The sequence below is a fragment of the Populus nigra genome, chromosome 4, assembly GCF_951802175.1.
Source record: "Populus nigra chromosome 4, ddPopNigr1.1, whole genome shotgun sequence".
Lineage (NCBI taxonomy): Eukaryota > Viridiplantae > Streptophyta > Magnoliopsida > Malpighiales > Salicaceae > Populus > Populus nigra.
In genome coordinates, this window is record NC_084855.1 from 22,125,981 (window position 1) to 22,198,069 (window position 72,089).

A 72,089-nucleotide genomic window follows, 5' to 3' on the forward strand; every position below is an offset into this window, starting at 1 on the left:
TGTACGTGGTCACAATATCCGTTTCTTGTAGATTTTATCATTTTTTTGTATGTAAATCTATCCTTTTTAGTTTTAATATTTAATTGTGAATTTTATTGTTTTAGTATATGTATTTTGTTAACGTTTGTACTTGTTTAATTGTTATTTGTCAAAGAAACTTGTAGTATGAATGTATAATTTTATGGTTGTTATAGTTTGTTTTAGATTTTGTCAAATTATATTTGTTTGTAAATTGTTGAAATTGTGTTTGAAATACACCGAATTAAATATGTCGTTGTAATGAAATAACTAATTAATAGCTTGTTTAACGAGTCTTGTTTAATTGTTATCAATTCTATTTCGAAGTTGTGATTTTTGTAAATTTATATATGTATAAATTTGTATGTATGAACGTTGATAATTGATAATGAATATTTAGCATAAGTGTTGTTTTAGTTTGTTGGATAATGTCGGGGAAAACCAATATTTTTGTTATGTTTTATAGAGGTTCAATAGAAGTCATAGATAATCGTTCATGGATGTATCGGGACTCACCCCAAGGATTGCGAAGGATGGATTATTGTAACGGTGTCCAGGGTTTTATTAATTTCGCAACATCTATTCCGAGAAATTTTACTGATGGCGGTATTAGGTGTCCATGCAGGAAGTGTAATAATTTAAAGTTTCTACATCAAGATGTTGTAACGATGCATCTTCTAACCAAAGGGTTCATGGAAGATTACCTGTGTTGGTATGCTCACGGAGAACTATTTGTTCCTGATGAGAGCATGGAAGAACAGGTGGTTGGGTCAACTTCTAGTGCTAGCAACATGCATGAAGTTGGAAATGAGAATAGTAATCCTTACAGGAATATGGTTATGGATGCAATGAGAATGAGTGAAGGTAATGTCAGGGAATGTCCAATCGTAGAAGAAGAACCTAATGCAGATGCAGCAAGGTTTTTTTATCTGTTGAGAGATTCTGATGAACCATTATGGGATGGCTGCACAAACCACAGTAAATTATCAGCCGTAGCACAGGTGTTCACCATCAAGTCAGATCACGGGTTGAGTGAGGTTGGTTATGACAAGATTATTGAATGGGCGAGAAGCATTTTACCTGAAGGGAACAGGCTGAAAGAGAACTTCTATGATGCCAAGTCCATGATGAAACCCCTTGGTTTAGGATACCAGAAAATTGATATATGCCTTAACTTATGAATGTTATACTACCTTGAAAATGCTGAGATGACCGAGTGCATGACATGCGGGCATTCCCGTTACAAACCCAGAACTGGTAGAGGGAAGACTCTCGTGGCATATAAAAAACTTAGATACTTCCCAATCACACCTAGACTACAGAGGTTATTCATGTCACCAAGGACTGCTGAGCACATGACATAGCACCAATCACACCATGCGGTTGATGGAGTGATGGTTCATCCTTCTAACGGTGAAGCCTGGAAACACTTTAACAGTATGCATCCTCACTTTTCAACTGAATCAAGGAACGTGCATCTTGGGTTGTGTACAGACAAATTCAACCCATTAGGGTCATTTGCTGCTCCTTATTCTTGTTAGCCGGTCATACTGACGGTTTATAACTTGCCACCGGGGATGTGTATGAGGCCGGAGTTCATGTTTTTATCTATGGTCATACCAGGTCCGAGCAGTCCGGGTCAGAATATAGATGTTTATCTGCATCCGTTGATTGATGAGTTGACGCAATTGTGGTCCTCTAGAGCTTTGACTTATGACATCTCAAGGAAACAAAATTTTGTTATGAGAGCGGCTTTGATGTGGACTATCAATGATTTCCCAGCTTATGAAATGGTTTCTGGTTGGAGCACGCATGGAAAGCTAGCATGTCCATACTGTATGGAGAACAACAAGGCATTCACGCTAACAAACGGGGGTAAAGCTTCTTTTTTTTACTGTCACCGTCATTTCTTGCCATATAACCACAGGTACAGAAAGAACAGAAAGGATTTCTTTGTTGGCAGAGTTGAAAATGATGTTGCACCCCCGTGTCTTTCCGGTGAAGAATTGTTTGATGTTGTGTCAGAGTACGGTGACATTGTGTTTGGTGTCCAATCAGGTAAGCAAAAGTTTCCTGGTTTTGGTTTGACCTATAATTGGGTGAAGCGAAGTATATTTTGGGAGCTTCCTTATTGGAAGACCAATCTTCTCTGCCATAACCTTGACGTCATGCACATTGAAAAGAACGTGTTTGAGAACATTTTCAACACCGTCATGGATGTGAAGGGGAAGACAAAGGACAACATCAAGGCTAGATTGGATGTAGTGCTGTTCTGTAACCGTAAAAATATGGAGTTGGTTTGTGATGGGTCACGGGTCGCAAAACCAAGAGCAAGCTTCGTGCTAGAGAAAAACGCATAACTACTAGTCTACAAATGGCTTAAGAGTCTGCATTTCCCCGATGGACATGCCTCGAACATATCATGGCTGGTTAATAGAGAGGAATGCAGATTATATGGAATGAAGAGTCATGACTGCCATGTGTTTATGCAAACACTCATCCCATTAGCTTTTCGTGATTTGTTGCCAAAGGGGATATGGGATGCACTAACGAAGATCAGTCATTTCTTTAGAGATATATGCTCCAGCAAGTTGAATGTTGATCACATTGAAAGGCTTGAAAAGAATATCGTCGAGACAGTATGCAAACTTGAGATGATATTCCCTCCATCAGTTTTTGACTCAATGGAGCATCTACCCGTACATTTACTGTTTGAGGTAAAAGTTGGAGGACCGGTCCAGTACAGATGGATGTATCCATTCGAGAGGTTAGATATTACATGAGCTATGTAATTTATAATTAAATATTTTTATTTTTATTTTAATGTTTTTAATTGATAATGTTTTATTAATATATATATATATATATATATATATATATATATATATATGCAGGTACTTTTCAATCTAAAAAAAAAGGTTAAGAACAAGGCGCATGTTGAGGCGTCAATATGTGAGGTGTATATTGTTGAGGAGATCTCAACATTTATCTCATACTATTTCGAACCTCATTTGAGAATGAGGATAAACTGTGTTACACGGCATGATGATGGTGGTGAAGTGCATTCAAGTGGGAACTTGTCAATATTCTCCAATCCTGGACGACCCACACCTAAAAATGCCGCGAGGGGAAGATATTTGTCTGAAATAGAGTTCAGACAAGCACACAATTATGTCATATTTAACTGTGATGAGCTGAGACCTTTTATTAAGTAAGTAGATGTTCGACTTAAACTTTGTCAAGAGTGTACTATTTCTGTTTTATGATACCATACACTCATATAATTTGGAACAACCTTGCAGGCAACATCGACGATACTTACTGTCCAATAACTCACAGCTGACCGAATCTCAGATCTTTCAATTACAAGATGAACAAGTTGCCATATGGTTTAGAACACATGTAAGTCCTATCACAAACTCATTATCTCTTGCAATGTAATTAATTGTAGTCAATGTTACATAATATTCATTTATTGATTATTGTTGTATTTAATTTACAAGTTAGGTTTATCAAATGGGAGGTAGTGTTGCTATTTCACTGTCTTTACTATATCTGGGCCCTGAAAGAAAAGTCAAGTGCTATAATGGGTATTTTGTCAATGGATATGTCTTTCATACTGAAGAATACGGGCATGGAAAAAAGACATACAACAGCGGTGTTTGTATTAAGAGATCGACTTCTAGTGAGTTTAAAGTTGACTACTACGGTAGATTCGAAGAGGTCATCGAACTGCAATATCATAGCGAGTAAAATAGAGTGTTTTTATTCAAATGCTATTGGTATGACACAACTGACAGAGGAATCAGAGTAGATCCTCACTATGGTCTCGTTGAAATCAACTCAAAAGCTAGACACCGCAACGTAAACGACATCTTTGTTTTTGCAAAGCAATGCCAACAAGTTTATTACACATACACCCCTTCCTTTAGAAAGGACCGATTAAGAGTTGATTGGTTATCCGTTTTAAAAAAAAACCCAAGGGTCGTGTCGAGGTTGTTCAGGATGAGAACGAAGACACAAGTGTGATAGATGAAGTCTTTCAAGCTAGTGAGTTGGTTGAACCATACCGAGTTGCTCCGTCAATTGACTTAGAATAAAATTCAAATTTTTGTGTTTTCAACGATTGTCTTGTTGATGTTGACGCAGAGGAGTTGAATGTTGTTCTGAGCTCTACTAGTGGAAAAAAGAATGTTGTTGAAGAAGATGATAACGAAATTGAAGAGTGTGATGAAGCTGATGATAACAATTCAATACAGGATGAAGATGAAAATTCCGACTAACTTGTCGCGGGTGCGCGGCGTCACGGCGAAATATTCCACTTTAAAAAACTAGGAAATGTGTATGGTATCTATTTGGCAAATGTGGGGAGACAAGAAAATATTGTCTTTTGTTGGTGGAAAATGGAATGGGAGTCGCCACCTAGTATTTTGGTCACTAGGAACCCTAACTGGTCTCAGAGATTGAGTACGGGGACTGGTTGCGTAAAGGGAAGGTATTAGCACCCCAAATACGCCCTACCTAAGGTAAGCTGCATTGTTTATTTGTCTGATAAAATTCAAGGTCTCGTTGTGTTTGCTAGTTGTTGGTCCGTCTATGGTTCAAGAAAAGTCCTCCTCAATAAGGAGATCCTTATCTTATCGGGTAAAACCTAACCGTTCTAACGTCTATGTAAAAAAAAAACATATTTAATCAGGAATACATTTTACGTATAAATTCGTAATCCCATATACTAAAAAAGAAGACAAAAAGATTTTTTTGGAATTTTTGAAATATTGGCCTAATTCTCATGGCTTGAATAAACTGGTTATTAAAGCCAAAATGCATGCTAATACATATATTGTTTTTGAAATTTCCTTTGTTGTGTGAAAATATGATGCTATAATATTTATATATATATATTGGAGAGACTAGGCCGTATTTTAAAACAAAACATTTTTAATTATGTATATTTTTTTTGATGTTTTGACGCAAATCGGGTATTTTAATAGTGGGTTGGTATCCTTACGGTATAAAAATACAACCAAATATTAATCCATTTTGATAAAAAATATGCAGAAAAATCAACAATATTTTTAAAGATATTTAAAAATTTTTGAAAGCAAAAGACATTTTTGTATTTTGAAAATCTTTGATGTTTTGATGAAAACCGGGTATTTTAATACCGGATTTGTATCTTTACAATATAAAAATACAAACCAATATTGCTAAAAAAAAAAGTAATAAAATTTCAACAAAATCCCATATTTTTGAAATAATTTTTTTGCATAATTTTCTTAAATTTTTTTATATATATATCTATATATAAATAATACAAAACAATATAATATATAGTATATAATATTAAATGGGCTGGGCTGGTCCGGCCCAACCAACTGGGCTGGGCCGGACTCAGCCCCAAAGGTGTTGGGCCGATTTCAGCCCAAAATGGATTGGGCCGATATCGGCCCAAAAAAAAACTATTAATCTCTTCTGGGCCAGACCTGGCCTAGAAGACTGGGGTGGGCCAGGCCTAGCCTGGCCCAGCAACAACGCTGGCGGGGGGAATTATTTTCCCCCCCACCCTCCTGCATGCAGAACGCTATTCGTTCTGCATGCAGGGAACAAAACACAATGATATAACGAAGGGGGGAAGAAGAATTACCTGGCGCGGAGGAGGCCGTGCGTCGCGGGTCTGTCGGCTTCGCTGGCGGTGCTATGGTGGAGGCCGGTGGCGGTGTCGCGGCTCACTGGCGGTGGCTCCAAGCAGCGGCGCTGCTGTCTCAAGCGGCGGAGAGAGGGATTCTTCCTCTTTCCTTCTCCTCTGTTTCCTTCCCTCTTCTTCTGCTGCTCCTCTTTTTCTTTTGCTTTTCCTTTCTCTTTTCGGTTCTTCCTCTTTCTCGTGTTCCCTTTTCTCTTTTTTTTTTCTCTTTCGGATCTTTCCCTCTTTCGGTTTCGGCTCTTTTCTTCCCCTTTCTTCCCCCCCTTTTTTCAGTGTTCTTGGGTCTATTTATAGAGCCAAGGGGCGGGGCTTTTTATGGTTGCACATGGGGAGCAGGGGCTGCGGCGGTTGGTCGGCCATTCGGGTGCAGCTGTAGAGGTACGGCTTCCCCGTTTTTCTGGTAGGCGCGCGGCGGGTGGTCGGCCAGTAACTTCGGCCGATGGTCCACAGGTGTGGGGCTTCGGGTTCGTGGGCGCGAGGAGGGAGAGGCTTAAAGAAGAAAACCATTGCTTCGGTCCTTCTTTTTTTCTTGTTTTCTTCCTGTTACAGGTTTGGGGGGAAGAAGAAAGGGGAACAGTGTCGTTCAAAACGGCACCGTTCGGTCCTCTTCTTCTTCTTTTTTTTTTTTAATATATATGAAACGGCGTCGTTTTGGATAAAACGCGCCGTTTCATTTAAATGTGGCGCCAGAACGCGCCAAAGTCCAAATCAGCCCTCAATCATCTTTTGTTTATTTCAATTGCGTCCCTGCCAAATTCAATCCCCGTCCCTATATTTGGCAGCGTTTTTCACTTTAGTCCTTGGCCTCTAATTTATGCAATTGAGCCCTTAATTGATCAATAAACTTTCAATTTCTTCAATTAGGCCCCTGAATCAATTAATTCCAGCCCCTATACTTACGCGCCTTCTTCAATTTGGTCCTTGGTTTCGGATTTCTTCAATTAAGTCCCTAATTGGCCCTTAAACTTCAATATTTATGCAATTAAGCCCCTGATTTGACTTAATAAAATCCTAAAAAATATATTTTGGCCCCAGAACTTAAATTTCTTCTAATTAAAGCCCAAATTGACTTAAAAATCAATTTTTCTTGCAATCAAATCCCCTATAAATTCATTTAAAAACCAATTAAGTCCAAAAACATCCAAATTTGGGCTTTTCTCCTCAAATTTCAAATTTTCCTTCTCAACAGGGCTCTCCTCCTTCAAGAATATATTGTCAAAAATCCCATCTTTGTATTTTTAACCTCATTGACCAATTTTCTGACCATTTTCTGAGCGCTTCTGCCTCCTGTTATTTTTTCTAACCTCCCTTGGCTATATATATATTTTTTATATATATATTTTGTGGGGACCCAAAAATGGGTTACAACAGATGCCCCCTCTTTATAATGCTTACGAAGCAGGGGTTTTGCGCAGTAAGTTTTATAAAGATAAACCCAAAACGGAACTCCCAAAACTGATCTGGTCGAAGCTTGATTGATTTGAAACTTGTCTTTTACAACAATCCTCCTCAGCCCCAAAAACTATGATCAAAATTTATCATCTTGAGGTCCCTTCTGGCGATCTCTCTAAACTAAAATCTATAATTGTTGCTTACTCAACTTGGAATTTCATCCGGCGATTCCCTTTCAACAAAAATGAATTATGAGGTCCCTTCTAGCGACCTCCTTTGACCAATATCGAAATACGAGACCCCTTCTGGCGATCTCTTTTAACAAAAGATCTTAGAATCCCATCTGGCGATTCCTTGTAACCAAAGTTGAAAAATGAGGTCCCTTCTGGCAACCTCCTTGGATGAATATCAAAATACGAGATCCCTTCTGGTGATCTCCTTTAATCAACTTGGAATCCCATCTGGCAATTCCTTTATTTATCTTCTCTTTTTTGTTTTTTTTTATTTTTTATTTTAAACCAACATGAAAATCCGAGGTCCCATCTGGCGACCTCCAAATAGAGAAACACGAGATCCCTTCTGGCGATCTCCTTCAACTTGGAATCCCATCTGGCGATTCCTTTTATTCAAATGAAAAATGAGGTCCCATCTGGCGACCTTCAAATAGCGAAACACGAGATCCCTTCTGGCGATCTCTTTTAATCAACTTGGAATCCCATCTGGCGATTCCTTTTATTCAACATGTAATACGGGGTCCCATCTAGCGACCTCCGAATAGCGAAACACGAGATCCCTTCTAGCGATCTCCTTTAATCAACTTGGAATCCCATCTGGCGATTCCTTTTATTCAACATGTAATACGGGGTCCCATCTGGCGACCTCCGATAGCGAAACACGAGATCCCTTCTGGCGATCTCTTTTAATCAACTTGGAATCCCATCTGGCGATTCCTTTTATAACCAACATGAAAACATGAGGTCCCATCTGGCGACCTCCAAACAGCGAAACACGAGATCCCTTCTGGCGATCTCCTTTAACTTGGAATCCCATCTGGCGATTCCTTTTATTCAAACGAAATACGAGGTCCCATCTGGCGACCTCCAAATAGCAAAACACGAGATCCCTTCTGGCGATCTCCTTCAATCTTGGAATCCCATCTGGCGATTCCTTTTATAACCAACATGAAAAAACGAGGTCCCATCTGGCGACCTCCAAATAGCGAAACACGAGATCCCTTCTGGCAATCTCCTTCAACTTGGAATCCCATCTGGCGATTCCTTTTATTCAAACGAAATACGAGGTCCCATCTGACGACCTCCAAATAGCAAAACACGAGATCCCTTCTGGTGATCTCCTTCAATCTTGGAATCCCATCTGGCGATTCCTTTTATTCAAATGAAATATGAGGTCCCATCTGGCGACCTCCAAATAGCAAAACACGAGATCCCTTCTAGCGATCTCCTTCAATCTTGGAATCCCATCTGGCGATTCCTTTTATTCAACATGTAATACGGGGTCCCATCTGGCGACCTCCGAATAGCGAAACACGAGATCCCTTCTGGCGATATCCTTTAATCAACTTGGAATCCCATCTGGCGATTCCTTTTATTCAATATGTAATACGGGGTCCCATCTGGCGACCTCCGAATAGCGAAACATGAGATCCCTTCTAGCGATCTCCTTTAACTTAGAATCCCATCTGGCGATTCCTTTTATTCAAACGAAATACGAGGTCCCATCTGGCGACCTCCAAATAGCAAAACACGAGATCCCTTCTGGCGATCTCCTTCAATCTTGGAATCCCATCTGGCGATTCCTTTTATAACCAACATGAAAAAACGAGGTCCCATCTGGCGACCTCCAAATAGCGAAACACGAGATCCCTTCTGGCGATCTCCTTCAACTTGAAATCCCATCTGGCGATTCCTTTTATTCAAATGAAATACGAGGTCCCTTCTGGCGACCTCCAATATCGAAATACGAGATCCCTTCTGGCGATCTCAAACAACTTGGAATCCCATCTGGCGATTCCTTATTACCAAAGCTGATATCGATGTCGTTCTTCCTGATGGCAGGGTTCAAAACTTTTCATGTTCTCTCTTTTCCTTGTTCTTCTTGTTGTTTCAGAATCCACTAGGGTTCAAAACCGTGATTCTTTGCTATCATCCACTATGATTCTTTCTTCGTCTCCAATCTTGCTGGAATGCATTAAGAACTCCTCCTGTAATGATCCAGAAAGCATATATGCAATGATTTATGATTAGATGCCATGCATGCATTCGTACCTGGTTTTGAAACATAGGCCCCATCCTCCTCTTCTAGTTCATGAAGCTCTCTCTTGCTTGAGCTTGCTTTTGAAGTCGTATGCTGGATTCATCTCTCATGTTGTCTCTGACTCTCTTCAAGTGGTCCTTTTCCCAAAATGTATGACTTGTCATTGCCTCTTTGTCATGCTTTTGTCAAATGCTTTAGCTTGGTTTTCAAATCTATAGGCTTCCGTAAAACTTTTCATGAAAACATCTCTTATTGCCCCCAGTGTAGGGTGTGATTTTAGTCTAGGCTTTTGTATAGAGAAGAAATTCGTTCAGCCGATGCTAAACTTTTTAGGTGCGATAACAACAAGACATGCACTTTTGGGATTAATGCAAAAAATGATTGTTGTGAGATCAATGCAAAAGAGGAAGAAGTCAATGGCCAAACTTTGCTTTATTGATTTAGGAGCCTACATCAAGCATAATATCTTTTTACAGAGTCAGAATTCACGGGCCGAGCTAGGTCTTCTCCATCCATTCTAGCCAACTTCAGCGCTCCTCCTGAGAATGCCTTCTTTACTATGTAAGGACCCTCGTAATTCGGTGCCCATTTGCTTTGATCGTCTCCAGGTAGTGACAAAAGTTGTTTTCGCCTTATCCTCCAGAGCCATTTTTATCTGGTTGTATTCTAAAAGACCATCCATAAAGGAAAATATGGAACTCCGGGCAGCGTTGTCCACTAAAACATCTATGTGTGGTAGGGGAAAATCATCCTTGGGGCTAACTTTACGCACACTCTAATCTTCCCTTCCTTCTTAGGCACCACAACAATGTTAGATACCCATTGTGGATATCTAACTACTTCTAGAAAGCCAGCATCTCATTGCTTCTCGAGTTCTACCTTAACCTTGATCCAAATATCCGGGTGGGCCCTCCTCAGCTTCTGCTTGACTGGCTTACAGCCTTCTTTCAATGGTATCTTGTGTACTACAATATTTGTATCCAACCCAGGCATATCTTCCTAGGACCAAGCAAAGACATCTGAATATTCTTGTAATAGGGTGATCATTTTTATCCTTTGTTCAGAAGTAATTAGGGTACCTATTTTCAACTCCTTCTTGAACTGATCACTACCTATATTGATGGTTTCGAGTTCCTCTGCGGCAGGTTTCCAAGTTTGTTCCTGTTGTTCTACTAGCCTGGTGAATTCACTGATATTGCTTTCATCCCACTCTTCTTCTTTCATAGTTATCACATGTTCATTCAAGTTTGGCCATTTATTCTTGATGTTGAATGTATGTAATGTTGTAGGAGATCCGCTTTCAGGATTCCTGAAGGCGGGAAGTGTTTGGTGTAAATGCATAAAAAAAAGAAGGCAATTTGTGAAAAGTGCATGATCTCACAATTTATTTAAAGAAAAGGTGGGCTCCATGACAAACATAAAATCTAGTTGACATCATGAGCCTTGATTGTCAACTAGAGGAAATAAAAGCAAACATAAGCAATGACAAAAGCATGTTAAGGCAAACAAAGTTGGTTTATATTTTGAAAACTACTGGAGCTTCTTGGGTCACCCAGTTCTGAAACTTCTCGTCTCGAGCTAACTTGCGCACAAAGGTCTTGGCGGAGCCTTCTTCTATAGTGTAGACCGTCAGTTGTAGGAGTGCTTCATCTCCTTTTCTTGCTACTGTCTTCATGTCATCTTCTTTCATCTTATTTTCCCCCAAGGTATTTATGCTCATGTTTGACAGCTCTTGATAAAGGCTTTCAGCTTCTTTATCATGTTGCATTATGTATGCAGCTTTTGGGAATGACACGTTAAGGGGAGGGATTTCTAGCTTTTCTTCTTCAGGCTCTCTTCCTTTAATTCTAGCCATCCTTCTTGCCCTTCTCCGACCAGCAGTCCACCGATAATCCTCTTGGCTAGGTTGATACCCTAACCCAAATCTTTGAGCAACACTTTTCATCCTTGCTAGATTAACCCCTTCTGGTATCCTGATAATAAGGTTATGCTGAAATGGGATCTCGCGGTCTAAGAAGCATAGACTCGCCATCCTTGCTGCTTCTGAGATCCTTGGCCTTCTTAGCACTGTGTTCTCCGGCACCCAGTCAGTGTTCACAATCTCAAAGGCATGGATATTGTTACCCTTGCAATCATCCGCTTCGATAAAAGGCACAGCCACATTCTTTATCATGGATATTGTCTCCTCAGCCTTGACAGTTACCAGCATCCCATTCATGATATACTTCAGGCATTGGTGCAATGACGAAGCTACTGCCCCAGCTGCATGAATCCAAGGTCTTCCTAACAACATACTATAGGAAGGGTGGATATCCATAACCTGAAGTGTTACTAGGAACATTTGTGGTCCCACATATAGCTCAACTTCTAAAGTCCCAATTATTGGCCTAGGTGAGCCATCATATGCTCTGGCCATCATAGTACTTGGCTTTATATGGGATTCATCGATCGGCATTTCTTCCAGCATGTGCTTTGGCAACACGTTAAAGGCCGAGCCATTATCAATGAGTACTTTTCCTATGAGGCAGTCCTTGCACCTAACCGTAATGTATAAGGGCTTGTTATGTCCGGTACCTTCAGCATCAAGCTCATCAGCCGTGAAGTACAGGTAATTAGTTGGATGGATCCTTCCCACTAGATGCTCCATGGTTTTATGTTCAATGTCTTGGGGTACATATGCCTCATTCAGTACCTTCTGTAAGGCGTTTCGATGCGGCTCAGAGCTGAGTATCAAGGACATCAGGGAGATCCTAGCTGGAGTCTTCTTTAGTTGATCTACTATGCAATATTCGCTATGCTTGATCAGCTTCAGGAACTCATTCGACTCCTCTTCCGTTACTGGCTTATTAACTTCTAGTGCTTTGTCCAGATCTACCACTTCTTTGCCCTTTGCCTTCCTCAACTCCTCGGGCGTAAAGCAACGACCACTCCTGGTCAAACCACTTATCTCAGTTTGGAACAAAGGAAGAGGAGCTCGAACGTTGGAGGTATAACCATAATTATAAGGCATGGCATTGTGATTCCCTTTTGTGTAGGATGGTTTAACCAAGATTAGCCTTGGGGGCCCATTAGCCGTTTGTTGGATCCTGTATACTCCTGTCATCTCATCTTGACCTTCCATCATGCTCACCTCACCCTTGCTCTCCATGGGTTCAATTCTCAACTCCCCCATTTTTAGCATTTTTGCAATCTTTTCGCAAAACTCGATGCAATCCTCAATATGATGTCCATCTCTTCCATGGAATTCACAGTAATCATATCCCTCCGAATGGCTTTCCACATTTGCCTCTAGAAAGCCTGATCGTACTAACATGTACAACTTCTTCATGGACACCTTCAACACCTTGCATTGATTTCCCACTTCGATCATACCTATTCCACTACTACTTGGGGCATGCTTAGGCAATGGGTTTGAATTAACATTGGGCTTGTCTTCAAAGGATACCCATCCCATCTTAATAAGCTCCAATAACCTCTTCTTGAAAGGGGTGATAGGCACAAAATGTTGTTCATTGGCCGAGTTTGCCCCCTGGTTTTGAGATGCTTGAGGGATGTGAGCTGCTGGTGCTCCTTCAGGTTGTTGTGCTGATGTTCCCTCCCCGTTCTTAGCTCTGAGAAGCTGTTTAAGTAAATCGGTCAGCCGAGAAACTTCATTTTTCACGGACTCCAACTCGGTTTGATAATGTGACTCTAAGTGAGCTTTTTCTTCGTTCTCCATCCTTGATCTAGACCGGGTGTTGTGGATTTTGGATGTGGGACCTATGTTTCACGATCTGGCATGCATATGATGTATTAAAAATGAATGCTTGATGAAAATATGATGCTCGTGCAATGTATATTTTAGAGCCGACTCATGACTTTCGTAATCCTTTAGGCAAGATTTCTGAGTTGACCCGATTACTGTAAAGGAGGGTTTGCCAAGTTCTTATCATAGTAGCTTACCAAACACATTAGAAAGAAAGATAGGTCATGGCCTTCTTATAAATAGAAGTCATTCATACAATGATTACAAAACAGGGCGTTATACACTGCTACCCTTAAAAGGCATTTCCTCTATTAGCTAAGTCCCCAATAAAACAAGTGATGGCCGCCATATATTCTCGGTACTTTAAAGCGTCATTTCCAACTTGGGTAGCTTGTTGTTGCAATCTTTCTGCATAGCGGGCTGCTTGCTCGACCTGCTTCGTTATGTGCCTTATCTTATCATGGAACACAGTGTTATCTGCAATTATCACTTCGTTGCTGGCTCCTAGAGCTTCATTACTTCTTTCCAACACTCGGACCATATCCTCCGACCGGGCCAACTTATCCCTTACCCTCTATAGTTCTTCCTTTTCGACATCCAGCTCGGCTATTTTGAAGTTAATTTGAACTGTAAAGCTGTCCATGTAGTCTTGACATTCTTGACGCTCTTGCTTAGCCTTACTGAGCTCCTCTTCCATCTCAAAGTAATGGCTTCTCATCTCTTTTAACTCTTCTTCTCGTATCTCAATCTTCGATTGTAAAGCCATCATCCTTCCTTTCAAAGACTCGGCTCTCTTCTGGTAATCTCTCATATCAGACTCTGCCGCCTTTCTTGAACTTCTTTCTTCCTCCAATTGCATCATATATTGAGCTCTGATCCTTCTTTCCTCCTCTATGTCGAGATGGGCTAGCTGATTTTTCTCTTTTTCAACTTTCACCTTCTTCAAAAGCAGGCTCCTTCCCTTTTTCAAGGAATCCATCATCTCTTTATCGACACTCATCTTGTCTTTGGTTGATCTCTTAACCTTAGCCAACTCTTTTTGTATGAGCCCGTTTTTGTTAGACAGCTCATCATGCTCAGTTATTTGATTCCTTAACTCAGCCTAAACCACTTTTGCTATTTCTTCAGCTACCTCGGCCTTTTTCTGCCACTCCTTTAAGGACGTTAATTGCTTATCCTGTTTTTCCAACTGCTGGTTCAAGTAAACACTCATCGTGTTTTCTTCTTCTAATTGATTTTCTAACAGTCGTTGCTGCCCTTTGCTCTTGCTAAGATCGATTCTACATTGTTCTAGCTGCTTTCTCAACTCTTCCTCAATATCAGTCCTTTTCCTTTTTTGTTGCTCTATTGTGGATTCTGGATGTTTTGGTATTGAGAAATCCTTCACTTCAGAAAGCTCTTCGTTCCTCCAAACTGCATAGTTCTGGCTGAATGATGTTTCAAATGTGCTCCCTTCTTGCCTTTTTACCATCAGGGGTCTTTCCCAATCTTGTCGGATAAGTTCCATCTCCTCGAGGAAAGGTTGGTGCTTGAATAAACCGACAAAATTAGCTAAACCCAGAGTTCTTGGTGTATACTGCATTCCACCCAACTGCCTTGTTACTAGGGCGGGCGCGTAACTGATGTACCCGGTTACACCAATCAAAGGAACCCATATCTTGTTTCCACAGCTCATTGTGCAGATGGTGTTGTTCATCCATGGTGCTTTCCATTTGAAGTTGCTTCTTGGCAATGCTGCATATTTATCTATCCATGCTTTCTCATCCCAATTCTTTCAAGCCTCATCTATGGTAATTTTTAACGGTCTCAAGTCAAACCACCAAAAGTTGTTAAAGATGTCCCTTGGTGTTTCGATATGACTAATAATCCATAAATACAACATAGGGATGCAACATCTCATGGCTCCTTTTCCATGCATTATGCAGTGGTTGAGTGATAGCATGGTTTCTCCCAAAATGGCTGATGAGGGATTGATCCGGTCACGCTCGTATTCTATGAAGACACTTGCTGCTTCCAAATTGATGACTCCAATTTCGGAAGGGAACAATACTAGCCCAAAAATGGCGAAGGCCACCAACTTGTATCGTTCCTCTCCCAACTTGCCTTCTTCAGCATTTTTCTTCATTCGGGCTTCAATGACCTTCCATTTGAAACCCCCCTCGGCGACTCTACATTGGCTGATCTTTCCCAAGCCTAATGAACTGACTACCTCTGAAGCTATGTCTTCAAATCTTCGCCTTAGGTAGATCTTGTGGCTGTTGTTTGGAAAATCTAGAATCCTTTCATATTCCTCCAAAGTCGGTGTCATATCAATGTTCCCAAAGGTAAAACTCCGATAACTAGGATCCCAAAAATTCAGTAGGGCTTTGATTGCTGCTGCTTGTACGGGTAACCTCATTAGTTGTGCAATTCTCCTATATCGCCTTTCGAAAATAGTCTCATCAATATATTCCATAATAGACACTAACTTCCCCAAGTCATTTACCATGTGATTTATCTTGGTAATGCAAGGCAACCTACTAGCATCGATTCTTGGGCATTTTCCTTCAGCTACTTGAGTCAACTCAGATTCTTGCCCAAACTCTTGGAAAGATAGGTACTTAGTCATGATTTCGGCTCAAAAACCTGGATTGATGAATTTAACATTATTAATCATGATGCAAATGAACGTAAGATAGATATCCTAAGGACAAGTTCTATGTATTAGGTGAGAGAGGGTAGGTTTTCTATCTGGTCTCGAAGGGTCTCATATCTGCCCAGTGATGTTCTTCGTAAAGACAGTATGGGGGCGTTGCAAGGAATAGTTAAGGTAAGTATACCCACCATTACCAAGCAGGCACTCAGATATGAGTTGGGTGTTTCACGCATCTGAACCCTGACCAATAGTCATAGGGCAGATCACTACTCCCCCACCTAACTTAAAGCTTGTGTGTGCTTCTCAAAATCAAAGTATGTGATGCATGTGACAGTTCTATAAGATGCATGAGACAGTTCTATACAAATGCATGAACAATATTGCGTAAAAATATTTAAAGCATATAAGCAGATAACAAAAGGAAAGGCAAATTAACAATAAACACATGAAAACACAAATATATCAGACAAAAACAAAGCTTAGTCCACAAGGTCCCCAGTGGAGTCGCCATTCTGTCGCAGGTGCGCGGCGTCACGGCGAAATATTCCACTTTAAAAAACTAGGAAATGTGTATGGTATCTATTTGGCAAATGTGGGGAGACAAGAAAATATTGTCTTTTGTTGGTGGAAAATGGAATGGGAGTTGCCACCTAGTATTTTGGTCACTAGGAACCCTAACTGGTCTCAGAGATTGGGTACGGGGACTGGTTGCGTAACGGGAAGGTATTAGCACCTCAAATATGCCCTACCTAAGGTAAGCTGCATTGTTTATTTGTCTGATAAAATTCAAGGTCTCGTTGTGTTTCCTAGTTGTTGGTCCGTCTATGGTTCAAGAAAAGTCCTCCTCAATAAGGAGATCCTTATCTTATCGGGTAAAACCTAACCGTTCTAACGTCTATGTAAAAAAAACATATTTAATCAGGAATACGTTTTACGTATAAATTCGTAATCCCATATACTAAAAAAGAAGACAAAAAGATTTTTTTGGAATTTTTGAAATATTGGCCTAGTTCTCATGGCTTGAATAAATTGGTTATTAAAGCCAAAATGCATGCTAATACATATATTGTTTTTGAAATTTCCTTTGTTGTGTGAAAATATGATGTTATAATATTTATATATATATATATATTGGAGAGACTAGATCGTATTTTAAAACAAAATATTTTTAATTATGTATATTTTTTTGATGTTTTGACGCAAATCGGGTATTTTAATACTGGGTTGGTATCCTTACGGTATAAAAATACAACCAAATATTAATCCATTTTGATAAAAAATATGCAGAAAAATCAACAATATTTTTAAAGATATTTAGAAAATTTTTGAAAGCAAAAGACATTTTTGTATTTTGAAAATCTTTGATGTTTTGATGAAAACCAGGTATTTTAATACCAGATTTGTATCTTTACAGTATAAAAATACAAACCAATATTGCTAAAAAAAAAAGTAATAAAATTTCAACAAAATCCCATATTTTTGAAATAATTTTTTTGCATAATTTTCTTAAATTTTTTTTATATATATATCTATATATAAATAATACAAAACAATATAATATATAATATATAATATTAAATGGGCTGGGCTGGGCCGGACTCAGCCCCAAAGGTGTTAGGCCGATTTCGGCCCAAAAAAAAAACTATTAATCTCTTCTGGGCCAGACCCGGCCTAGAAGACTGGGCTGGGCCAGGACTAGCCTGGCCCAGCAACAACGCTATTCGTTCTGCATGCAGGGAACAAAACACAATGATATAACGAAAGGGGGAAGAAGAATTACCTGGCGCGGAGGAGGTCGTGCGTCGCGGGTCTGTCGGCTTCGCTGGCGGTGCTGTGGTGGAGGCCGGTGGCGGTGTCGCGGCTCACTGGCGGTGGCTCCAAGCAGCGGCGCTGCTGTCTCAAGCGGCGGAGAGAGGGATTCTTCCTCTTTCCTTCTCCTCTGTTTCCTTCCCTCTTCTTCTGCTGCTCCTCTTTTTCTTTTGCTTTTCCTTTCTCTTTCCGGTTCTTCCTCTTTCTCGTGTTCCCTTTTCTCTTTTTTTTTTCTCTTTCGGATCTTTCCCTCTTTCGGTTTCGGCTCTTTTCTTCCCCTTTCTTCCCCCCCTTTTTTCAGTGTTCTTGGGTCTATTTATAGAGCCAAGGGGCGGGGCTTTTTATGGTTGCACATGGGGAGCAGGGGCTGCGGCGGTTGGTCGGCCATTCGGGTGCAGCTGTAGAGGTACGGCTTCCCCGTTTTTCTGGTAGGCGCGCGGCGGGTGGTCGGCCAGTAACTTCGGCCGATGGTCCACAGGTGTGGGGCTTCGGGTTCGTGGGCGCGAGGAGGGAGAGGCTTAAAGAAGAAAACCATTGCTTCGGTCCTTCTTTTTTTCTTGTTTTCTTCCTGTTACAGGTTTGGGGGGAAGAAGAAAGGGGAACAGTGTCGTTCAAAACGGCACCGTTCGGTCCTCTTCTTCTTCTTTTTTTTTTTTAATATATATGAAACGGCGTCGTTTTGGATAAAACGCGCCGTTTCATTTAAATGTGGCGCCAGAACGCGCCAAAGTCCAAATCAGCCCTCAATCATCTTTTGTTTATTTCAATTGCGTCCCTGCCAAATTCAATCCCCGTCCCTATATTTGGCAGCGTTTTTCACTTTAGTCCTTGGCCTCTAATTTATGCAATTGAGCCCTTAATTGATCAATAAACTTTCAATTTCTTCAATTAGGCCCCTGAATCAATTAATTCCAGCCCCTATACTTACGCGCCTTCTTCAATTTGGTCCTTGGTTTCGGATTTCTTCAATTAAGTCCCTAATTGGCCCTTAAACTTTAATATTTATGCAATTAAGCCCCTGATTTGACTTAATAAAATCCTAAAAAATATATTTTGGCCCCAGAACTTAAATTTCTTCTAATTAAAGCCCAAATTGACTTAAAAATCAATTTTTCTTGCAATCAAATCCCCTATAAATTCATTTAAAAACCAATTAAGTCCAAAAACATCCAAATTTGGGCTTTTCTCCTCAAATTTCAAATTTTCCTTCTCAACAGGGCTCTCCTCCTTCAAGAATATATTGTCAAAAATCCCATCTTTGTATTTTTAACCTCATTGACCAATTTTCTGACCATTTTCTGAGCGCTTCTGCCTCCTGTTATTTTTTCTAACCTCCCTTGGCTATATATATATATATATATATATTTATATATATATATATATTTATATATATATATTTTGTGGGGACCCAAAAATGGGTTACAACATAACTAAACATGTTATAAAGCCTTATTTTATAATGTAATAATTTGAAACATGAAATATTTATTCTTCTTTAATGGTCAGCCCTTGTTATTGTGTTGTGTGTGCTGTAAGATTACAATTCAATATTTTGTGAAAGGGTTACATAAAAAAAAATAAGAAAAATTTATAGTTTCACCGACGGGTATACCGACGGACTATAACCCGTCGGTATTTCACAGAGAGTTGCAAAAAAATTACGGGATTGTGCCACACTCATCGACGGCTTTACCGACGGATTATAACCCGTTAGTATTTCACAGAGAGTTGCAAAAAAATTACAGGATTGTGCCACAACCACCGACGGCTTTACCGACGGAATATAACCCGTTGATATTTCATAAAGAGTTGCACACAAATTACGAGATTGTGCCACAATCACCGATGGGTATACCGACGTCCCACACCGACGGATTTACGCACATCCCGAAGCACACGCATGTCTGACACATGTCCGCCTGCACAAATACCGACGGAATTTCCGACGGATCGAAAATTCTGGCGGGATTTTCGAACATTTTTGGTGCGCATTTCAATTAATTTCCAACGGTATTACTGACGGAATTTAATGTCACCGACAACAATTAATGTCCGTCGTTAATACCGTCGGAAAAATTGCTATATATAACCCCCCCATCCCCCTATTTGGTTCATTTTCTTCTCTGCTTCCATTTCTCTTCTTCTCCATTTCTCTTCTCCTCTCCTCTCGGTTTATATTTAGTTTTTAGAAGGGATTTTATTGTTTTGGTGTGGCGGTAGTTTTAAAAGGTATGTATTTTTTTTTCTTTATCTTTGTATTTTTTTTTTTTTTTAATTATGATTATTTTTTTTGGTGTTCTTTGTTTTGTGTATTGTTTGTAGATAAAATCTTAAATTCAACACACTATTAAGGTAAGCATTTTTTATTCCCAAATTTATTTTGAATTGATATAGTGTTTTTTAGTTTTATGTATTGTTTGTTTTGTGTGCATGGTGTTTTGTGTAGTGTTTTTTAGTTTTATTTATTAATTTTATGATATTATTGTTTGTATTGCTATAATTGTTATTGTTGAATTTATGTTAAAAATGTTAATTTATTAATTTTATGATATTATTGTTTGTATTGCTATAATTGTTATTGTTTAATTTATGTTAAAAATGTTAATTTATATATAGAATTACATTTAATTAGTTTATCTTAATTTAGGATATTATTGTTTACATGTCATTGTTATTGCTTGTTATTACATTTTTAAATTTATGTGTACCCGTTAATTTCTATTTTGAGGTCCATTAGGGTCGATCATAAATTTGAATGTATGACTTTAATCTAATGTTTGTAACTCTAAGTACCAATTTAACAATGAATGTTCATAGTTGAAATTGATTCTTTTACTTGAATATCATTATATGATGTTATTGAATAAAATGTTGTGTTGATGATGATGAGTTGGGTTGAGATCCAGGATGATTGGATCGGGATGTGAAATAAAATTGGAAGTATAATATGATTTTGTCGATAACTTGGGACCCCCCAGTATAAGGGAGACTCTGTCGAATTTTTTTTAAATAATCGAAGTTAATTATGTAATTATTTGTATAAATTTGTGTAGAAGCGTAGAATGAAATCTACAGCACGTCGTCAGAAGATGGTTGCAGCTAGTTCTTCTAGCAGCGAGGAGGACGTATCCTTAGGTGCTGATCACGACGAGGAATCTACGCCAACTTGTGATGCTGCCTCTTCTAGCGCGGTTTCACAGCGCAGAAGCGGTGTGCCTTCACAACGGGGTCAATTCACCCGCAAGTACCAGGCACAATGGAAGGATGACCTCTCAATGTAAGTTTGTTTAGGTTTTAGTTATTTTTTTTATATACTTATAACATAATTTATGAACAACTAATTAACATTACTACTTTTATTTAATTTCAGGTTCACAAACATTGAGGCTGCAAGGACTATAACATTGGCATTTAAATTGTCGATGGAGATTCCATTGTTTCAATGGAGCCAGGTTTCCAGACATCCTGAGTGGAAACCTAATATCGATGCATGGTTTAAGCGATTTCAGGTCGGTGTTAATTTTTAATTTCCAACTTATTTTTAATAAATGATTTTTATAATTTTATATCTTGTACTATTCTTATTTTATATGAATTATTTATATACACAGAACAAATTTGAGTGGGATAGGACGGACAACAATGTTGTGAGGAGGGTATGGGAGAATCACGCGGCAACTAGGTAACATAAAAAATAATATTTATTTTTGTTTTATAATTTTATGTTTTAAATTCTAATTTGTTTAGGTTGCGTGATTTTTGGTATGACACCCAAAAAAATTCAAAAAGACAAGCGAGGGATAACGGTCTTGAAGGATGGAATGAGGTGGTGATTTGGCAAGAATTCAAACCGTCATTCATCTCGGGGAAAATATGGACGACATATATTGAGCACGTGACCTCAGAGCGGTTCTCACGGCGCTCACAGTCCGGCGCCGACAACCGGAACCGGCAAATTCATGGTTCGGTGACCACGCACACTGGCGGATATGCAAAGCGGATGGTAAGATTAATTTTAATGAAATATATCGTTAAATAATTTGTCGTTCCTTATAATATATTTAACTTTCAACCTATTTTTCCCTTACAGGCTGCGTCTCTTGGACGTGAACCGAGTCCAATGGAGCTGTTTGTAGAGACGCATGTGCGGAGTCAAGACCGTCAAAAGGGGGTGCAGCAGTTCGTGGACAACCGTGCTCAGGACTTCGTGGTATGTTCGTTCATTCATTTTATTTTGTAAGCTATTAATTTCTTGAATTGCATTTGATGATTTTTTTACCGACGGAATTTTCAGGAGACTTATAATAGCCGGTTGAGGGAGAGATATGGGGACAATCCGTCGACCCATCCAGATTTCGATCCAGATTTGTGGATGGAGGCGGGATCGTCTGGTGGACCCAATAAAAATCGGGTCTACGGGCTCTTCAACACTACGGCTGAAAACTTACGTTCGGCTCGTAGTGTCTCAACTGTTGGAACCTCTCCATCAGTATCGAACACCCAGTCTGAGAAGTTCATTGTGTTGAAACAACAATATCAACAACTCTCGACGAATTATGATGAGCTCCATCAAATAGTCATGGAGATGAGATCAAAGATGAGTGACGATACTTATGCAGCTTCTTTTTGGCCGTATGGTCCCGGGAACAACCAGTCTCCTCCTCCTCCTCCTCCTCCTCCAGCTCCACCGCTATTCTAGTTTAATTTTGTTTTTTAAACACATTAAATTTGTAATGAATATTATTTAACATTACTTTTATATTTTTAATGTTTAATCCATTTTTATTTGTTTATTAAGGTTTTTTACTATTAACAAAATTATTTTTTTATATATTTTAAATACCTACCGACGGATATACTGACGAATAATGTTCGTCGGTATTTCACAGAGAGTTGCCAAACAATTACCAGTCATGCCATAATCACCGACGGAATATATCCGTCGGTGATTAAATACAGACGGATTTACCAATGGATATACTCCGTTGGTATTTTACAGAGAGTTGCCAAACAATTACCGTTGAAATTGCAAACGGATTTATTCTGTCAGTAAAGTTCCCGCGGAAACTTTTTTTCTAGCGCGCGCGTATCCGTTTGTATGACCGTCGGTGGGTTTTTTTTTTATTTGCGACAGACTTAGCAACGAAAATGGGAGTTACCGATGACTGGTATATCGATGGACACCGTTCGTCGGTAATTATTTCACAGACAAATTTAATTCCTGTCACTAATGGAATGAGTCCGTCAGTAAAACTGTTTAATGGTGCAGTGATTAGCAGCCGGATTATTGTTTCTAAAATCTAATGTTAATAGCCCCCTTTTTTTTTAGTAGTGATTATTAATATTTCTGAGAAGACTAGGCTGTGAGAGTTTGATCGTTGATTGTCAGAAATCCAAAACGTCATCCAGAGCGATTTGGTGAACGTGCAATGAACATTTATTGTACTGTCCCAAACTTATTAAAGGTTGATCGTAGAGTTTGATAAGACACCCAACTCGAAAACCTTTCAAAATAAATCTTCAACGCTGTCGTTCGATCTCCAGAATTTTGTCTCTGTCCTATGGCTGAATTTTGTGGTATTGAATGAATGACAGGGTCGGTGGTATGATGGTTTATTTGGGAATGATTTAGGTGAATTTGGTGAGGTTTTTGCTGGGTTTGGATTAGGGATGAAGTTTGTAGTGTTTGGTTTTTTGGTGCCATAGTATTTTCTTCCTTTGAATACCTCATCCTCGATTAACCTAATCCCTTGATTATTAGTTTTATTTTATTTTTATCATTATAATTTCTATTTTAAAAAAAAACACTAATTAAACATAGTCTAAGGCTTATCATCATTCCCATATGAGTTCTCTTGGGTGGATCATTTTCTTTCTTCTTTTTTCACTTAGAATGAAATTTGATCCATGGACATTGCTTCTGCTTGGTTGATAATATCAAATCATCCTTGGCAATATGCTAAGCCTCTTGGTCCATTTGTTTGTTTTGCAATCAAACTAGCAATCCAACGGGGGTGTTTCCAAGTTGATAAGGCTGTTAAAAACCTTAGCAATCCAATGCTAAGCCTCTATAGATTTGAAATAATTTTGATTCCTTGGAATATGATGATGATATACAATTACTGAAGACTGCGGATCATATGAAAATAAACCCAGGTTTAAATATGGTGAAGACAATTCAAACCAATAATAAATACAAAAGAAGTCTGTCTATTCCAAAAGTTCTTAAGATGGGAAAGAGTAGAAAAGCAGAAACCATTGTCTACTAGTGGGTGTGAGCTTTTCACCCACTAGTGCTCCAAGACACAAACAAAATAACAAGTGGAGGAGAAGTACGGATAGGGGTCACAAGCCTCAAAAAACCCTAACAACTAAGTTAAGAAGGGGAAAAGTAGTAGATCAACCTCGGAATATTACAAGGGGTCTGGTCTATATTTGCCCTTTACTTTGTTTGGCGAAGTCAATTCCCGAACCTCTAACATCTTTTCCCACTCATGGTATGCTTTGGTTCTTAATTATTCTTGCCCAAAAACGAAAGCCATGAGGCAAAAAAGAATTATGTGAGGTGCGTTCTTGACTTCTCCCATTCTTCTATCACCCAAAATCGAAACCAACTTTGAGTTTTTTCACAAAATTTCCCTCGTTTTTCCTTCTCTGGTAATGAACTGCAAAACAAAATATAAAATAAAATAAATGAATATATATAATAGGAAATACATTTAAAGAATAATTTTTTTTTAAAAAAAAACTAGCATTATATATGTCAATATATATTGAGAATTGACAAGGCTGTTAAAAACCTTCGAAAACAAATAGTCTTTCCAAGCTTGCTATGGGTTTGAAGGTGTAGAAGGTTGGGTTTCGATAGCTGTAACACTTGAAAAGCAAGTCGTTAAAGGGTTGCGAATTTTCTTGAACTTAAATTTATTAGATGATAGTCTTGTGAGGCTGTGTATATAAAGTTTGAGTAAAATGAAAAATATGAAGTTTTGTTTCTCTAAAAGAAGATGATTTACCTTGTTAAAGGCGATCTATTTATATAATCTTAAGCCCACAAGCATTTCCATATCAAAGTAAGATGACTAATGTGCTTGGCACATACAATTTTAGGCTACTTGGGAACAAAAACCACTTATTTTGAATACCACAAAATCCATTCAGATTCGCATGAATATTAAAGAGATGTATGCACAACAGCGAAAGTCCACTTACCTATAAATTAACCTTCAAAGATCATGCAGATTCGCATGATAAGGAAGCCTTAATCCTCTCCACAGTGCATGCAATCAAGTTGTTAACAGTAGCAACTGAGCCAAGAGACAGTTTTGCTGTAGGAACTGAATCAACCAGAATCTGGAACGCGACAGTTAGAAGAGATCCTCCTGTAGACCCAGATTCATCCATGCCTACTCCATGCGCTGCGGTTCCATCAGGAAAAATAGCAAACCCTGATGGAAGAAGGGCCACATAATCTGGATCCCCGCCGTTAAGCACCACGTTCATTGCAACAATATCAACAGGAGCATAGATTACGAAAGAGGCCGTTTGATCAGTGCAACTCTCTTGCAAAATCAGCATGTTGCTCTGGCTCGAATTCGCGCTCTAAAATTATGATGTGTTAGATCAGCTAAAATATCGATAGCACAATAGCCTTACGATCATAGAGAACTTAACTTCATTAACAGGTACAAAGGATTTCCTTATGCTACTTACATTAACTCGGATTAGAGATACACAGTTGCCTGTATCCCGGCCATTAGCAATGTGTGCCATTTCTTGGACAACCCCACCATTTGATAGAATATCCCACTGTGTAATAAGCAACCAAGTCTTAGAATGAGATTCAATCATTGAGTATATTTAAAGTTCTAATGAGATTCTAAAGGAAGCTTTCGTCTTCATTGGCTGTGTGCTTGTTATGCATAAATGGGATGCAATAAAAGTTAGTCAAAAAGTTCTAATTGTTATATATACCTCATTACGGGTGTTCTCATCACGTAGAAAATCAAAAACCCTCTTTGGTGGAACTGGAAGCCAGAAGGAAGTTGCTGCACTAAGCACAATCCCAGGAGGCCTCCCTGGATCATCTACACTCTTCCTTGTCATGACCCTGACATCATCAGCTCCAGTCCCTGATAGTGTAGTCCATGTGTGGGCGGTAGAGGCGCTCACGCCAGCACAGAAGCTTATCACCATTCTCTCTGCCAGCTTCATCATACTCTTTCTTCCTTCTTGATTAGTAATAACTGTGAATAAACAAATGAGGCAAGTCGAAGGTCAAACATATCAATTAGTACAATAGTTATATAATATATATTACCACCAGCATCACCAGCAGGAATGTTTGTTGCCATGGCACTGGCAAGGCGCTCGCATTGCCGGTTTAGGGTTGCGACCCAACGTTTTGCCCCGAATGCATGTCCTGAGCTAACTAGATGCTTGTATAGATTATGAACACCTCTATCATCCACTTCTACATGTTCAACCCATGTAACCTAAGGTAGGGAGAAATTCGATTACAAAGGTAGCAATAACTAAGAATTGCTTTTCTTTTTGTATAGAAATGGTGCAGCTTAAATAAACTAGAGAATAACAATACACATTGATAAGGAAGTAAATATTCACCTTTGAGTATCCATTGGGCATTTCTTGAATTAAACATCCAGATGGCCTTCTTCGACATCTTGCTGCTGGACCAGGGCGTATACTGTCCAATGAAACATCAACCACAGCCCAAGTCCCATCAGCATGTTGTTTACAGTACCTGACATAGTAACTTTCACGAGTAGGAACAAGTGGAGTTGGAAGTTGAAATTCAGCTGTCATCTGGAAACAAATGAGAATCAGTTCAATACATTTAGAGAGGATGATATCATAAATCATCTTGACATATTTGGTTTCATGATTCGGTAATCCACACCTATGATTTCAGGGATATGTAAAAGATATAGAACAGACTATATATTAAATCATGTCTCGGGTTATGGATGATCAAATTAGCAAATGTATTGCTAATTGGATGATAATCAAGGAATATTGGTATTACCACTTGCAAGGCTCCATTGTAGTTCCCTGCAACTCCTGTAGATAGCACTTCTAAAGTCAAAGCTCTTGAGACAATGCCAGAAAACAATGTAGACCACTGATTCTGAAAGCCAAAACATAATCACAAATCAATATTGGATCGATATGCATTTATGTACATGCTTAAATATACTTGATTTGCTTTGAAAGATACTAAAAGGAAACTTACCACATCCATGAGATACTCGACAAGGTTGATGTGGTTCATGATAACAACAGCAGACTCTCTTGAAGCCTCACATTTAAAACCAGTAGGTTTAGGACCAATACCGTGAGGGAATATCCTTATGTATTCATCTTCATTCAACACTGCATCAATTCCATCAAGGCTGTTCATCCATAAAGGTTCATCCATTTGAGCCATTCTAATTAGTTCCTCCATGGCTGCCACTGCAAGCTCAATTATCATGGGCTTATCAGCCTCAGTAGGTGCACTAATAGACCTTAGTAGGTCTCCAGCTTCATAAATATCCCCTCCTAAGCCTGGTTGTCCACCAAAATTCCCAACACCAAGGTCAACTGGACGTGGAGGCATTGGAGGCGATAGAACAGGATAGTTCACCACAGGCTTGCCAACATACCTAGCAGCAATTGCTGAAATACGGTCAATCTGCGAAAAAAGAAGAAGAGAGAAACGAATTAAATTTTGAAGATATCAGGCATTGAACGTTATAGATCCACCAAAAAAAATCAATCTAATAACTTCACCTCTTCTCTCAATCTAGTATTTTCAAGTCTCAAATGATGTTCATCAAAGGACATCTCTCCTATGGCAGTAGGCCCTCCACAATTAGGACACGAGGCATTGCTAAGAGCTTCTCTGTACCGCATGTTGTCAGCCCTAAGCTTGTCATTCTCATTTCGAAGCTGTGTATTTTCATGGCGCTCATGCTGGGTCTGAAACGAGAAAGAATTTAGCTAAACATCTCGGAGGAGGTTTAAGAGATATTCTAACCCCCCTAAAGAAAACTTTCTAAGAGAAGAGGCCAAGATATTGTAACCGCCCCTTGACGTGCACAACATAGAAAACAGAAGGCAAATGTGGTATTTATTACATGGTCTAAATTAGTAATGTCTAGGCTAAGGTTATGCGCACACGTTATACCTTCATTTGGGTACGCTTATTTTGAAACCAAAACTTGACTTGCAAAGGCTCTAACCCTAATTCTCGGCTTAACTCCTTCCTTTGCTTGTCATCTGGGTGTGGACACTCTTTGAAGAAACTAATAAGACCAACAATGAAAAGGCATTAATCGTAAGATATATGTGTCGAAAAATTTAAGGCAATATAGAATAGCAATAGCAGTGTATAATTTAATTAAGGCAGAGCTTACGCTTCCATTTCTTGGATCTGATGCTGGGTATGGCGATGGTAGCGCTTCTTTTTGGGGCGTGGGTCTTGATCATCACCTGAAGCGCCTTCTTGATTCTCACTGCCTGATTTTGTGTTGGTACTATCAAATTCTTCATCTCTAATTCGAGTCATGTCGCCTTCAGATGTGTTGTGTGTCATGCCTAGATGATGAAACTCGTGACCTTCCATCATGTTTGGCTGGAACATTATCTACAGATCTTTAAGATTCCTCAAGCTTTATTGTTTGTTAATCTAACAGCAGAACGGAAATTTCCACTAAAAAAGAAAGGTGATTAAAATGTTCATGCCAACATATATCTATATTAAGTAGTGCAAAAGGTACTTTATAATGTGCAAAAGCCTAGGACGTATGGGAAAGCAACGTTTGAAAAATTGTTCTTGGAATGTAGAAAAATACTAGATCTTGGATAGGACAAAAGGCCCGTGTTAAAATACTAGATTCTCAAAACCTTCTATCTCCCTCTGATTGTGTGATGAGTAAAGCAAAACCCTTTACGCGTTTTGCAACTATCGAGGAGGATTTTGCTTAAAGAAAACAAATTAGTCCGCCTAAAAGCCAAATAACAAACATAATACAACTTTTGACTCCTGAACAGTAGCAGAAGAAGAAGAGATCTGATGTGAAAAAAAATGTTAAGGGGTAAGGAAATCAATATGGGGTCGTTAAAAAATGAAAAATCCTGTACATTAACCATACAAATATCCAAGAAAACTGGATCATAAAGCTTAAAAAGCACAAACAGTGGAGAAGAAAGGCATGGAAAAGAACACAAGTGCAGACCTGACCAAGAGCAAGTCCGGAGGATGATCCAAACCCACCAACATTACCATTAACCCCGATCATTGATGGCATGTTTCTTGCCGGAATCATTACTCCGGCTGGCATATTTCACAAGCCACGAACCAAAGAAGAGTTGTATATAGGAATATATATTTGTGTGTCTGTGCCTTAGTAGCTTAACTCACTCTCCTTTTGACTCTACTGTTATATATGGTCTTAGATCATAGAGAGTGGGTTTCTCACGGATTTTCTAGGGAGTATAGAAAACAGGCAGGCTGACTATGGTTCTCTTTTTCCCCGTAGGGGAATTGGTTTCTCCCTTTCTACGCCTATCTGGTTCTTACGTACATACGAAAGAGACACAGAATATATAAAGAAGGTCGAGTTGACGATTTTTAACAGGTAAATATCTGACTAACCCCCCAAAATCCAAATATAAAATCTACATAACGCCCAACTAAGATCACGGAGAATCCAACTTTGCCTTCCCAGTTTCCTTTCTTTCTTTAGCTTTATCTGCTCCAAGAAAAAAAAAAGGTAAGAATACAATATGAGAGAACTACATGCAAGGGAGAGAGAGAGATGTGACAAAGAGTGGATTTGCAAACCCACTCATTCTTTAGAAGTGGAAAATATAGAGAAGACTATGAGACTCTCTTGAAAAAGACTCTCTTGAATTTCAACCTACTCATACAAGAAATTTACTTGCCAAGAAATAAAAACAAAAGAAAACAGTCTTGACTGAAAGGATTTTATTTTTCTTTGTTTTGGATCTGGTTTAGAGGTTACCTTGTGGAAAAGAAAGCAGTATTTGGGTCTGCTAGTGGTTTCTCTGGAGAGTTTGGAAATAATTTTTATGGTAAGAAGTTGGTGAGTGGATATGGAGATAGAGTCCAGGGAAGGAAATCAAGAGTCAAGAAAGAATGGGAAAAAAAACAAAACTAGAGAGCATGAAGAAGATGGAGAATCAAAGTAACTTAGGAAGAGAAACAAGGCAATGGAAGTGAAGGAGAAAGAGAAAACTGTGGCAGCAAGGAGTTATTGCAGAGCGTATTGAGAGGGTGCAATAGCATTAAATGGTGGAGAGGTGTAATTGCTATGGAAAGAGAAATAGTTCATTTCGCTAATTTAATTTTCTTAGTAGAGTGTATTGTGCGACGGCTACCAAACTCTCCATACATAAACTTTTTCAAGTAATTTTCTCTTGTATAAATGTTTTTTGTTTTTTTTTACTTTCTAGAACTACTAAAATATATTTCTTTTTAGACTTAGGAATTTTAGTATATTAATGGTGCAACACGCATACTATAACATGCATACAGAAATAAAATATCATCAAATTAGTTTGTAATATCAATTTTTAGATATAAAATATTATATTGTCAAGTGTCTCAAGTTTATTCAGTCATCTTCACAATCATTTGCTTAAATATAGTGTAAAAATGGATTGATTTTGGTGATTAACTTTCTTGAAGAGAAGGAATTAAATAAAAAACAATTTGAAAAAGTAACATGAAGCTTGCCATAGAAGGAAAGGGAATTTATGGGTTAGGGTTCGGTGTTATTATTTATTTGATTTATGAGTTAGGATATAGTTTTATAGCGTAATTACAATGTTTATTAAACAATTTCATGTAGGGAAAGAGTTTTATGGATGAATTAATTAAAGTTATTAATTATTTATCTCAACAAAGAAATTTTAAGTATATTTAAGTAGTTGGTTTATTTTAATTCAATTATAATGTAAAGTTAGAAAATTATGTTTTGTGGTTTAAAGTTGTGATTTTAGTAATTTTTACGTTTAATATAGTTATTATTATTGTTTTTATTATGATTGTTATAAGTGTTGTCGACATTGTTATGGTATTGGGTTTTGTCCTTTATGGGTGAACTAATTTAATGCTTATCTACTATTATTCTTAATAAAATATCCATTACTAATCAAATGTTGATTGGGTGAATTTTTTTTCAAAAGAATTATTGATTAAGTTAGTTTCACTTTATTAATTAAATGTGTTTTATATTGTAGTAGTTTTTATGATACTGGTTTGAAAGAGTTGGTTTTAAAAAAAAACTATAAATTATAGTTTTTTTATGATCAAGAATTTTTAGAAAAAAGTATTAGTAGAATCCATTCAAAACTATAACACATTGATTAAGAAAATATTTTAAAAATTATAGTGGAGACAAAATAAATTTTTAACCACATTACCAAACTAACCCTAAGTAGTTTATTATAGGTTGTTGTAAATGATTGTTGCAATGTAGTTAAACCTCTATAAATCAAAACCTTTAGATAATAAAAAAAAATTAAAAATTTATCAAGATATTATTTAATTGATAAATTATTAAGTTAATAATTTATATATTAATTAATAAAAAAATTAATTTATCTAAGTGTTGTTTATTCTTTCTCCAAAACATTAAATTTAATATATATATATATATATATATATATATATTGTGTATTGTGTTTATATAAATATTATCTAATTACCAAATTATGAATTATCATTATTTTATGTATTTATTTAACTAAAACAAGTTCATGAATATAATTAGTGTTATTAAATAAAAATCATGGATTTATTTATTTATGCAAGAAACTAAAATTACATTCGAGGTATATTTAATTAATATATTTTATGAATATTTAATCAAGAAAAACATCTATAAAAAGAACATATAGTATCATAGATGGTACAACTAATCATAATTGCTTTTTTATCTCAAAGATGTAAAGAAATGATCAACAATGAATGATGAAATGCATAACACATTGTACCAGGATACACATAGAAAATCCAACTTGCTCCCAAATGCAATTGTAACGATGGATGTCAGGAAAGTTTTAACTTGCAAATGAGTTAAGCAACAATATCAAATATAAGATCAAAAGGTTATCAGAGTATCTATTAGCCAATATTGAAAAAGATAGCGATGTCAAATGATACCAAACCTTAAAATTCTCAGAGCTAAAGAAGGTTTTTTATGAGTGGTTTGTTCAATACCAAGAATGTGTAAATATAACTATAGAATTGATCACAAAGAAGGAAAAGAAGTTTCTAAAAAAGATGTACCTTATAGATAATTAAGCACTTCAAATTAAGACATGACATCAGGACGTGTTGTTATTTTAAAGAAAGCAAATGAATTGATATGGAGCTCGTGAAGAGTAACCTGCAGTCTATATAATTAAACCACATCCATTTTCCATGAAAGATGTTTTTAATATGGTTGAAATTTGATTTTTGATAGGCTATAACTACATAACAAAGAAACTTGAAGGTAAAAACAAGAGAAGAAAAGACTTAAAATTATTATTTGTTGTAACAAGAATGGTTTTAAGAAATTATTTTATGGTTTATTGGAAAGTATTTTAAACCACTATGTTTAAAAAATGTGAACTTGAGTAGTGTGAACTATGAAAATCATGCCAACAAACGAGCTTGAATGATTCAAATTTTATTTCAGGAATATGTTCATCAACTTGATAGAACAATGGATGGTAAAATATTTTCTTATTTGTTGATAATTGTCTTTCTCATCCAAAAACTATTGAAAATATGAAAAGTATTAAATTATTTCTTTTTGTCACCCAACACAACATCAAAGATTCAGCCTTGCGATGCAGGGATCATATGAGCTTTCAAGTTGCGTGTCATTGACTTTATCAAAATCTCTTAAAGGGTTATGAAATATGGATCAAAGTTTTTCAACCAAGCCCGGTGATCAACCCGACCCAAGGCTCGGGTCACAGGTTTTGCTCGGGTCACCGGGTTTTGATCGGGTCACTCGATCACCTAGGTCAACCCTAATTTTTTTTATAAATCAAAACGACATCGTTTTGATTAAAAACAAATAAATAGTCAATGGGTTGCAACCAGATTTTTAACCGGGCCAACCGGGTTTTTGACTTCTCTTATTTTTTCTTAAACTCAGCCTGATTCCAGCTCTAGGTCAGCCGGGTCTCGGGTCGACTCGCCAGGCTGGGTCAGGTTTTAAAACTATGATATGGATCCTAAGTCCAGAGAAGATAAATGTTATAGATATAATAAATCTTGAAATCTTTGCGTAGATAACAGATGTTCAAGCAAGTAAAATTGCAAATTATTTTTGACATTGTAAAATCATATCTATGAATAATATGACTTCAGAGAATTTGAATTAACACTTAAATGATGAAGTTATGCAATAATTTTATGTTCTAATTAAAAAGTTAAAGTATTATGATACAATAAATGTTGAGTACTATTGTATGAGATTTTTTCCAAGAACTACCTAGGAGAAAATAAGGCAACTTTAAAATTGTTGAATGACAAGAAAATTATTGAGAACATCATGAAAAAACAACAAACAAATGAAGTTGAAGACAATAGTTATGTACTAAAACCTATCTCGCACAAAGATCCATTCAAAACAACAATTACATTTCATAATTTTCTCTTGCAATACGAGAACACTAAATTAAAGCTTCTTAAAGCACCGACAAAAAGTTTGAGATGAGGTTTAATGAGACATCAATTTAAAGAGAAAACAAATAACATTGAAATTATATTTTATAAAGACCTCATAATTGAGTCATGTATATATATAATTTTGATGTATAAGGAGATTATTAATTTATACATTAAGTGGTACCTATGTGTTGTAGAGTAGAGATTGACAAAAGTATTCCATTATATTTATAGATGATTGCACAATATATTATTATACTTATTTTCTAATAAGCAAAGTACAAAGTTGAAGTTAACGTAATTAAAAGACAAATGTAATAAGAAATGATAAAGGTGTATAATTTGAGGCACCTTCAATGAATTTTATTCAAAAAATAGTATTATCCATCAAACTAACGCCCCTTATTCATTTTAACAAAATGACATTGATGAATGTAAGAAACAAGTTCTAAAAGATATGATGAATATCATGTTTATATGTTCAGAAACACCTCAAAACTTATGGGGCGAAGGCAATTTTAACTGTAAAATATATATTTAACAAAGTACCTTATAAGAAGTTGGAAAAGGCACCATATAAAATTATGTAAAGGAAGAAGACCTTCTTACAAATACCTCAAAATATGAGAATGTCTTGTAAAAATGGTTATATTTGATCTTAAAAAGGTCAAGATAATACCTAAATTTATGGATTATATATTCATTGGATATATGATGCTGATGGAAACAACTCAAGAAAGATAACAAGCACAAGTAATACAAAATTCTACTAAATAAGGTAACCACACAAAAACTATAATTTAAAATCTTATTACTGAATATTTTTTTTCAATTAGTCTCATAAAACATAAATTAAACAACTATATTTATAGTAGAAATAATTTCCTAAACAAAGTTGAAAAAATAATCAAATATTTCTCAACCACATAGGAAAAAGAATCTTAAATCAATTAGTAAAATATTGCAAATCCTTAACAATAATTTTTGGGCCTTATTTTAAGGTTGTTTAAACTCTAATGGATACAAAATTTTATCTTTATAAGAAACAAGGCCTTTGGAATCTCTTAGCAAACTTTTAAATCAATCCAATGGTTGGATTGAAAGTTATACCCAACAATATAAAATTGCATATTAGGAAAAAAAAATCTTTTGCATCAATATACGTACAATAATAATAATTGAAAGTTTGATGTATGATATAAACTACACACGATCAGATATTATATACTCGATTAGCAGACTGAGAAAATTTACTAATAATCTATATATGGATTATTAAAAAGCAATAAAAGATACTTAAATATTTGAGATACACCTTGAATTATGGATCATACCATACTTGGTAACAAATGGTACTTAAGAGTTATAGCGATGAAAATTAGATATCTAATCTAAAGATTCAAAATCTACTAGTCGATATGATTTCAAACTTGAACGAGCACCTGTGTCTTGGAATTCCTCTAAGAAAATATGCATAGCAAGATCCATGATACAATTAAAGTTTATTATTTTTGACAAAGCTTCAAAGAAAACCAAGTAGTTTTGAAATTTTTTAGAGGATATTCTATATTGACCAAAGCTAGTATAAGCAATTTGTCTCTATTACGATAGTCAGAAAAAAAATTAGAAATGCATAAAGTAGTATGAATAATAGTAAGTCTTAACATATACATCATAGATACAATAATATTAAATACTTGGACTCGAATGAAATTATTTCCATTAACAATGTAAAGTCAAAGGCAAATACGATGGATAAGCTTATTAAATGCATAATGAGAGAGCTTATGTATTGTTGATCAAGGGAAATGTCTTAAGACATTTAAAGATGCAAAAGTAGTAAATGTAAAGTTGATCGAGGGCAGAACATGTGGTCATGTAGTTATAAACCAAAAAATGGCAGGGAAAGGACTCTTGTCGCACATTAAAAAAACTTAGATACTTTCCAATCACACCTAAACTATAAAGGTTATTCATGTCACCAAAGACTATTGAGCATATGACATGGCATCATTCACAGAATATAGTGGATGGCATGATGGTGCATCCTTTCAATGGTGAAGCCTAAAAACATTTTAATAGAATGCATCCTTAGTTTTTAGTGGAATCAAGGAACGTGCATCTTGGGTTATATATGATCCAATAAGCTACAAACATAACACATGGAGTGGCTTGAAACGAATATCATCCAGACAATCTACAAACTTAAGATGATATTCCCTTCATCGTTCTTGGACTCAATGGAGTAACTACATATACATCTACCATTTGAGGCAAAAGATGGAGGCCTAGTCCAATATAGATGGATGTATCCATTTAATATATTAGAAATTACACATGTATCATAATTAAAATTATATTGTCTTTTAAAAAAAATCAAAATATTTATTTAATTCCATGTAAGTACTTATTCAACCTAAAGAGAAAAGTAAAAAATAAGGCGCATGTTAAGGCTTTGATATGCGAGGCTTACATTGTTGAAGAGATCTCAACATTTATCTCATACTATTTCGAGCCTCATTTAAGAACAAGAATCAACCGCGTTCCAAGGCATGACGACTTTTATGACATGCATGGTGTCGACTATCAGAACTGCCTCCTGGAATTAAGAGTGTTTTCAGGTCTAATTATAAAATTATAATTATACGGTTCAGGAGTCACCACTTAGTATTATGGTTACTAAGAAATCTAACGATTCGCAAGAGTCTGGATAAGGCGACTAGTTATGCAAGGGAAAGACGAATCACCCCCGTACACCCTACCTAAGGTAAGCTACATTGCATGTTGATTATTTTTCTAAGTCATGTTTTTATTTGTTGGTCTTGTCTAAGGTTCAAGATAGATCTCCCTTTGTAAGGAAGTTTCTACTTTATTAGATTAACTCCTAGCTATTCTATGGTCCATATTTAATATCACATTTTTTTTCTTAGATATAGTTAACTCCTAACATTCTGAATAATAAACTAATTATTATGGAATTTTTTTGTGTTTTTTCTAAACCCTAATGGATGATCATAAAACGGTTACAATATCAATTTCGCATTTAAAACATGATAAAAATATGATTTTATCTTTTTTTAGGAAATATACATGGAAAACCTTTAGGATTTGGCCATATGCATGAAAACAAAACATCAATTTTTGTTTTTTGAGAATAAAGAATTTTTGGAATAAATAAGATATTTTGATACTGGGTCCGTATCTTACAATGTAAGTCTATAGCTCAATATTAGACAAAATTATTAAAAAAAACGCTCCTTAGACCCATATATATATAATTTTAAAATGGTTTTTGAAAAATGTTAATTATTTTATTATTTTGGTTGGACCCAACCCGAGGCTTAGGTTTGGCCCGATTGGATAGGGTTGCGCCTACTACAAGCGCAACAATCCTTTCTTCTTGTTTTTCTTAATGGGCTAGACTCGATCCAGTCATTTGGGCTAGGTTGAAATGGGTCTAACCCATCCACGTTGCATGGTCACTATCCCACCCTAGTGAACATGCTACTTATTTCCACTACTGCAGAACATGAATTCATATTCTGCATGTAATGGATAAGAGAAGGCTTATAAGGGGTGGAAGAGAGAAAAAAGAAAAAGATTACCTAGCATTGAGGGTATGTCATTGTTGTTATTGGTCCGCCGACATGGAGGAAGAAGAAAAGTCTTATGGTGGCATGGCTATTCGGGGGAGGTGGAGAGGATGAGTAGGTGAAGGAGGTGCACGATGATCAGTCGAGGAGATTGATGTAGTGGTTGAAATTGTGGTGGAGAGAGAAAATGACAAGACAAACAGAGAAAAATACAAGAAGAAAACTGATTTTTTGTTCACTTCGCACCCATTTTTCCTGCTTCTCAATGCCCAAAATCCACTCTTATTTATAGGGGGTGGGAGAGGGACATCTTATATTTATTGAACCAATCTTGGCCCTTGATTTGTTCAAGAAAGATCTCAATCATTGGCTCAAATTCGTCATCACGGGCTGCTAAATTAAACTACTAAAGGTTGATCAAGTTAGACTCTTTAGAGTAGCGATGTGGCGGTTGTAGGGGCAATCAGTCGACATAAATTATATTAGGGTGTAGTACAATGTAATAACCCAATTACTAGGACAACACACCAATTGAAATATAGGAAAAGACATGGTGAAATTTTTTTAAAAAAAAAACGAATTCATGTAAAAGTCCATCAAAATTTCTACCAAAATCTTAGTAAAGTCTTCCCTATACTGGGAAGTCCCAAGTTATTAACAACAACTTGTTACACTTCTATTAACCATTATCCAATCATAACCTAATCATCCTGGGTCTCAATTCCAACAATTTACATCAATACAATCACAATTTCTCAAACATCAATATAATAGAAATGAAGTATTAAATGTTACTAAATAAGTAAACAATCTTACATGTAAAATATAAATACATGAAAATATAATTTAAATTCATACATTCAATTTAAAAGATATAAATACAATTTAAGTCACGATAGTTTCTTAAGATACAACATACATGAACATTCAATCTAAACTAGCTAACAAAAGTATAGAAAGATCTAATAATAATTGTTGACGAGAGTTTGATGGACCTGAAACGAATATAATATTGGATAATAAATATCATGGAAAAACAATATTAATATTGGTAATTAAGTAATTTATTCAAGACTATCATACATTCATACTTCTTACGATTCCCCACTTGGTTCTTTTGGGATTTCTTTCTCATGAATTTACTAATATTTTTCCATTTCACTCTAAATTTCTGACCAACATCATATATTAATATCAAAAGACAATTCCTTCAAGAAAGTGTTGATACCAATTTATTGGTATCATTAACTATCCTTCATCGGATAGCTAATCAATTTTTTTTTCTAAGAACCTTTGGATGGTAATATCGGTACTAATTAATTCCAATGTGTATCATTAGTCTCCCATACCGGGACCGACTAATCAAGTTTGTCATGAATGTCGATATCAATACAACTCATTGATATCATTAACTATTCTTAAACTAAAATAGTTAATCAAGTTTTAACAGTACTTCAAAATATCATTCAAAATGCTAATGTCAAGGATCCCTGACATCAATAGCCACCATACCAAGAAGAGCATTAAGTTTTCGTGGAAATGTCGATATCAATGAAGCTCATTGATATCTTAACTATTCTTAACCTGAATAGTTAATCAAGTTCAATATTCTCCATGTTCCTTGGTGATGTTATCAAACTCTACTAACATCATTAGAATCTCGTACCTGAGACTAACTAATCAAAACCAAAAAAATACCAATATCAATGGAACTCATTGATATCATTAATCATTCCTAACCGGAATAGATAATCAAGCCTATTTCCATTTCTCACCCATTTCATTAAATGTATCCCCTTTTCATAAACATATATATATATATATATATATATATATATATATATATAATCCAAAAATTAAACAAATTTTCATAATTATGTACATTTTAAAAAGATATTAGTGTAGAACATCTACCTGCTATAGAGCTCGGCTCATGCTCCCCTGCTGTTGTTGTGGTCCCTCTTGTATTTATAGGTATTCACATTATTTTCCATTTAAGTTACATTTCTTATAATAACAATAGTAACAACAAATGTTGACCTCCCTTCAACAATTCTTCTTTTACATTTGTGTTACCTATTACATCCTTTAAGATCATTATTCTTTATTTAATCATAACTAATATTATAAATTTAAGTTTCTAACATAGCTTATTTCCTTTGAACATTAAGATATAACACCACACACTACACCATTAAACAGTTTTACCGACGGACTACTTCTATCGATGAAAGAAATGAAATCCATCGGTGAAATAATTACCGACGGCCTCACCGGCAAAACACGTCTGTCAGTATACCAGTCATCGGTAACTCAAATTTCCATCGCTAAGTCTGTCGCAAATAAAAAAACCCCATCGAAAGAACACCGACGGTCTTACAGACGGATACACTAATATCTTTTTGTTTCCACTGCTGCTGGCCTTGGGAGGAAGAAAATGGGGTATTTATAGTCTAATTTTTCTTTAATTACACTTTGGCCCCACCTACTTAAATGTTTTATTTTTGCCCCCATTCCTTTTTCCTTTTACAATTTGATTTATATTTCTTTTTTTATTATCTATATTATTTTTAGTTTACATAAGTTTATTTCTGAGGTTTACATACAATGTTAGACCATAATGGTGTATGGTTTATTCAATTTGGTGGAGAGACTAAGCGGTAAATGCTCTAGAAAAGTAGCCACTTGAGTAACCTTTCTGGTACGAAAAGTAGAAGATGATGAACAGTCGCTAAATGACAAATCGTTTGGCATTCCTTTTTTTTTGTTCATGGAAAACTCTTTTTTGGGAAAAATCATTGGCTATGGAAAGGTGTGTCAAGGATGACCTTTAGAAAAGTGATGACTCTGAACATTGTGGTTCATGTTTCTAATATTAAAAAAAATTGGGTTTTTGCATGCTACTGAGCAAAGGTAGGTTAAGGTTGGTTCTTTAGCCTAACAAGTTTGTCCTCACCAAGAGTTAGATGTTTATAGGTAATGGATATTTATGTGATAGGTTATTTAAGCTCAACGTGATGATCATTGTATAAAAAAAAAGATTAATAACACTACAAGATTTCACAGTTTTACCGATGGACAAATTCCGTCGGTGTGTGATTAGAAGTTCGTCGGTGATTTTTTTACCGACGCACTCACCGACGGATTATGTCCGTCGGCTTTCTCTTCGTCAGTGATTCCCCATTCCGTCGCTATATCGGTCGGAAAAACAAAAAAATCATTTGCCGATGGTTTTACAAACGGAATTTACGCGCAAAAAAAAAAAGATTCCCGCTTGAAATATACCGATGGATTTTTAGTCCGTCGGGATATTGTGATTGACCGACGGAAACTATCCGTCGGTAAATCTATCGGTGAGTGTATGAAATACCGACATAATATGTCCGTCTATAAAATCGTCGATGATTGTGGAAGCTACTGTTAAATGCTGACGGATTAAGTTCGTCGGTAATTCTGTCGGTGAGTGTTTAAAATACCGACCGAATTCATCCGTCGGTAAAAGCCTTGGTAATAGTTTTTTTCTTAATTTGTTTTTAAAAAATTATTTAGGATATATAATATAAAACTATATAAATTAATTGTAATACAAACCAATTATGCAAATAAAATTTATATTAAACATAAAAAAAAAACAAAGTTAAATAATATTCATTACAAACTGAATATGTTTCAAGAAAAATAATAAATGAAGTTTTAAAGGTAAATAATGTTGATTACAAATTAATAAGATGATGGAGCTTGAGGAGGAGGAGGAGATCCTGGCGGAGACTGGTGGTTATACAGCCAAAAAGGATTAGGCGCACATGTTCCGCTATTTGACAATTTCATAATCATTTTGTAAAGCTGGTCATAAGCCGCTTTTTGTTGTTCATGAGCCGCTTCATACTCCACTTTTTGTTGTGCTTGAGACACTTTGAATTGCTCAGACTCCGCTCTTTGTTCCGCTCTTTGTTGTGCATGAGACGCTTTGAGTTGTGCGTACTCCGCTTGTAAGTTATCGTATTTCTCGGTGAGTTGCTGCAAAGCCACGAACTCCTTAGATTGGGAGCTCGATATTGATTGGGAACTCCCAACGGTTGAAACACTACGGGTCGACCGCAAGTTGTCGGCCATAGTGTTGGAGAGCCCGTAAACCCGATTTTTATCGGGTCCACCTGACGAGCCAACCTCCATCCACAAATCCAGATCGAATTTTGGATGGGTCAAAGTATCTTCCACGTATCTCTCCCTCAACCGATTATTATAGGTCTCCTGAAAATAAAACTAAAAAGTAATCATCATATTCAATACAATAAACATAATAACTTACATAATAACTTACAAAATAAAATGGTTGAACAAACATACCACAAAATGCTGAGCACGGTTATCAGCGAACTGTTGCGCCCCCTTTTGGCGGTCTTGACTCCGCACGTGCGTCTCCACAAACAGCTCCATCGGGCTCGGCTCACGTACAAGAGACGCAGCCTATAATGAAAAAAGATATATTAACAACTGAATTTAACGATATATTTCATTTAAATTAATATTACCATTCGTTTCGCATGTGCAGCAAACGGAACAGAGCCGCCAGTGTGAGTTGTCACCCCGCCATGAATTGGCCGATTCCGGTTGCCAGCACTGGACTGTGAGCGTCGTGTGAACCGCTCAGACGTCACGTGCTCAAGATAGTGCAGCCATATATCTTCCGGGATATATATCAGTTTGAAATCCCTCCAAACCGCAACATCGTTCCAGCCTTGGAAACCTCTATCCCTCGCGGGTTTTTTGTTGCCTTTTTCTGTGCTTCATATCAAAAATCACGCAACCTGCTTCACGCAACCAAAAATTACATTTCGAAACATAAATTTTTGTCTAAAAAAAATCCTGTATTGTTTTCGATCTTACCTAGTTGCCGCGTGATTTTCCCACACCCTCCTCACAACAGTGTTATGCTCAATGTCCCAGCAGAATTTGTGCTTTGTATAAATAAACAAGTTTAAATAAAAATAATAATTTATTTACAATTATATTAATAAGCTGAAAATTATAAATTACTACCAACCTCAAACCTGTTAAACCATGCATTGATTTGAGGCATCTATTCAGGATGCTTGGATATCTGACTCCATTGAAACAATGGAATCTCCATCGACGATTTAAACGCCGATGATATTACTCGGGCGGCTTCAATGTTTGTGAACCTGAAAATAAATGAAATAAATTCAATAGTGATTACTTCATAAATTATGTTGTCCTTCCACTGTGCCTCGTACTTGTGGGTAAATTGATTCCGCTGCGAAGGCACGCTGCCTCTTCGCTGTGAAGTACCGCTGGAAGAGGCAGCATCGGTTGACGGCGCAGGTGGTGTAGGTGCCTCTTCTTGAGAGGCACCTAAGGAAATATCATCCTCGCTGCTAGACGAACTAGCTGCGACCGCACCTGAGCGACCAGCTCTGGTTTTCGTTCTACGCATCTACACAATTTGATACAAATAATTATATAATTAAATTCAAATGTAAAAAAAAAAATTCGACAGCACCTCCCCTATACCGAATACTACCCAAATCCACAAACCTGCACATATTAACAATAGCCACAACCAATTTACCCAATCTATACTAATTATTCCAACATATTCAATTACTAATCCAAAGGTAAATTCAACATTAAGAATTACAATTCAAGTAATTATTCAATAATTATGCCAATACAACAAAACAATAAATAAATAAATAAATAACTCTAGAATAACAATCAAAATAAATGGAAAAAATTAAACACGAAGCATGCAATAATAGAGTAAAACTAATAATTATTCCAACATATTCAATTACTAATTCTACGGTAAATTCAACATTAAGAATTACAATTCAAGTAATTATTCAATAATTATGCCAATACAACAAAACAATAAATTAAAACAAAAACTCTAGAATAACAATCAAAATAAATGGAAAAAATTAAACACAAATCATGCAATAATAAAGTAAAATTAATAATTATTCCAACATATTCAATTACTAATTCTATGGTAAATTCAACATTAACAATAAAAATTCAACAAATTAACTAATAAAATTATGCCAATACAACAATAAAAAATATTCAATAAATTCAAAAAAAAAAAAAACTATATACTTTAGCAATGAATTATGCAAAAAAAAACTATAGACTTTATCTACATTACAAAAAATACACCAAAACAAAAAAAAATAACCAAAAAAATAGCAAAAAAAACTATTAAAGTAAAATGAAATAGAGGAAACACTAACCTTTTAAACTGATGAAGATGATGAAGAAAACTTGCTAGAGATTGGAGGTGAAAGCTTTGAAGAATGGAGAAGATTCACCGAATGAGAGAAACGAAGGAGAAGAAAAAATGAACTGAACGGGCGGTCACTTAAACTTATATGGCAGTTTTACCGACGGATATAAAATTAATTATTATTTTAATTTATTCCGTCGGTGATGTGTTAAAAATCCGTCGGTAAATTTTGAATTTCGCACCAAAATTTTTAATGACCCTCCATATTTTTCTTGGTCCGTCGGTAATTCCGTCGGCAAGATTACGCGGTCGGAGGCGCATTTAATGCACAACCCTTTGAAATTCGCGGGGTCCGTTGGTAATTTTGTCGGTAAAAATGACCCGCCGACAACTTACCGACGGATTTAAATGCGTCGGTGTAGCCGTCGGTGATCGGGTGGCATTTCAAGTAATTATTTTCGAACTCTCTATGAAATGCCGACGGACTTAAATTCGTCGGTGTAGCCGTCGGTGATCGGGTGGCATTTCAAGTAATTATTTTCGAACTCTCTGTAAAATGCCGACGGACTTAAGGCCATCGGTGTGGCCGTCGGTGATTGGGTGGCATTTCAAGTAATTATTTTCAAACTCTCTGTGAAATACCGACGGACTTAAGGCCGTCGGTGTGGCCGTCGGTGATTGGGTGACATTTCAAGTAATTATTTCATGTCACAAAATATATCATCCATGATCAATAATTATTTCAAGTAATTATCTCATAATTGTGGCATTTTAACTAATTATTTCAAGTAATAAATATTTTGTGTTTCAAAATATATATATCATTCTTAATCTAAATTACATGAAAAAAAAGGTTTTACATAGGGCTTCATTTTGGTAGTGAGTCAGAATTTTCTTCTTCATCATCATCAATTGAATTGTCATCACCTTCATCGCTATCTTCAATATGAATATCATCTTCTTCATCGATATTTGGTTGTCTGCTAGAGCTCAAAACAAAATTTAACTCCTTTGCGTCAACATCAACAAGACTATCATTGAAAACACGAAAATTTGAATTTTCTTCCAATTCAATAGAAGGAGCAACTCGATATGGTTCAACCACCTCACTAACTTGAAAGACTTCATCTCGCACACTTGTGCCTTCGTTCTCATCCTGAACAACCTCGACACGACCCCGAGGTTTTGTTTTTAAAACGGACAACCAATCCACTCTTGATCGATCCTTTCTAAATGAAGGGATGTATGTGTAATAAACTTGTTGACATTGCTTTGTGAAAACAAAGACATCGTTTATGTTGCGGAGTCTAGCTTTTGAGTTGATTTCGACCAGACCATAGTGTGGATCAACTCTGATTCCTTTGTTAGTCGTGTCATATCAATAGCTTGGTTATGATATTGCAGTTCGACGACCTCTTCTAATCTACCATAGTAGTCAACTTCTAACTCACTACTAGTGGATCCCTTAACACAAACACCGCTGTTATATGTCTTTCTTCCTTGCCCGTATTCTTCAGTATGGAAAACATATCCATTGACAAAATACCCGTTGTAGCACTTACATTTTCTTTCAGGCCTCAGGCTTAGTGAAGACAATGACTTAGGTGCACTCCTTCCCATTTGATAAACCTTGTATGTAATGTACATCAATAAACATTAATGACATGCATACATACAGTAATTTTGCAAGTTAGAATGAGTTTGTGATAGTGCTTACATGTGTTCTGAACCACGTGGCAAACTGCTCATCTTGTAATTGAAAGATCTGGGATTCGGTCAGCTGTGAGTTATTGGAGAGCAAATATTGACGATGTTGCCTGCAAGTGATAATGAGTGTATGATATTACAATATATAATTAACAGTATATTACTAACAAAGTTTAATTAGTATAAACTTACTGAATAAAAGGTCTCAGCTCATTACAGTTAAATAGAACATAGTTGTGTGCTTGTTTGAACTCTATTTCCGACAAATATCTTCCTCTTACGGCATTTTTAGGTGTGGGTCGTCCAGTATTGGAGAATATTGACAAGTTCCCACTAGAAGGCACTTCACCGCCATCATCATGTCGTGGAACGCGATTGATTCTCGTTCTCAGATGAGGTTCGAAATAGTATAAGATAAATGTTGAGATCTCCTCAACAATATAGGCCTCACATATCGAAGCCTCAACATGCGCCTTGTTCTTAACCTTTTTCTTGAGATTAAACAAGTACCTGTATTGAATTAATGAAGTATTTTCAATTAAGAAAAACATAGAAAATACTTTATATATGAATTACATTGCAACTGTAATATCTAACCGTTCGAATGGGTACATCCATCTATATTGGACTGGTCCTCCAGCTTTTGCCTCGAACGATAGATGTATAGGGAGATGCTCCATTGAGTCAAAAAATGATGGAGGGAATATCATCTCAAGTTTGCATAGTGTCTCGACAATATTCGTTTGAAGCCTCTCAATGTGATCAACATTCAACTTGCTGGAGCATATATCTCTGAAGAAATGACTTATCTCCGTGAGTGCATCTCATATTCCCTTTGGCAACAAATCACGAAAAGCTAATGGGATGAGTGTTTACATAAACACGTGGCAGTCATGACTCTTCATTCCATACAATCTGCAGTCCTCTATATTAACCAGCCTTGATATGTTCGATGCATGTCCATCCAGAAAACACAGACTCTTAAGTCATTTATAGACTAGCAGTTATGCGTTTTTCTATAACACGAAGCTTGCTCTTGGTTTTGCGACCCGTGACTCATCATAAACCAACTCCATATTTTTACGGTTACAGTATAAAGCTATATCCAATCTAGCCTTGATGTTGTCCTTTGTCTTCCCCTTCACATCCATGACGGTGTTGACAATATTCTCAAACATGTTCTCTTCGATGTGCATGACGTCAAGGTTATGGTGAAGCAGATTGGTCTTCCAATAAGGAAGCTCAAAAAAGATACTTCGCTTTACCCAATTATGGGTCAAACCAAAACCAGAAAACTTTTGCTTACCTGATTGAAGGCCAAACACAATGTCACCGTACTTTGAGACAACATCATGCAATTCTTCACAAGAAAGACGCGGGGATGCAACATCTTTTTCAACTCTGCCAACAAAGAAATCTTTTCTATTCTTTCTGTACCTGTGATGAAGTGGCAAGAAGCGACGGTGACAGTCAAAAAAAGAACCTTCATTTGCTAGCGTGAATGCCTTGTTGTTTTCCATGCAGTATGGACATGTGAGTTTCTCATGCGTGCTACAACCAGAAAGCATTTCATAAGCTTGAAAATCATTGATAGTCCACATCAATGCCGCCCTCATAAGGAAATTTTGTTTTCTCAATATATCATAAGTCAGAGCTCCGGAGGACCACAACTGCGCCAACTCATCAATCAACGGTCGAAGACAAACATCTATATTCCGCCCCGAGCTTCTTGGATTGGGTATGACAGTAGATAAAAACATGAACTCCGGCCTCATACACATTCCTGGTGGCAAGTTATAAACTGTGAGTATGACCGGCCAACAAGAATAAGGAGCAGCAAATGACCCAAATGGGTTGAATCCATCTGTACACAACCCAAGTCGCACATTCCTTGATTCAGCTGAAAAGTGAGGATGAACACTGTTAAAGCATTTCCACGCTTCGCCGTCAGAAGGATGAACCATCACTCCATCAACCGCATGGTGTGCTTGGTGCCATGTCATGTGCTCAGCAGTCCTTGGTGACATGAATAACCTCTGCAGTCTAGGTGTGATCGGGAAGTATCTAAGTTTTTTATATGCCACTAGAGTCTTTCCCCTGCCAGTTCTAGGTTTGTAACGGGAATGCCTACATGTCATGTACTCGGTCATCTCAGCATTTTCAAGGTAGTATAACATGCAGAAGTTAGGGCACATGTCAATTTTCTGGTATCCTAAACCGAGGGGTTTCATCATGGACTTCGCAGCGTAGAAGTTCTCTTTCAGCCTGTTCCCTTCAAGTAAAATGCTTCTTGCCCATTCAATAATCTTGTCATACCTAGCCTCACTCAACCCGTGATCTGACTTGATGGTAAACACCTGTGCTACGGCCGATAATTTACTGTGGTTCGTGCAGTCATCCCATAATGGTTCGTCAGAATCTTTCAACAAATCAAAAAACCTAGCTGCATCTACATTAGGTTCTTCTTCTACGATTGGACATTGACTGCCATTACTTTGATTCATTCTCATTGCATCCATAACCATATTTCTGTAAGGATTAGTGTTGTCATTTGTCGTTTCATGCACATTGCTAGCATTAGAAGTAGACCCAACCATCGTTTCTTCCATTCTCCTCTCACTCTCACTAACAAATACTTCTCCATGTGCATACCAACACTGGTAATTCTCCATAAACCCTTTGTGTAGAAGATGCATCATTACAACATCTGGATGCAGATACTTTTTATTTTCACACTTCCTGCATGGACACCTAATACCGCCTCCAGTAAAATTTCTGGGAATAGATGTTGCGAAATTAATAAAACCCTGAACCCCATTACAATAATCCATCCTCCGCAATCCTTGGGGTGAATCTCAATACATCCATGAACGATCATCCATGACTTATATCGAACCTCTATAAAATTATGATGACATCATGTATTAATTAACTAAGTTAGGTAAATAAACTTGTAAAACTATTACTTTACCTTGAGATTATCCAACAAACCAATCACAACTTCTCATAAATATTAAATATTCATTATCATTTATCAACGTCCATACGAATTAAAATATATAAATTTATAGAAATTACCACTCCGCAATACCATTGATAAAACTTTAAACGGGCCCATTAAGCAAGCTATTAATTATTTCAAAATAGCACATGTAATTCGGTAATTCCATAAAGAAATAACAATTTACAAACAAATACAATCTTACAAAATCTAAAACAAACCATAACAGGTACAAAATTATACATTCATCTACTACAAGTTTGTTTGAGAAATAACAATAAAACATGTACATCTACTAACAAAATACATATACTAAAAAAACAATAAAATTGACATTTAATTAAATGTTAAAATTTAAAAAGATATAATTACTTACAAAAATTGATAAAATCCATCGGTAAATCATAACACGGATGTTGTGACCACAAAACTTCAAGAAATATAACTTGTTGTGCTGATATGAGGAAGATTTTTTTTTTTTGGGGGGGAGGGGGGCTGGTTGTTTGCAGATGGGGAGAGTTGGGATGAGGAAGAAGAAGGCGAAATAGGGGATGAGAGGGTCGGCAGAGCTGTCATATATTAACTTTTTCCGACAGTTTCACCGACGAAAACTCCGTCGGTTATTACGTCGGTGATTCTGACAGAAACATAGACACGTCACCGTACGGATCTGCCATTTCAAATCCTTTGGTGAGTCCATCGGCAATTTAAACGGCGAACCGGTCGCATCACTGTACGGGCACTGTACGGGCTGTCGTTTTGAATCCGTCAGTGATGCCGTCGGAAAAAAATAACCCGCCAAAACCTCCACGTCAGCGACCCACCTTTTTTTTAAATTCAGAAACTTTGCCGTCCGTAATTCAGTCGGTAACTACCACCAGAAAATTTTCGTCGGTAGTTACCGACTAATTTACGGATGGAAAAGTTTCCGTCGGTAATTTCGACCTCAAAATACCGACAGAAATATTCCGTCGGTAAATCCATTGGTATTTAGCGAATTTCTGGTAGTGTAAATATTCTTCTTTTGTTTATATGGTTGAGTCTTCTGATCTATTCATTGACAAAAGTAACGAGCCTTTAGGTTTAATTCACATTGATATTTGTGACTTAAAGTTTGTGCAAACTAGAAGTGATAAAAAGAATTTATTTACTTTCATTAATGATTGCTTATGATATCATTATATCAATTTGCTAATAAGCAAATACGAGGCTTTAAAAGTGTTCAAACATTTAAAAAATGAGGTTGAAAATCAACTTAGCTAGAAGATCTATGTGATAAGAAGCGATAAAGATAAGGAATACAATTCACCTTTTGATGAATTTTATTCAGAGTATGGTATAATTCATCAAATCATGGCTTCTTATTGTCTATAACAAAATGGTATTATTGAATGTAATAATCGAACGTTGAAAGAATTGATGATGCTATATTGATAAGCTCAAAATTACCTTAGAACTTGGAGGCTATCTCATCAATAAATTATATTATTAATAAATTACCTTATAAGAAATTAGACAAGATATCATATGATTTATGGTATGGACTAAGACCATCCTATAAATACATATAAGTTTTGAACACTAAATTGTTGAATATGCTAGTTGTTTAGGTTTGACAAGTTTTGGGAGTTGAAACCTCTTGCATGTTTACTATGATTTGTTTTGTTTTTTGTTGCTTATTTTGATTTAATCATGTGTAATCATGATAATATGGTTTGTGTGAACCAAAAAAGCTTGGTTTTTAGGCTCACAAGGAAAGATTATAGGTTTGGCAATAACTAGGGTATTTTTGGACAATTTTAGGTTTTTTTTTCTTCGTGTTCTTAGAAAGAACATTGTCTTGGCTCCATGATTTGGACAAGTTTTAGTCCAATTCTTTGCATCAATAACTTTATGAGCTTTGGTTAATGGGTTAATTCGCATCAATAATCATGATTTCTGATTTTAAATCTAAGGTTTTGTTTTTTTATCGAAACCTATTTTGATCAAATTGTAATTTTTGGTTGATAATATTTTATGTTTGTTGCTTGATCATTGTTTAGTGATTGATTTCCAACATGCTTGTATCTTTGGTTTGTTCATATATGGTTTGGTTCGTGATTCATGTTTATGGGCATATTCTTTGTGTTCTTGGGTTTTTATATGTTCTAATATGTTTTTGACAACAAAAGTTCATATTTTTATGTTTTATCAAGTTTGATGTGTTTTGGGTTTTGTTTTTCCGATCAAACTAGTGGTTTTTTATTTTGTTTATGGTCGAACCAAAAATTCTGGGTCAACTCAATTGGGTCAAGTTTGGGTCAGATGGGTAAGGCCTTGTTTAGTTCTTAAATTTTTTGATAAATGAATTTTTGGTTTAAAGGTGTGTTTGACAACTTGCCGTTAAACCTATTTTGGTAGTATTATCCTAAAGAAAACTAGTTTTTACCAAACAAAGCCTTAAGAAATAATAAAAACAATAAAAATATATTTTCAAAAGAATAATTTTTTTTTTTTTTGCATATGGCTAAGAATCCTAAAACTTATTTGAGCATTTTTTTTAAATCTGAAATACTTTGGCATTTAAAAAAAAAAAAGCTGCATGAATTTTATAACAAGTTTGTCAAAAATATTCCAAAGAATTTTGACCTCCATTTAAAAATTGTCAAAAACTTATTTTTGACAAGGAAATATATTATTCACTTTTAATAGAAGGATAAAAAAACTTACAAAAGAGTTAATATCCAAAATGTTATTAGGGATAATAATTTATTATTATTCACATTTAATATAAGGATAAAAACTGTTGTAAGGAGTTTTATCTTGAAATATTATTTAGAATGACGCAGTAACTAAAAATTCCAAGTTTATCCTAAAAGAAACCTTAATGATAATTAAGGATATTTGAACTTGTGTCCCATGGTGCAAGCAAAAGTCATGGACATTCGAAATATAGAAGGAAAAGGTAAAATTTCAATAATCACCAAATCTTTTTGGATTTTGAACTTTAGCTCTTCGCGGCACATAAGTTGTGAATGAGCTTGCTTTCTTTTGATATCTTTTCAAGTCAAGATCTTTTAGAAAAAGTTCTTGATCTAACAAACCAAGATTTGTTCATCGTAGCAAATTCGTCATAGTAGGTTGATAGAATTTAGAAACACCATCAGCCATAGCAACCACAAACAAAGAAAAACGATGTAACTTATCTCAAATAAAGCAAATTAAGGGTGCTAATACAGTTCTGTTACGCAACCAATCTTTTGACTAGAATCTCTAAATACCAATTTAGGTTTTTAGTAACCATAATACTAGGTGTCAACTCCTTATCCAACCAAAGACCTCTCTACCCCCTGGAAAAGTCACCGCAATGTCGTGCTCTCGTGTAGGGATCAACAATTTATGCCAACAATTTGTATACATTGTGATAAATAATATGTAATTGGTAGGGCACAAAATAGTAATATATAATGGTAAGTCTTGACAAATTTGCCAAAGACATAATACCATAAGATAGTTACTCTTAAATAGGATTATCTTTATTGACAATGTAAAGTCAAAGGATAATATTATAGATCCATTTATAAAATGCTTAACAAAAGAGCAAATCAATAATTCATCGAGGAGATGTGATTAGAGTCTATATTCAAATAATTATCATGATGACAACCCAACCTAGTTGATTGGAGATCTCAAGATCTAGGTTCAAAGGGACAATTGAATCATGCATTAATTAAGTAGTAGCACTGTTACCCCTTCCTATGATGAAAAGTGCTATCTGAATTAAAAAAATGATAAGCTATACTTTTAATGATTCTTATATCTTGAGAAATAATTCAAGTGAGGTGTTATAGGAAACTCTTAATAAGAATCACCTATATAAGTGTGAAAAGAGGCCACTTTCATGAGAATTGAAAAGGCTAAATTCTCTAAAGCGCCTTCTCAAACCAAGAAATATTTGGGGCCAAGATGACCACAATTGTGAGAACCAAAATTATAAGAAAATAAATTGCATGATCTTAATTTTCTAGTTTCACACAAAAAGCTAAATAGTTTAAAATATCATATTCACTGATTAGTCGAGTGAATCCAATAGTTTTCACTAGGGAATGTTCAAAGCTAAAAGTTACATTGCCAATATAGTGACTTTTCACTGTTGCTCTCTATTAGCGTGTCTATTTTATATTTTATTCTCATAATATATTTTCCATTCATGTGGATGATTATTAGAGTGAATGGAAAGTTGTATCTTTTACTAAACAGTTGTGTTTGTTTAAAAGTCTATTTAAAATAGAGTTGTATCCTTTTAAATAAAGTTATGTCATTTAAAAGAGTTGTATCTATTGGTTTAAAATAAAACTAACATTAAAATTGTCTCTCTGTATGTAAAGACAATTATGACATTATTTTAATAAGGAAAAAAAAACTTCTATATTTTCAAAAAATCTTCCCTTTTATAAACTCTCCTATCAAAATCCTCTATTATTTCTAATAGTGAGTAACATATAAAATTTAATTCGTTGTTTATTCTTGTTTGTGAAAAATAATATTACAATCACAATGCTAACATCATAGAGCAAACAATAAATTATTTTAAGACAAAAGGATTGATCCTTACCTTAATCTACATGAAGTCTATTTTCTAGCAATTAATACTATAAGTTGATTTTCTTGTTGATTTATATATGCCAGTCATGTTTTGTAGAAATCAAATTATGATGAGAGTAAGAGGAACAATAAATATTGTAAGTTGGTTTTTATGTTTTATGTTTTATATTTTATAAAAATCATATCATCTAGGTTCAAAAGGAACAACAATATTAAAATAATTTAAACTGTTCCAACAATAAATTCCCTGCCCGGCCCTTGATAGATCCATACCAGTGTAGCTAAACCTATAGGAGTGAATCCAACTATTGCTGCTTTATGAAAGAAAAAGGCAAAGGACATAATTCCAACCCGGGAGATATCCTTAAGTAACACGTTTCGCTGAAAATCACCATAAACCAAGCCTTGCCACTGATGGAAAAAATAATCCAATGATTGAGGAATGCACAACAAGAGGTTAGCTATCTTGTTCTAAAATTTCCAAGACACTGGACGTTGTAATAAAATATGAACTGTAGTTTCTGAACTACAGTTGCAGAAGGGGTATAAATCCTCTTGCACCGACAAGATATTCATTTTAGATAAGGAGGAGCGAGTAAATTGCATGTCATGTAAAGCTAACCATAACATCTCAGTTTTTGGTGATAGAGTATGACTTGACTTGCTCTCGAAGATTATAAAAAAAAAAAAGAGTATGACTTGACCGAGGAGGAGCCCTTTTGTTCTCTAAAACCTAGATTTTATTGTCTTCTTTATCTTTGTGCAGATGAACATCCTTTAAAGTGTCAATCAAACTGTAAAGCTAGGGCAAAATCTGAGCTTCTAGTATCTCGATTCCATATAAAAGCCATTTTATGAGAAGATAAGTAGTAGTCGAGTATAAAACTTAGACAAAGGCTTGTCACCAACTCAGACATCATCCCAAAAATGCACACAAGCACCATTCCCTACTTAAAGTTTACAGTTGTCTCTTAAAGGAAAAAAGTTGTGATCGCCAAAATTAATGGTTGTGTAGATACCTGACCAAATGGGGGAAAGACGCCTAGTAAACAAAGTTAAGCCATTTTTAAAGCTTGGTTTGTGCTTTCTACTGATAAAGTCTTCCCAGCCTTCATGGTTTCTTGACAGCCATTTGATAAAAAGTGCTTTAATTTTTGTAGTGATCGACCCAATTCCTGGTCCACCTCTTTCTATCTCCCTCACAGCCATATTCCAGATAAATTTATGCGCTTTCTGCTTGGCAGAAGCACCTGAACATATAAATTTACACTCCATGGACATAATTTGCTTCACCACACCCTTTGGCATGCAGAATAAAGACATGCAAGAAATACGAAGAGATGCCAAGACATTTTTAATCAAACATACTTCACCTGCCCAGGGGCGGAGGCAAGGGGGGGCAAGCAGGGGCCCGGGCCCCCCCTCCCCCCATACATTTTAAATTTTTTCATAGGTAATTAGATAATAATTAATTGTGAGCTAGGTAATTAATTGTGAGTTGGAGGTATAATATTTTTTTATTTTAAAAAGATAGCTTTATTAACAGTAATTAAGTAATTAAATGTAACTGTACTTTTGATTTTTTATTTACTCTTGACCAATGTGGAAAGAAAAAAAATATAAGGTTATTATCTTGTGTAGCCCTAATATAAATATTATAGCCGATAAAATTACAAATCACAAGTAAAATGTTTTTATAAAAAGATTGAAGCAGAGCCACCAATTAATTTATCTTTCATCAAATAAAACAAGATAACTTAAATTTTAAATATTTTTTTTTTGTTTTGCGATGTTTGTTAATAATTTAATGAAGTTTTTTTATAATTCCACCATTTTTGCTTATTTTTTCTCTCAGGTCTGATAGTTCTATCAATTGTTTTTTGAATTCTTGTTATGAAGATTTTTTTAATTAATTAGATATATTTTATTGGTTTATTTTGATTATGCTTAGATTTTTTTCATATTTTGTTTTAAACAGAGCCACCAAAATTATCAATTTTTTCTCATGATATATGTTTTGATTTTAGAACATGTCATTCAATCATATACTCAATCATCCAAAATTAAAGAACATGTCATCGATTGTTGATTTATATCAAGGATTAGTTGAAACAGAAAAATCAATAATTTATCCACTAGTTGACAGGCTGATTCAACTTATTTTGACTCTTTATGTTTCAACAATAACTACTGAACAAATATTATATCTTGTTATATTAATTTTGGTCCCCCTAATAAATAATCCTAACTCTGCCCCTCGACCTGCCATTGATAGAAATTCTCCTTTCCAAGACTGAAACCTCATCCAAATCTTAGAGATAACTGGCTTCCATGTAGAAATCCTTTTACGATTTGCTCCTAAAGGCAGACCACAGTATTTGACTGACAAAGAATCAAACTTGTAGAATTAGAGATTGGATAAGCTAGCAGTGTGTGTGTGTGTGTGTGTACACACACCTTAGAGTATTTTAACATTCAACAGGCTTTGAATATCATTTGATAAACAGGGAGTGATATTAACAATAAAAGTAATAGAAACAACACTATCTTTTTGTATCAACAAAAAACGCACAGATTATATTATAGTGAAGGGATTTGCTAACCTCTCAACTATAAAGAATGTCACAATGTCATTTTAAAGAGTTCGTTCTTCCTCTTCTGCAATCAAAACCATAACAAAACTTGCTAACAAATGCCAACCATTCTGATTTTTAAATCATCTTCACTTTCTATTATAGTAATTAATTGTTTTTTTTTTAAATCTTAAAGCACTATTTGGTTAATTAACACATGCTTTGCATGCAATCACTTTTAAAAAAGATGTTTTACTTTTTAAAAAAATCTGGATACCTTTTTTGTTTTAATAAAAATCAAGACAACTTCTTAATTTTGAGGTCCATTTTTTAAATAACTTTGACAACTTTTTCTATTTATTTTTTTTAAAAAAACATTGTATTTATACCAAAGATGTTAATCTTTTACGTAACTTAATTTTAAAATACTTTTTTCAATATTATGTATTATACTAAGATGTTTTATTCAATTGATATAAGTGCGCGTGTATTATCATTTTATTTAACTCTCTTTTTTCTAGATTTTTGAATTTAAAAATTAGTTATATATTTATTGGATTTAATCAAATATTGTTTAGTTGTTCTATATATTTGTAAACGCAACTAATCAAACTAGATGTTGATTTTACCTTATGAACAAAGCAATACATGCACTAAAAAAAACCTAAAAAAATCAATAAATTATTGTGCTCTTAAATCCATTATACTTTAGATTGACACCCATTTCAAATAAAATCATTTAACTAACTATTTAACACAATTCAATCTTTTTTATATAATATATTAGTTATTATTATATATATTGACTAGGGATATTGATCTTTTAACATTTTAGAAGTATAATTAAATGACTTATATATCCTTAAAAGTAAAAAAATTGGGATCCAAGGGCTTTTCGATCTTTGAATATTTTGATTACATAGTAAAATGACCATATTGCCCTTAAAATAAAATTAATGTCCAAGGCCTTTTTTTTATTTTCATCATGGTTGTTTAGTTATAATCAATTTGAATAGGTAGCAATTAAGTTTTTTTTACAAAAAAAAATACAATTAAAAAAAAATAAAAGTGGTTGGTACGTGCTATGCACACGCCTGTACTTTTTAGGTCTCTCGGTGGTTAAACAATGCCTTCCGCGACAAAGTTCGAAGCGTGGCATCATCCTCTTTTTAGTGGTCATGTATGTGTACACAATTGAGTAGCGGATGTGCTTCAATGGATTTGTTTTACTCTTCTACCCCCTTTTCTCTTTCCTCGCCTCAGATATTGCATCAACTCTTCCAAAAATTTAATTTTTTCTCTCAATTTGTATTTGTATCATATTTGATCCTCATTCTTGTAATTTCTATTTGTTTTTCTTTTAATTCTTTTTTAAGTTGATTTTTTTTTCAACTTTGTCCCTCATCATTTTATTTGTTTTTAATTTTTATATCCAATTTGGATTTCATTCTTATGATTGCTATTTTTTATTTTATTTTCTTGATTTATTTTATTTTCAATTTAGTCCATGATTTTTTTTATTTAATTTTTATACTAGATTTGATCTTCATTGTTTTGATTGTTATTTGCTTCATGATTTTTTCGTGTTTTCTTTCTATAGGGTAATCATGGTTTCATGATTTAGGTCAAGGGTTTTGAAGATTAGCTCAATTTAGCTTTGGTCTTTTTTTAGATCCTTTTCTTAAAATTGATTTTTTTCTTTTAATTTCATCTTTTAACATTAGGCTATTAGATCTTGAGATTCATCATTTTTTCTGCTTTCCTTATAGTGGGGTTCTTTTAATCATATATCTCGAGTCGCAGGTTAGTTGAGGTAATCTTGGTTGACTCATGTTTTTTATGTTTTTTTAATTTATTTTTTTAGTTTTGTCTTTCATCATTTAGTCTGCTTGAGAGTTAGCCTCTATTATTTTATTCAATTTCTTATGTGTCGTGTTATCCTGGTCTCATAACCAGGCCATGAATTTGGCATGCCAACTTGAGTCTGGTTTTCTTAAATTAATTTTTTTTTCTTTTCATCCTTAAATATTTTTTGTTTTTCTCTTTATGTGGTTATCCTGTTTTCATTCAATCTTTTCTTTGTTATCAAATAAGCTTATGACACCTTTAAAAATATTTAAAGGGTATCTTTTTATAATATTGGCAAGCATTAGGTTTTTTTGATTAGTCATTGTATTATTTTTTTTATCGCTGGTTTTTTTAATCATGTTATTAAATTAACCAATATTATTGAACTCATTCAAATCAATGATCTAGATCTCGTTATTTTCTTGCTCATTTAAAAACGTTATCATCATCTAAACATCTTTCTTTTACATTATAAAAAACATAACACGACCCATGGCGTAACATAAGTCAGTTATCTAGTACTTCATTATAACTCAACCATATTAAACAAACTCTAAAGCCCAAAGTTATTAAACCCGACCTGGCCTGACAGGTTGACCCAGTACCGGGTGACTCGGGGCCATGACCGGGTATCAAATAGTCAAAACATGAGCTTGTGAATGGCCTAGTCAAATCCATATCAGACTCGACTTTTTTTCTTTTTTTTTAATTTATTTTTAATAAACCCAAAATTAATTTATAAATACTTAGTCTCACAGTTTGTTTTATAGCCTACATCCACATGAAATGTTTCTTAATTTTTTCATATGTAATAGCTATATATGTAGTCTACTTCCACATGAAATGTTTCTTAACTTTTCTATGTGAGATAACTATATATATATATATAGCATAAATCCACATGGCTTGTTTATTAACTTTTCCATGTAAGATATTAAAATCTCAAACGTTTTTTTTTTTTAATTTTTCCAGGTTTACCAAGGTCAACCTATGTAACCAAGACTTGGCCCATTAGTTAGGTCGATCCCCGGAATGAATTTAATAACTATGCTAAAACCTATAAAATTTAGGTGTCGAGTCATATGTGAAGTCATCCAAGCCACAAGCACGCATGTGTTACTTTTAGGAGAATTAGGTGGGCTTGGTAATAACTTGGCCATAAAAGAAGAATTAAGTGTGTGAGTTCATTTTAATTATGGTATCAAGTAGGATATAAAGACTTATATAAGCACTAGAATGAATACTTAATCTAAGTTTTTACTCTCTTTTTTTGGACTTTTTAATTGATTTTTTCATGAAATTCATCATGTTTGTTGATATGTGATTAGTACTTAAAAGTGCATTTTTATCAAGGTTTTCTATCATCATTTTGCACTTGAAGTATCAATAACTCTTTAACTAAAGCATGTTTTATAATAACAAGTCTGATATTATAAGATACCTTTAATTTATGGTAAATGCTCATCTTAAATGCAGGCCTATCACATAAATCAAAGAATTGATTGATGAGTTTAACTACTGAAATTGAGAAAATAAAGAGAGGGCTAAGCTTAGAAAAGAGATGTTGGTTCATAACTGGAGCTGTAGAACTTGGATTTAGGTCTGGTTTATATGTATGAAAAGCTAAGACATAAGCCTAAAACTTTCATGAAGAGTCCAAGATTCAAAAGGACCGTTTTCAAGTTCCAATTGTAGCAACAATAGAGAAGTCGAAATCTATACTGCAACCCAGACATTGTTCAGTGTTCAACCCATATCTCGAGTTCTAGAAGTCCAAATGCACCGATTTTTGTTTTGTGGGAAAGCTAAGACAATTTCCTAGAACTTTCATGAAGACTATCTGTTCAAATTCTGATATTAGCAATGACATTTTGTTTAGATAAGAAGATAAAGATTCTCACCAAGTTAAGATCTGGCCACTCACTCAACAATTAGTTATCAAATCAATAGTTCCAAATTTTGGCCTATAAAAAGAGGCATTTGCCATGCATTTAGGCATCTTGGTTTTCAAATCAAGATCATGTTCTTGCTCTCTCTTTATATTTTTGTAATGCTTAAGTTTTGTTTATATTAATCTCTTGTTTATGCTTTTCATTTTCTTTTCTTTACTTACTTAACTTATATCTTATTTATGTTCTTATCTTGTTTATTTATATTTCTCTCTTTCATTATGTTTAGCTAAGTTTATTATGTCAAGGTGAAAATATTACACTAATGGTGTAAGAATAAGTATAGTATAAACTCAACATGGACTTTAATATTTGATACTAACATGTTTTGTATTTGTTATCTTGTTCACTTTTAATACTTTGCTTGTTAAATGGTTAATCTAGATTTATGCTGTATAACTCTTGGTACAACAAATACATGACACTTTCATAGCCCAACCGTATGGTATAACCGACACCTACACTATGAAAAGAACTTGATTTGTTGTTAACATAAGTTATAATCATGAATACCTGACAACATTTACAGGTATTAGTATTATTCGAATAAGATAACTAATGTAATCATGTTAATAATTTATAATCCGATTGGAACCTCCTTTGTGTGTGGTTTCCAACTGAGTAATAAAAAGAGTTTATACTATACTTGTTTGAAATACCATTAGTGGATCCTCTAACCTTGACAATTATTTTATCCTTATTTAATCCTTATATCAATATCACATCTCAAAACTCTCTTCAACTCCTTTTTTGTTATTATCTATTTTTTATAACTCCCTTTAACTCACAAATCCAAATTTATAGAAAAGTAATATAAAATTAATTTATCATATGATCCCTAGGTTGATTCTTTAAAAAAAAATACATAAATCGAACAAAAAAATTGACAATATTATTTATTATACGAAAATAAAAAAAATATAAACATCTATGAAAATTTTTCATAATGCGATAAAAGGACAAGTAGATTGCAAAAGGTGGTTAGCAATGTTAATAGAGAGATAAAAATGTTCCAATTATGAATGGTTGAGCTAAAATTCAAAAGAAAATTAAAGATTGTGAACTTAATTGTCAATAAATCCAAAAATAGGGACTGGTAATTATCTATTTTGTAAATTGAGGACCACCTCGTGATTCAAGGCAATGTTATTAAAAAAGCGAGTTGACTCTTAAAATCTTATGATTTTACGAGTCAACATGTATCTAACGTGTTAAATCGGATTAAAACTAGTAAACTCGGTCAAACTCGGTAAAATCGGACCGATTTTACAAGTTTGAAAAAAATATAAAATTATGCATTCTGGTAATCTGCACCTTAACATTTTTATTATTTTAAATTTATATCTTGCAAAACTTGTGCAATTTGATAATCAGGGGCTTGATTTTGACTATAATTATTATAATTTTTTTAATGATACAAGTTATTTGTGAATTTCATTTCCGTAAAATTAGAGTACGTATTCATTCTTCATAACTTTTTATGTAAACTATTAACATATCAATTAATATATTAATTTGTTTTAGCTAGCAAATATATATAATAAAAGTTGTAAATTGACATACTTGACCTTTAAAGTAATTAATGTTAAATGGTATATCAAAATTTAAAGGGATTCATTTCTTGTAAATAACGAAATAAGTGGGTTGATTTGTCCAAGAAGTAAAGGAATCAATGTGAATAAAATAAAGGTGTTTGGACTTTTCTATTATTTATTTTATTTTTATTATATTATATTGTTAATTACTACTCGATTGAAATTATTAAAATATAATTAATTATAATATTTTAATTATAATTTTAGGATTTGAGTTTATATTATATATTTTATATCTTGTTAAAAAAATGTTTCTGAAACTTTATCTAAGGGTGGTTGTTGGGAGAATCAGTCCATCATGTGATGCCAGCTCATCCTTCAGAATGAGGCCCCGTGCAAGGGCTGCTTGTGGCTGTACAATCAGGGACCAGTTTCAGTTGGAAAAGCGATTGAAGCTGATCAAATCGGACGATCAATATTTTTTCTGGTCATACTGCAAAGTTTCCACTTTAAAGAGGGTACAAAGTTAATTAACTGGGTTTGTTTTACGTAGACTTTTTTATAAGAGAATATTTTTCTAATATTTTTTTGAAAATTATTTTATTAAAAAAATATGAAAGTAAAATATTTTATAATAAATATTTTAATATAGATTATTTGTTATAAATATTTTTAATTTACAAAATTTCATAAAATATTTTACAAACAAAAACAATTACCCACTGTATTACCATCATCTACTACCTCGATGTCATTGTCACCTCTAACCCCAAACAACCACCACCATGAATGCACTATCTCCACTCAAACTATACAACAACCATTATCACTTTATATTATAATATATCATTATCACTTTACTATATAGTCTATAACGTTACTTTTCTAGTATTTTTTACATGTAAAATCCTCGAAGATGTCTAGCCTTTACGAAGGAGCTGTTGAATTATTTTTTCTTTTCTTGAATCACATGTAAATAAAAGCAGAATATTATATATATATATATATATATATATATTGGATGTGTAACAAAGTTATTTAAGCTTCTTATAATTTAAAGGTTTCTAGTGTGATAATAGTTATTTTTAAAATTTTTTTTTTCTTGGATCAAAATAATATTTTTTAAAAAAATTATTTTGATATTAGCACATCAAAATAATCTAAAAAATTAATTTGAAGTAAAGAAATAAATTAAAAAATTTGAATTTTTTAATAAATAATTTTAAAACACAAAAACTATATTACTAGAAAAAACATTTATTTTTTTATGCTTTTTTTGATGAATGGGATAAATCATGAAAAATAATTAGTGTGAGTCAAAACCTAATGTAGTCATTGTCATAAGAAAAGGATGCATGGCTCTTGGGTGAGTCCATGCATGCTATAAATTTATTTGACAAATCTAAGTACGTTCTAATGTGAGTAGAATTTGGTGGCCACATCACTTGTGCGAATACACCATTTCCCTAGTCAAAATGTTATCATCAAGAAATGTTGATTGCGATACATAAAGCCGAGTTATTTGAACATGTATTAAAATAATTTTTTTAAAATAATTTTTTTTAATATTAACATATTAAAATAATTAGAAAACACTAAAAATATTAATCTAAAACAAAAAAATAAAATAAAATTTTTTAAAATACAAAAAATAAAAAGAACCTAGTAATTAAAAGGGATGTTAAATTAGCCCATTGATTATAAGAGAGGGAACACAAAATTCCCCCAGCAATTTATGAAAGGGGCCCTATGTTAGAATTATTTCAACGAGTAATAATGGTCCGTTGTGTCATAGGGCCGGGACCCGTAGCCACAAACATCACTTTCTATTTTTGACAGTGATCGATAATGCACGATATGCCCATCGAACATATTTCACTTCTTTCTTTTTCTATCTTACTTTATTTGCTGTTGCAGGATTATTATATTATATTAGTTTCAAAAAGGGATCCAGCAAGGATAATATTATAAAAGTGGATGATTGGGTTGGGAAGGAAGGGTAATTGTTAACTAGAGAGGACTAAGAAGGTTATTTCTTTGTCTTTTTCATCTTTTTTTTTTCTTTTTTTAGGGTGGGTTTACTCTAAGGAAAACTAGTAGAAAATAATGGCAGGAAATGCTGACCAATAATATCTAGAAATACCGGCATAAAATTCCCCCGTCCACAATTTCGAATAAAATATATTCTATTAATTTGTTTCTTTTTAATTTTGTTTTAAATTTATTATAATTGAACAAAGTAATTTCATTAGGTACATGCAACATGTTATTGGATTGGATTGTTTATCTTAGAGGATTTCAAAAAATATTATTTTTTGAAATTTTACTTTTACAATTTTAATTTTTAAACTAAGATGTATTTTTTAATATAATATCATATTTGTATGGTAATGGTTGGATGGCTATGATTCAAATTATATCCCTTTCATTTTGAAACAAACTCATATGCTGAAATGAGAAGAGAAAATGTAGACTAATAATCTAATTAATGTTTACACCTTATGATTACAATGTAATGCTCATTTTAAAGAAATAAATTGTTGAAACACACATACAAGTGGGGATTGTTTGTTTACGTGGTTCTAGCTGCTTTTTCACCTAAAAAATATATAATTAATGAATTTGATTATTTTCTAATGATTTTAATATGTAAATATTAAAAATATAAAATATAAAAAAATATCGAGTATTTTTATAAATACATCTTGCAATCATATTATCAATATATATATATAGGAGTTTTCTTGTGTATTGTCGAGGAGTGGATAGAAATACGTGTCTCCATTCTTCCTGAATCCATTTAAGACCAGATATGATGATGCATGGTGGCCTTCTCACACCAATATCAGTCTTTTTCGTAGCAGCTGGACCAGCCTATCTTCAACGGCATTTCGTTTATTTATCCCAGGGCATCAAACCGTGTGATCATAAATTCCTTATGAGCGGGTCTTCTTCTGTTCATTTATTGCTCATACAATCCCTTTTCTGATGCATGAAATTTATTAATTCTTTTACCCATCAATCAGAATTCATGACTCTCGTGATTTTTTGGTAGCCATTCTTTTAAGAAATTCATTATTTTCTCACCCTTTACTCTCTTTTTTTCTTCACTTGATTGCCCTGGTGATCGATCAAGGTTTCATGGGAACTAGCCAAAATTGAGCATTTCTTTCTTCCAAGTTTTTGTTGGATTATAAGCTCTAAATTTGTTAGAAGTTCAATTAGTAACCTGTTTTTCCTCCCCTCTTTTCATCATTTAATTCATATGTAGTATTATATATGTATATATAATTCTCTTTGAATGCATCAAAAGTGGATATCTCATCCACTTTATGTCAAGTGCAGAATTTTGTATACCTGTTCTTTGTCTCGTAAGATTCTCATAATGGATACAATTCAAAGCGCGCGGTTATATGGTCTGAATGAATTTTTCTACTTAATATTTCTGTCCTTTTCAAAGAGCTCAAACCGTGATAACCTAATTAAACATGGATCTATCAAGATGTTAAAATTAATATCTTTGGATTCAGCTATAAGCTAAGTCCAAAACACCATGGATTTAACACCTAATCATTAATAAATTAATATTTTTTAGATTATTGACATAATATATTCATGTCAGAAACAAATATATCTCCCCTACACTTGTAATTGTATAAAAAATCTCTCAATGGTCTACTATATTTTCATATCATTATATTCATTAATTATTTCTAAAGAATATTTGTCTCTCATTAATTATATGTAAGGGATATGATGTCATTAAGTAAAAATGGCTCTTTGATCCCTCCACTTCACCAAAACAATAAGGTTTAAGGAATATAAATATCCCTTAACCACCTAGGTAAAGGGTTCACTTTTTGCTACTCTCCAAGTTTATATATCTTAATCCTTAAAGCATTAATCACACAACAACAACAAGAACAAACATATTTATTCTTGAAATTTAAAGTTTTTTCTTTCATTTATTACACACTCTCATTTACAGTTACTGAATTTATTGTTGGAGGGTCTCTAAATCCCACTAATAAGGACTGTTTTATAGGTACCGACACTTTTTCCATCGATTTTATACTTCCTAGGGCTAAAGATAATGAAATACTGATATGATTATTTAATTAACCACTATCCAAACACCAAATAACCTTATTCCTAAACATATTGAACTTCAGGACATCATCAATTGGCGTTGTTTATAAGAATTGATAAAAAAAACAATCGATAGTTCTTCTAGAACATGTTTGTTGACATCCTTACTCATCATCAATGGTAGAAAATCAAAACACTTCTGGAATAAAACGTGTAGCAGATCTCCTTACCACAACAGATACTCTTACTCAGCCAACTCTTCAATAATTTATTAACCAGGTGCAACTCATCACATATGTAGTGTTAAATCAGCAAGCAAACTAAACTTTACTTTAACAACTCTCGGCACCACTTTAATAAGTCGCTGCATCCTCCCTACCACCTCCATAGTAAAAGGCCACACCCCATGTCTGCAGACAATTACATTACCCAGAGGAATATGAGAAAAATGAAACTATAAGAGATTTTCATCCTCAAAAGTCATCTAACCTTTCTAAAAGGCATTCTCATCATTATGATGCTTCTGCTCATAACGATTTTTCTAGAAGTCTATCTGGTTATCGTGGAAAAGAGCCTATCCATCGATCCTGTCGCCACACGTTAGAAACCTCGAGCTCCTTAGAACCTTATAGGCATAGAAGCAAGAAACAACCTATATGGGAGTATATGCATGAGAACATCTACACCCCCTTATTAGATTTAAGACTCTCCCTTGTCCATACAAATGTTGTAGATGTATTCCTAATGACCATATATCTACCAAAATGATCTTGGATAATTATGATGGTCATGTAGATCCAAAGCAACACGTACAAAATATAGGAAACAACCTGGAACTCATCCAGGATAGTTATGCCATGTGCAAGATCTTCCCTATAACTTTTAGGGGATCAGTACATGCATGGTACAACAACTTAGAGCCAAGCTTCATTGCAAGCTTTAGTAAACTTTGTACTAAACTAGTGGTAGGGTTTAGTACAAGCATCCGAGCAAGAAAGATTTCTACGAAGATTTTTAGGATCACTCAGGTGGATGGTGAGTCCACACGAACATACCTAAAAAGTTTTAATGAGAAATGCTCAATGTTTAAGAATTAATAGAGCTTGTAGCCTCTTAAGCCCTTAAAGTGGAGTGAATGAAAGAGCTTTATAGAAAGAATTATATGCTTTACTGAATAAAAATTTGTTAAAAGTGAAGCAAGTCATGGACACTACACCATTAAACAGTTTTACCAACGGATTAATTCCATCGGTGTAAGGCATGACATCCGTCGGTAAAATTATTACCAACGGAATCAGTTCGTCGGGATACTAATTGTTGGTAATTTCCCATTCCATCGCTGATTCTATCAGAAATAATAATAAAAAAAAACCCAACCACCGACGGTCTTACAGACGGCAACGCGCGGCAAAACAAAAAAATCAATCAGTCTGCATTTTCAACAATAATCACCAACGCTATCTGTCGGTGCTGGTGATATGGCGATAAATGTTTCAAGACTGTAAAATACCGATAGATATATTCTGTCGGTAATAGTAATGGTAAACACCGACGTAATTTTTAGCTCAGTATTTTCAAGGTAATATAACATGCAGAAGTTATGGCACATGTCAATTTTCTGGTATCCTAAACCGAGGGGTTTCATCATGGACTTGGCAGCATAGAAGTTCTCTTTCAACCTGTTCTCTTCAGGTAAGATGCTTCTCGCCCATTCGATAATCTTGTCATAAGCAGCCTCACTCAACCCGTGATCTGATTTGATGGTGAACACCTGTGCTACGACTGATAATTTACTGTGGTTCGTGCAGCCACCCCATAATGGTTCGTCAGAATCTTTCAACGGATCAAAAAACTTTGTTGCATCTGTATTAGGTTCTTCTTCTATTATTGGACATTCACTGACATTACCTTCACTCATTCTCATTGCATCCATAACCATATTCTTATAAGGATTACTGTTCTCATTTCCAACTTCATGCATGTTGCTAGCACTAGAAGTTGACCCAACCACCCTTTCTACCATGCTCTCATTAGGAACAAATAGTTCTCCGTGTGCATACCAACACAGGTAATCCTTCATGAACCCTTTGGTTAGAAGATGCATCGTTACAACATCTTGATGCAGAAACTTTAAATTTTTACACTTCCTGCATGGACACCTAATACCGCCATCAGTAAAATTCCTCAAGATAGATGTTGCAAAATTAATAAAACCCTGAACCCCGTTACAATAATCCATCCTCCACAATCCTTGGGGTGAGTCTCGATACATCCATGAACGATCATCCATGACTTCTATCGAACCTCTATAAAATTATGACGACAACATGTATTAATTAACTACGTTACGTAAATAAACATAGCAAAAATATTTGTTTTCCCCAACATTATCCAACAAACTAAAAAAACACTTATGTTAAATATTCATTATCAATTATCAATTATCAACTATCAACGTCCATACAATTTTATACATATATAAATTTACGAAAATCACAACTTCGCAATAGAATTCATAACAATTAAAACAAGCCTGTTAAACAAGCTATTATTTATTTCATCACAACACATCTAATTCGGTATAATTCAAACAAAGTTCCAACAATTTACAAACAAATATAATTTGACAAAATCTAAAACAAACTATAACAACTACAAAATTATACATTCATACTACAAGTTTCTTTGACAAATAACAATCAAACAAGTACATACGTTAATAAAATACATATACTAAAAAAACAATAAAATTCATATTTAAATGTTAAAACTATATAAAAATGATAAATTTACTTATAAAAAATGATAAAATACACAAGAACGGATGTTATGACCACGTACAAAAGTATAAGAAACTTGAGAAGATATGAGAGTTGGGATGGGTAGTTGGCTGCAGTTTGGGAGGGGAGAGGTGGGATAAGGAAGAAGAAAGAGAAATAAAGGAAGAGAGTGTCGGCAGAGTGGGTATTTATTGACTTTTACCGATGGAATCACCAACGGACACGTTTTGTTGGTATACCCGTCAGTGATCCCGCCGGTGAAAGTGTTATGTCATTGTACGGATATGCTGGTTTGAATCCCTTGGCCATTCCGTTGGGAAAATCATCTGAAAAAAATCCACGTCATCACACCATTGCAACTTTCCAAAAAAACTGTATAGTTCATCGGCGATACGGTAGGTATATACCGATCGTATCGCCGATGGATTTTCTCTGTTGGTATATACCGACAAATTTTGAGATGGAATTATATCCGTCGGTAAAAATTATCAACGAAAAAATTCCGTCAGTAATTTCGTTGGTTTTCACCGATTTTCTGGTAGTGAGAGAACCATATTTGAGTAGAGGAGACAAGTGTGCTGCGCCATAGCCCTCCTCGTTTCTCTAAAGAAAAAAATCTTCCTAAGAGGTCTTCTAAGCAAGATTACTATCCTACGAGGGACAATAAATCTATGAAAAGTTAAATTTTCAAATCAAATCAAGTAAATGTTGAATGATTATACTAATAAAAAAAATAATGAAAAAAAAAACTCACCTACATGAACAATGTAAGTGAGTTGAGACCTATGTTAGGTAATTGATGGGTATATACGAAGACAACATTGCATGTACTAGAGTCAAAGTTACTGTGCAAAGCTATTGTTTTCCCCATGTGTTGAATTTTCAAATCTTTTAGATAATTAATGTAACAAAAAACGGAGAAAATGTCGCATCTTTACAGCATTTTAGGAGATGAACGACAGCTTTGTAATTTTCTTCTCTTTTACAGATTTATCATTCTTGATGAGTTAGTCGTAGGCAAAAGCTTTCAATTTCTGTTTATACATATATTTTTATACATGGATTTGAAATTAATTAGCAAAATGTTGCTTTGAAGATGAATGCAACGTAACATGCAAGTGCTCTGGACAAGCAAAATTAAGAACCTAGCGAGTGCTTTAATTTATACTTGAATAAAGTATTAATGCTGGACATGCTTCCTTGAATGCCATTAGATATAAGAAAGGTGTTCTGGTGGATGATTTATTTATTATGAAATTGAATCTTCTTTTCTTCATTTAATGGAGAACAATGGGAAAAGAACATTTCATATTCTCAATACCACTTGGGCTTTAATGGAGAAAAGGATTCGTGCATTTTGAGCTCACATTAAATGTTTGCATCAAAATGTGCTGTAAATGTATTGATGGAAAAGAGAATAAATAAAAAAATGATACCGGAACCAAGTTTCATAACCTGGATTATATCTGAAGGGAGTTAAACCAAGTACATTAAAATAATATTATTTTTAAAAAAAATTTAAAATTAAACTCAATTTTGATAAAATTAATAAATTATAAAATGACTCGATAATTGACTAGAACAATTTTAAATTATATTTTATTGAAATTCGATTTGAACTAATGGCCTAATCTCAAGTCAATCCATCGAGTTAAGCTAAATTTAATAAAAATATGTTTTTTTTTAATTCTTATCAGTGATGATCTCTTTTTTTACCCACTTCTTTTCTTAAAAAAAATGATATTAAAGCTTGGGTTAGGCTTGGGCTAAATTGAACTAAATTTAGTGGAGCAAGCATTGAGAACAAGCTTGAGTAAGACCAACCCAGCTCACATGAAGCCCAGTCAAGTGATAATGTTGTAGGCACAAACGATGCGTTAATTGGTAGAATCTACACAATGCAATGGGCCAAGGAGTGCCACCACCACTTCGGCCATATATGACGACGTGACATGGCTCCCCGCCACCAGATGTACAGATAAAGGAGAACAAATCTCCAAGATCATAAAAATTATTAATGAAGAAAGAGTTTTTTTTTTACAAAATCCCTAAATTTACTCTTATGTTGGTAACAATTATTCATTTTTATTTTTAATTTGATCAATTAGTCCTTATATTCTTTAGATTTATCCAATTAATCTAGTAATTAACTAACCTTTGTCAAATCTCAATATCAATTATGTATACAGACATGATATTACAAAATGTTTTTTTTTTTTTGCAATGATATTTTGTATTTGTTTAGGACTATATCACTGAATAAATTATCTTCAAAAATAAATTTAGTATTCTTGTTGTGATTTATAGATGTTAAAATCTATAATAATAATAATAATAATAAGTTTGCTTCCTCAAAGCTTTTTATGATAGATAATGGTTCAATTTTTTATATAGAAATTGGTGGAAATCAGTTTCAAAACAAAAACTATGCCAAGTTGGTAAAATAATAAAATAGTTTAACCAAGGAGTTTTTATTTCCAAGAATTTTATTATCTTTCAAGTTAATTTATTCAATGATTTAAACCCTATATAAATATAAAAATTCATCTCATATATAAAAATATTTAATAATACTACATAACTAGCTTATTTAGTTAACATTGAGAATAGATGAAAATTAGTAATTTGATTAATTGAACAGTTTAAAAAATACAATGATAAATTTCACGATTAGAATTAATTTAATAGATTAAAAATATAAAGATATAAATGAATAATTGACACAACACATAATAAAAAGAATGTTATAAATCATGTTTTATATATAATATAGAAACAAATAAAAAAAAAGAGTTGACACTCAAGACTTAGAAATTATTCTCTCTTAGAAGAGTTTTATGTAGTCCTCTATTAGAGACCGAACAATTAAATAATTTGTGATTTATGATAGCTTGACTTTATAAAATTAATCAAAGTTAAAAAATAAAGAATTTATCTTCATTCAAACTTAAACAACATAGATTGTTTAATTTGGGATCCATGGATTCCTTAAAAAAAAATTTAAAATTATTATTTTTATTATGTTTGTGTGTTTCTGAAAACTGATATATCTCTCTTTAAACCCCATAAGAAAAGGCTTGATATTCATCCACAAGAAGGATGATTAATTAGTGGATTGGCGATACCAATTAAGTGAAGCTTGGGAGAGCAATACTATAATAGGAGGGTTTTCTTGTTTAGCAGCAATATTATTTTATATCTTGTTTAGTAAATGAAGAGTAAAAAATTACGACTTGATACGTGAATCTTATTTTAATTAGCTTGCCGACTATATTATGTAATTCTGATGGAGCTCAATCTCATCAAATCAAGTAGTTGCACAGCCAACTTCATTCTACAGACCAATCTCATCAAATTATGAAGGGGATGGTGTATATTTGATAGCTTGGCAAGATCCAAATCATGTGAAAGAGTACTCGGCTTGGATTCAAAACAATCAAATCATACAATGGAGGGCCACCCTTTTACCTATATGTCCATGTGAAGTCATTGTACATCAAAAAAACGTCTAGTTTATGGAGATTTCGAAGCAAATATAAACAAAAACTTAATGGTTGAGTTGTATGTTATAATTCGATTATTTTGAATCAATTATAAGAAGGAGCGCTATAAAATCAATTATATTTTGATAAGTTTAATTATTTTTTATTTAAATAAAAAAATATATATTAATACTACATAAATGTTTTTTTGTAAAATTTCAGCTCGATTCAACGATTAAATTAAAAGTTATATTCAAAAACGTAAAACTAAATAGTAAACATAACAGCTTCTCTCGCTTGTCCGGTGCTGCCTTAAGTGCGAATGCCACTTTGGCCAACACAAATATCTGCAATGGTGTAATAAGGGAAGAAATACTTCCCAGCTGGGATTCCCCTAATTCATTTCGCAGGATTCTTTCTTCACCTACTCTTTCAAGGTTGGATGTATTATCGTCTTCTCTTCAAAGCAGTATGTCAAACCTAAGTTGCAGTCCATCCACCCCTAGTCCACCTGAATATAATTCTTCTTCATTAAGATCCATGAGTTCTCCTTCTAGAAATGAAGGTTTTCTTAATGCAATGGAAGTTCAAGTTGCAGGTGGAGCTGCTGGTGAAGACAGGGTTCAAGCTGTCTGCTGTGAAGAAAATGGTTGGCTTTTTTGCGCAATCTTTGATGGTTTCAATGGAAGAGATGCAGCTGATTTCCTAGCTGGCACGTTAATTTTGACTGTATATAGTTACTCAGCAGCTGCATACAGCACAAGTTGAGCTGCAGTTTGAAATATTTTGGCCCATGTATTAATTGCACATATATTGATTGAAAAATTGCAGTCGAAACAGAGAACTGTGGCCTGTCTCAATATGTCAAGCATCTTTTGTGTGTGTGTGTGTGTGTGTGTATCCAAGCTGCCAACAATGCTCCTAGCTACTGCAACTTATATCTTGAAAGGAATCTCTTCAATTCCATCTCTACGAATATTCGTAGGAGTTCTTAATGAATACTTGCATTATCATATTTAGAACTAATTTTCTACTGCAATTAAATTAGTTATTGTGTTTAATTTGATTTAAATTAATAAATATTTTGAAAGAGATAGAATTCAATTTATTTTGTTTTTTATTTTACTCTTATCGCCTTCACCTTATTTCTTTAAATATCTCTAAGAAAATAGATAAATAGATGGATATATATTTTGGAAAAGTAGTTTTAACATTAATCTTCTACTTTTTGGAATTGTAAATTAAAATATCTAATTTATTTTTGTACCATTTTTAAATATTGAATTCTTTTTGAAATTTATTTCTTGATGCTCTCAAAATTATTTTAAGCATGAGATTCATTATAATCTCTGAATTAATTCAATTTAAAAGGTTTCAAAGTATTTGAATGCTTTAATAAAATAATTAAAACAAAACCATGTGATGTGCTA

The 72,089-nt window shown here is 34.5% G+C and overlaps 1 protein-coding gene across 6 annotated transcripts; it reads right to left on the bottom strand.

Annotated features, from left to right (window-relative positions):
• Positions 1 to 23,715: 23,715 nt before the first annotated feature.
• Positions 23,716 to 29,894, bottom strand: LOC133691059 (homeobox-leucine zipper protein HDG2-like). Of its 6 annotated transcripts, none has more exons than XM_062111380.1 (13): positions 29,604 to 29,894; positions 28,815 to 29,330; positions 27,993 to 28,222; positions 27,764 to 27,881; positions 27,367 to 27,555; positions 26,828 to 27,268; positions 26,621 to 26,722; positions 26,200 to 26,400; positions 25,907 to 26,069; positions 25,549 to 25,820; positions 25,288 to 25,383; positions 24,787 to 25,176; positions 23,716 to 24,239 (listed from the first exon to the last, which is right to left on the bottom strand). In XM_062111380.1, exons 2-12 carry the CDS (start codon positions 28,917 to 28,919, stop codon positions 24,808 to 24,810), a joined length of 2,286 nt encoding a protein of 761 aa, XP_061967364.1. In that variant the 5' UTR covers positions 28,920 to 29,330; positions 29,604 to 29,894; the 3' UTR covers positions 23,716 to 24,239; positions 24,787 to 24,807. The 6 variants fall into 6 exon arrangements, with proteins under 6 accessions (XP_061967364.1, XP_061967363.1, XP_061967362.1 ...); XM_062111379.1 differs by having other exon boundaries at positions 25,895 to 26,069; positions 27,993 to 28,210; positions 29,604 to 29,893; XM_062111378.1 differs by having other exon boundaries at positions 25,895 to 26,069; positions 29,604 to 29,893.
• Between the last annotated feature and the right edge of the window lie 42,195 nt (positions 29,895 to 72,089).

Bases quoted from the DNA above. Each gene is read 5' to 3' on its own strand.
- LOC133691059 (XM_062111378.1), bottom strand. From the start codon at position 28,919: ATGCCAGCCGGAGTAATGATTCCGGCAAGAAACATGCCATCAATGATC. The intron at 28,223-28,814 runs GTCTGCACTTGT...AAAGATCTGTAG, and splicing joins CCGGACTTGCTCTTGGTCAG to ATAATGTTCCAGCCAAACAT. The intron at 25,821-25,894 runs GTAATATATATT...GTTTATTCACAG, and splicing joins TCCTGCTGGTGATGCTGGTG to TTATTACTAATCAAGAAGGA.